The sequence below is a fragment of the Dendrobium catenatum genome, unplaced genomic scaffold, assembly GCF_001605985.2.
Source record: "Dendrobium catenatum unplaced genomic scaffold, ASM160598v2 original_scaffold_197822, whole genome shotgun sequence".
Classification (NCBI taxonomy): domain Eukaryota; kingdom Viridiplantae; phylum Streptophyta; class Magnoliopsida; order Asparagales; family Orchidaceae; genus Dendrobium; species Dendrobium catenatum.
The window spans coordinates 67,982-140,070 of record NW_021516239.1 but is presented as its reverse complement, the minus strand read 5'-3'; the positions used below and the strand labels follow the sequence as shown (position 1 = coordinate 140,070).

The 72,089-nt window shown below is 35.7% G+C and overlaps 2 protein-coding genes across 11 annotated transcripts; one reads left to right on the top strand and one right to left on the bottom strand.

Moving 5' to 3' along the window:
* Positions 1 to 1,212: 1,212 nt before the first annotated feature.
* Positions 1,213 to 5,556, bottom strand: LOC110111199 (pentatricopeptide repeat-containing protein At3g26540). The gene is made up of 2 exons (XM_020842964.2): positions 2,042 to 5,556; positions 1,213 to 1,744 (listed from the first exon to the last, which is right to left on the bottom strand). The coding sequence occupies exon 1, from the start codon at positions 4,353 to 4,355 to the stop codon at positions 2,214 to 2,216; it is 2,142 nt and encodes a 713-aa protein (XP_020698623.1). The 5' UTR covers positions 4,356 to 5,556; the 3' UTR covers positions 1,213 to 1,744; positions 2,042 to 2,213.
* A 13,156-nt stretch (positions 5,557 to 18,712) lies between these two features.
* LOC110111204 (histone deacetylase 14) lies at positions 18,713 to 64,651 on the top strand. Of its 10 annotated transcripts, none has more exons than XM_028692419.1 (10): positions 18,713 to 18,868; positions 22,898 to 23,154; positions 29,247 to 29,321; positions 31,071 to 31,172; positions 31,796 to 31,867; positions 37,012 to 37,068; positions 46,371 to 46,622; positions 58,065 to 58,246; positions 58,473 to 58,780; positions 62,661 to 64,651. In XM_028692419.1, exons 1-9 carry the CDS (start codon positions 18,832 to 18,834, stop codon positions 58,771 to 58,773), a joined length of 1,335 nt encoding a protein of 444 aa, XP_028548252.1. In that variant the 5' UTR covers positions 18,713 to 18,831; the 3' UTR covers positions 58,774 to 58,780; positions 62,661 to 64,651. The 10 variants fall into 10 exon arrangements, with proteins under 10 accessions (XP_028548252.1, XP_020698633.1, XP_028548253.1 ...); XM_020842974.2 differs by having other exon boundaries at positions 64,139 to 64,615; XM_028692420.1 differs by having other exon boundaries at positions 64,128 to 64,615.
* The last annotated feature ends 7,438 nt before the right edge of the window (positions 64,652 to 72,089 follow it).

Here is a 72,089-nt window from a genome sequence, read left to right as displayed (position 1 = left end):
GTATCATCGCAGCACTGCTGCATGCTGAATCCAAAATTATTGTATGATAGAGGCTTTGATGTCATAGCGATAATTTATGGTGTCGTTGCACCCAAAGGTTAATGCTGCAACGTCACAAGCTCAACATCGCAGCACTCTTGTTCAAACAGAAATTCACATTTTCATTTTAAATTCATTTTTTTTTTTTCAAAATCGTGCGGTTACACCATGTATGTTGTCATAAGAGTTAAAGTAGACATAACATGAGAAGCTTGAAAAGGCTCACCTAGTTTGAGATTCATTCCTCTACTTCTTCACCTCCTCAGCAAGTTACCTTCTTGAACAATAACTTACCATAATACAGAATCATCTCCAATAATTTGATGCTTGTGTTTGGCATCAATCGTTTTGAGGTTCTTTGTATCTTCATCAATAACAAGAGTTCAATGAACATCTATTACATCAACCTTTTCATGTGGATAGTACTTAATTTGGAGAATTGTTTACCATATAGAGGCACATTAGTATGGTTTCAAGGAACTGTCTTCTTGAATATACAATCACATTAGAAGCCATCTAAGGGAACAACGAAACCTGAGAAGATCAAGGAAAATGCCTCATTTTTATTAAAGACTTGCGTCAAACTTAAGTATAGAATCTGGATTGTAATTTAAAACTTGAGGCGGGAGAACAAATGGATTTTTTTTAATTGAAGTAGGCGGTTATGCCGTCTCTTTTAGAGGAAAAAGTATTACTTACGGGTCAGAATTCATCTAGAGACTAATAAAAATGCGTCACGTCGCTCAAAAAAATTACTGCGCTCGGTACAAAATGCTTGATAACCGTCTGATGTCCACACAGAATAATCTCCCTTGAGAGAGGCGGTTATATCAATTAAGCATGCTATAACGACCTCTCTGTCAAACTTCTATTCAACCGTCATCGGATTTGTGCCTGACTATCATCATTATAAACTCCAGAATATCCTCACAAAGTCCATGATAATTTTACTATCCTTAAATCTAAGGACAAACCGATCTTTGTAACTTATCTGACAATAGTGTAATCATTTCGACTGAGCGTGGCCCCATAATTTTTTCCTTGTTCTAGAGTTTTTCACGTAAAATTTCTTGTGTTTAATTTTTCTATTTATGTGCTGGATCTTCATACAAAATTAGAACGCTAAACTATATATTTATCTATCATCGTGAGAAGCAAATTTATATTTTTGTATTTCAATCAATTGAGGAATAACATTTTTTTCTTTTCATATATTATATTATTCATAATGTCATATTCGATTGCAAAAATAGAAATTTAAAATACCATTGTTTAGACAATTTCCATAGATAATCTGCTAGACAAGCCCGGACGAACCAGAAAAGACCAATGGATCTTTTGCTGAAGCACCTTCCACGCACTTTTTAACTGAAAAATGCATTACAATTGCAGTCATTTTTAAGGGATCTCCTGCATGCTTTTGATTATATCTCAAATTTGCAAGTGCATTCTCTTTTCCTCTCAAAGATATTCGTCTGAAGATTTCCAAAAGGAAAAAAATGGGAGACTCTGAAATTGCTTTTGGAACATCTTTGATGCCTCGTTTATATTTGCGACGGCTCCTTCAGTTTTCTTACATAGTTGCCTCGGAGAATTTTCTGGGCACCTGTTGCCTTTTATGGACGATAATGCCTGCATGGCTGCATGTTACTATGATGCATTGCAGTTCTTGGTCTGTTGGGATTTTGCCTTCTTGGCCTCTCACCTGCGGAAAATTATTAGGTAGGACATCAGACATAGATATAGGTCCGGATATCAAATTAAAGTTTGACATGCGGGCTTCGCTTTTTTACTACGCTTTGACTGTTCTTTAATTGTGCTTCGACTACGCTTTTTGGCTGCACTTTACTTGCATTTTTGATGCGCTTGACTTAAATTTCAGCGGACACATTTAATTTATAAAGTAAAAAATAAATTTAATTGAATATCCACGTGTCAATATTTTATTGGAGTCCGGACATATCTCTACGTCCGGTGTCCGGATCTAATAATTTTCCCTCACCTGGACGATGATGAACTCCCACGACACAGATCCACTCGTCTTGGATGATCAATTTGGCAACCAGGGGATGTTTTGCGCTGCAAATTATCTCTACATTTGCTGATCCTGATTCATCAATGAGAAAACATAACTTGGACTGGCCCATAATTCATAATCGAGCAACTTCATCAATTCACACCACATTTCCATCTTCGCGCAATTGGGCAGAGCTCTGATCTGGTTTTGAAATCAATTTTCCATTCACTTCCCTCAATCTCCTGTAAACATGTTTACTACAGCTATCATAAATTCTACTCCACATTGGGATGGTTGGTTCAAATGGCATCCTCCGGATTAATTCCTCGAGCTCGACCATCGATCCATGCCTGCCCAATAGCTCGATCATGTACTCATAATGTTCGACCCGCGGTATCACACCATATTCATCACTCATCATGTAAAAATACTTGCAGCCTAAGCTGACAGATCCTTCACTAATGCAAGCAAGCAACAGACCAATAAAAGTGATGTTATCTGGTCTGATCCCATCTCTCTGCATGGCTTCAAACAGCTCGATGCTATAAGCTCCTCTCCCATTATAAGCAAATCCCAAAATCGCCGAGTTCCACAAAACAACATCCCTCGAACTTTCCTTTTCGAAAACTCTGACTGCGTAGTCTAAAAGCCGGCACTTACAGTACATGTCGACTAATGCTCCTCTAATTATTACATCAATATTGAAACCATTCCTGATCAAGCAAGCATGAATTTGCTTCCCATGTTCAAGCATGAAAATATTGGCAGAAGCAGCCAGCATCAAACTAAAGGTGAACTCATTAGGTGCCGTCTCCTTTAGCATTTCGATGAAAATATCAAAGGCTTCTTCGCTTCGTCCATGACGAGCATAACCTGCAAGGAGAGAATTCCAGGAGACTTTATCCCTTCTGGAACCCATTTGAAGGAACCAAAGGTCAGCACTTTTAAGATTCCCACATTTTGTATACATATCAAGGAGGGCATTGCTGAAGAAGATATCAGGGAACAAGAGATGCCTATAAGCAAATCCATGAATCTGTTTTCCCTTTTCAGAGTCTAAGAGTCCAGCACAAGAGTTTAACATCAATCCAAGTGTGATAAAGTCAATCTCTGTAGTTTCCTTTTGCATTTCATGGAAGAACTCAAAGGCCTTTTCCCAGTTAAAAGACTGCACATATCCTGCAAGCAATGCATTCCAAGAGACCACATTCCTCTCAGGCATCTCATAGAACAGCTTCTCGGCTTCATTTAATCTTCCACAGCTCGCATATCCAGATACCATTGAGGTCCATGATACAACATCTCTGGAAACAGAGCAATTGAAGATCCACCGAGCATCCTCAATACACCCACACTTTGCATACAGTTCCATGATTGAATTCTCAACGATATAATCCGTCTCATAACCGTTCTTCACAACAATTCCATGGATTTGGCAACCTACACTAAGCCACGATGAATCTGAACAAGCAACAAGTGCACTCGAAACAGTAAAATTCAAAGGTATAACTCCAACGTGGATCATCCTCAAGAACATACACAAAGCTTTCTCCGCTTGGCCAAAATCAAGATACCTCCTAACAATTACATTCCAGGAAACAGGGTTCGGGTCAGGAATCTCGTCAAACTGCTTATGTGCTTCATCCATGATCTGACATTTCCCATAAACATCAACAAGTGAAGTCCCCAGAATCACATTCACACAGAACCCAAATTTCAAGATGAGCCCATGTACCTGCCTTGCAAGAGTTAATGCAAGAAGGCTGGAGCACGACCTGAGCACTGATGCAAATGTGACATCTTTTGGACGTATACCACTCACATTCATCCGGACAAAGAGCGCAATGGCGTCAGAAGGGCAACCAGCAGAAGCGTAGGCAGAGATCATGGCATTCCAGGTACCGCCAGTCCGGTGGGGCATTTCGTCGAATAGTTCGCGTGCATCGGAAATGGAACCGCACAGAGCATAAGTCTCTATGGCGCGGTTAAGAAGGAAAGTGGAAGGTGGGGAGGGAAAGGAAGAGGAAATAATGTGGGATTCGACGCAACGAGCGGCGACGAGGGCTCGGCGTGAAGCGCAGAGATGGAGGAGGCGAGAGTAGACGGAAGCTGGGAAGGAGGAAGGGGTGGCGCGGAGGACGGTGATGGAGGCGCGGAGGTCGCCAGCGGCAATGTGGTGGAGTATAGAGGAAGAGGGAGGTGGATCCCTGGGGCGGCGGGGTAGGGTTTTGGTAGGGTTTCTGTGGCGTAGGGCATGTCGGATTAGACGTTCGCGGATGGAAGAAGCGGTAACCACCATGGGAAAATTTCTCTCATAAAGTTTGGGTTTTGGGAGTGGTGGTGTTCGTCTGTGCAACCTGTCGCTGGCACCGGAACCGCTTAGAGAAAAAAAGTTGGTCTCATATAGTTAAAAAATAATCTTTCTGCAAGTCATATTGAATATTTTAGACGTGTACATTTTTACATTATCAATTAAGTGTTTTAAGTACAATTGATTGTAAATAAAATAAGACAATTGCTCTCATTATAGTCCTGAGATGATAACATTTGGTAGATTCTTCACTAATTTTTCTTTAATATTCAAGTAGTCCATATGATTTTGATATACTAAACTAATCAAAGCAATAACATAAATTTTTTTTAAATAAGTCATAAATTTGGGCCTTATATAAGATATTATAAAGTTGGCTATATGAAGAAGTCTAAATAGTTAGATTTCAGTCTTCATAAAATAAGCTAGTAATACATTGGCTGAGCGGATGAGTCGATTCACAACCATCATAATAGTTGGAAAGAAAAAATCATCATAATAGTTGTTTTACCGCTCGAATTTGGCAACCTAATGATCAAATTCATAGAAAGATTTTACCAAAAATCGGATGGAAGAAGAAGTGATTGAAGCAGGTTGGACAAAGGTAGAGGTTGGTATTTAACAAATACCTGCACATCTATACGTTGAAATGGAGAAGGGCTTGAGGATTCTAATGATGAAATTGAAGTGTTCAGGTATGAAATCAAAGCTATAGACTAAATTTTATCCAGAAACAGATGATAAAGAACAAGATTTTGAATACGTGAGCCCGTAACAGTTCATTCAGAAGCCCATGCTGGAATCCACTGGTCCGGTCAAAGATTGAAGAATTGCGGACTTGTTGTCTGGGAAACGAGACATTCCCAAGGGCATGCTGTTCGAACATCAGGACCACTTGCTCGAGAATCACCATGACGTTGAACATTTTCTATGGCTAAACCAGGCTATCCAAAACAAGCAACACAGATTTGTGGAACAGGGTTACCAGTACCACAAACAGATATTACTGAATGCAAGCCTATCTGAGAAGACGCGGATACTTTTGCAGAAGTAGGGCTTGTGGGGGCGATTGAACCGGCAATGAAGCTGCAGCTTGTACAGATAACGGGGGCATCGGAAGAGGCGAAAGTTAGAACTCGATGGAAGAGGTATGGTTCGTAGCACCTTCATTGTTGCAGCAAACCGAAGTTAACGGAGCTCCAGTGATGGAATGGTGATCAGGTGAAGCATGAAGGCTGTGAATCCTATAGGATATGGGTCTCAGCGAGCTGCTTCTCTGTAGGGTTTGCAACTCTCTTGACGATCCGGTACAAATCCTGCAGCCACACAAACGTCCTCAGCTTCAGAAATCACTGCCCTTTCTCGCAGCTTCGAGAGCAAGCCGTCTGTAATCTTTGGTGCACACATTGCCGGCTTCTAACTCCTCATAGTGCATCATTCTCCCTTCCTCCACGAACACTTGCCGGTTTGCTGAGATTCCCGCCTCATCTCGATATTTGTACGCAAGAAGGACGACATGCTGAAATCGACGGAGATTTTGATCTCGCCGATCACCGACATGATTGCCGATTGCCTCTTTTCAGAGGCTGCGTGCCACGATTCTTCAGGCCGATACCTTCGATCTCCGGCAGCTCCAAGCAATGCCTCATCATACAAGAAGCAGAAGATCAAGCAGCAGAAGTTTCGCCTTCGTCTCTATGAAGATCCGGAGGTTTTTGCCGAGGAATTATCTGGGATTTGGGATAAACGCTATGCTGCGCTGAGAGAGAGAGAGAGAGGAATAAGTGAGTTCAGCGTGTTCTTCATTGTCCCGCTGAATGGATTCCTTCATGACTGACACTGGGAAGTGAGATCTCTACCAGAATTTTTTAACACAGGAAGAAAAATTTGAATTATGGAGGTCCTTAAATTCTAAAGGTTTTCGTTTGAGTAGGTCTAAAATCTAATACATGAAGATGAAGTGTAATTTTAGTAATAATAATTCTAGTGGTAGGATTGTGACTTTGGACGATCAAGTCATTTATAAAAATACGTGTTTTACATATCTTGGGTCTATTGTTTAAAGTGATGGTGAAATAGTTGGTGATATTAGTAGTAGAATTCAAGTTGGATGGTTGAAGTGGAGGAATGCATCAGGCTTGTTGTGTGATAAAAAAGTACCCCTCAAACTTAAGGGAAATTACTATAAGATGATGATGAGACCTGTAATGCTTTATGGCACAAAATGTTGGTCATTAATAGGGAAGCATAAATTTAAGTTAAGTGTTGTAGAGACGAGGAAGCTCATGTGGATTAGTGGTTTCACTTTTAGAGATAGTGCGAAATGAGTATATATATGAAAAGGTTTGAGTGGCTCCAGTGGCTTCAAGAGATCCAGGCTGCAGTGGGTAAAGGTTCTTCTGGTGGATCAGCAGAATATTCTGAGTACCGCAGTTAGTCGTAAGTAGTAGGAGGAATTCAGCATGGTAGAGTATACGGTTTAGGTTCGTAAGCCTATGCATACGAGGGGCAGATATTTGGTGGCTCCAATTTCTCAGCAAATACCCAAGAGTCTTTATATACCCAACATATAGCTTCTCTTGCAGCCGAGTTAGAGCAGGTACAAAAAGCATAAACTGATTGGCATATGTATATACAACAACATATGGAGATGTAGCAGCAGATGCAACAGTAGAAGGAAATGCATCAATAGATGCAGATGCAACAAACTCAAATGTTAGAGAAAATACAAAAGTTGAGTGAGTAGATGAGTGGGAGGAGTACATCATCAGGAGAGGAGGAGACTGAATCAGGGTAGATGTTATGTATTTTAATGATGTGGACATCTTTAATTGTGTATTTGTGGACATGTTTACTTAATTGTTTTATGAACATCTGAATTTGTTTATTATTAGATATTTGTTGATGTTGTTAATGATATTATTCTTATTTTTGTTATTGAGTATATGTTTGGTGATGTTATTGATTAGAGCTGGATATTTTTGTTATTGAGTATATGTTTGAATGTATATTGTATTGCATTTTTTACTATGCAGATTTATGGAAATCAGTTTTAGAAGTCAAGTGATATTTTTTTTTGTTTATGCTACAGGCTTTCCGGCAGATTATCCACTGGAAAGACCTCCGAAAAAATGATGTGATGAAATTGGATCCTCTTTTCTGGCATATTATTGTGTTGGAATTACCGGTGGATATACCTTCAATCATTCTGCTGATAATAGTGCAATGGCTGGAGGTGGCGGATTATCTGCCGGTGTTACTGGTGTACTGTATATGTCGAAAATACCGGTGGAACAAACATCGAAATTCACTACCTTAGAAAATGATGGTTCTTCAAATTTTTGCACTGGAACGCCGCCGAAAATGCCACCATAAACATACCGCCGGTTTAGGTTTTTTGATGCGTGAATTATTGTTGGAATTTCCGTCGGATTAATAGTGTTACCAGCGGATTTTGTCCGCTGGTAACAACGTGTTTTCCTGTAGTGCTTGGAGAACAGCCTGTATTTCTCTATTTATTTTTGGGGCTTTGAATGCCATGCATTTTGTATTTCTGTTGGTGCACTTAGGCTCTTTAAAGACTATATTAGAATCATTAAAATATTACATAAGTGCTCTACACATATTTTTACATGTTTATATGCTTCTTATACTGTTTTTTATATTCCTGCAAGAGTCAAACTAGAATGTATCTAAGAACTATTATATGTATGTACAAGCTTTTATAAATCATCGATTGTATATAGATCAAGTTGTACATCGTACTTAGTTGTAAAGAACCAAATATACATGCTTATATATACAAGTGAGGCTTTAAAAGACGATGTCCACTTCTTTGGAGGATAATCTCTTTTGGAATCCCACAGAAAACTTGGTGCTCTAAGACCTTAAGCATATGTCTTTGATTTATATATATGATAATTTTAGAAACCTAGGCTTCTTGTAGTGGAGTATGACCACATTTCTTTTCTGCAGAGTTAGACCGAGTTGATTATACATATTTAAATCAATCATAAAGAAATTTATTTTATACAACCATTTTCTCTTTTACTTACATCATTCCATATATTGCATTCATGTAGGTTATAACTTATGTTAGGGGTAATTTATTTTCTTAGATTTTTTCTTGTGTATATGCTCCAAACTTTGTATGAACATGTATACTAGTTCTAGGATGACATAACATTGGGTACTATAGAAACCAACCCCTTTACCTATCTATACATACATGTTTAATTATATATATATAAGGCAACTTCTTTATAATTTAAAATTAATATGAGTCTAATCTCCACGTTAATCAAAAGTTTTCTCTTTGGAGATGTAATCAACTATAGGAGCTTGCCTCTATAAGATCCCAATATAAAATAAACCTTATCTTAGTTTACTAAGAGAGGGGAAAAATCCTCTAAATGTCGATCGAGAGAATCTTGGATTAATCTCATATTTTAAATAATATGTAAATGTGAATTAATATTTATCCTTCGGGATAATCCTTACGTTCCCTACACCGAGTTCAAATAAAAAATTATTTCTTTCCCCAAATAGATATTGTAGTGTTAGTTTCTTCTTCAGGATCATTAACACTAATTATGTGAATTTATCTAAAGAAATATTAAATCAAATTAGTGTTATAAATATTAATCTTAGTAATTTAATTTCTTCACACTTACAAATGATACTGATCATTGGTGAGATTGAATGATATTGATGATAGTGATTGAATTGAGCATGTATATCGATTCTTTAGTTCTTGTATTGGAAGCTTTAGTGAATTTTAGTTATTGTTGGGCTTTTTAGCTCATAATGTTGATTTTAATGATTTCAAGTCTAGAAAGTGATCAGGATCAGGTCATGTTAGAATGTCAGTGATCGATTTTATGTTCTTTTATTTCTTTTGTAATCAGGAGTTTGAGATAAATTAATGATATCGATTTTACTAATCTTCTGACTATTATATATGATTTTGGGAGAATGAATATAGCGAAATATTATGATGTATATGATTTTAGATGCTTTCATTAGAGTGGTTTATATTGATGTATTTATAGAAGCTCTGGTTAATTATTTAAGTGATTAAAAATATGTAATTCTTCTAAATTTAATCTTAGGACATGACAAAATGGTTGGTATCAGAGTGGTTTTTGGAAGAATTGAATTGTAATTAGAGCTATATGAACTGATTATGAGTCACTACAATAAATTATGTATTGCCGGTGAGATTTCTTACAAAAAAATTTTGTCAAAAATTTTAGTGGAATTTTTGATGGATTTTTATTGGAAAATCTTCGCCGCAATTCCAGAGGACTTTTTGACGGATTTGTCCATGGAAATTTTCCATCGAAGTTTCCGGTGAAATTTTTAACATCAAATTTGCAAGGAATTTCTCGCAAAATTTTAAGGTTTCGAGCTGATTTTAGAAAAATTATTATCAAATAGAATAAAATAATTTTTAATAAAAATGTAACTAATTACTTATTAAAATGTAACTAATTAATTAATTATCTAATTTAACTAATTATCTTATCAACTAATTAAAATTAATTAATTAATTAATTTAAATAGTTATCTAATTAACTGATTAACTATGTTAACATTAACTAATTAGCTAATTTACTTTAAATAAAAAAAATTGACAACTTTTTCTTTTCTTTGCAAGCGGCCGAATGGACTGCCATTGATTGCTTTCCCAAGTCCCCTGGGTTTGAAGCGCACCTCTTGTGTATGGTCGGATAGGTACGGATGCGAGTGGGTAGGCTGGTTTGCGAGCGGGGAGGTCACAGGGCTCATAGAGCATTGGCTGTAGCTGGGTTGGTGAGTAGGCCGTAGCTAGGCTTGGTGCGCAAGGTTTGGGCCGCAATTGGGTTGGGAGAGCGGGCCAGAGGTGGGCTTTGGCTCGCATGGCATGGGCCACAGGCAAGCATGGCGTGCAGGGTATGGGCAGCAGGTGTGGTTGCTGGTGGGCAAGCAAATTTTTAATTTTTTCTAATAACAAATTTTTTGACCGAAATCCGTTAGAAATATTTCTAGATGAATTTTTTGCTGGAATTTATTTTCTGACGCTTGTTTTACTGATGAAAAAGTCCGTCAAAAATTTGTTGGAAAGTTATTTTTTCGCAAAATTTACACAATTTTTGACATATATGGTTGCCAAAAATGAATATTTTTCTTTTATTAAGTGTGGTAGAAGTTGAGTGGTATATATTTTTATCTTTGCATTTGATTCATTGATTTATATATGTATGTTGAGTTTATTTATTAATTAATTAGGACTAGGAATTTTATCAATAACCCTTCTGATAAGGTTACACATAATGAATAGAGTGTAGCAATAGCTCCTATCAGTTCTGATAGTTTGATGCAGCTTGTCAAGATGCTTACAATGGTAATGAGTGATGGAAAACTGGACCTAAGGAGATTGAAGAGGACAAACATTTATAAATGTTTTATAAATTGAAGTCGTAAATATTTAAACTAGCTATAGCATCTTAGTAGCTGATGATGAGAGAAAATATTTGATATCATGTAGTGTCTAGAGCACAGGAAAGTACCACTAGCAACTTTTTTTTGTTCAAATGAGAGGCTAAAAGATGGTGGATATGATAATAATAAGAGAAATTTTAGGGTAAAATGAACTCAAAGATTACTTGGGAAGAGTTTATAATTATGTTCAGAGACTAATTCGTACTTCCTTTGGCTTGACAACAAATATAGGAGGCTTTCATGAGATTTGAGTAAAGGGACATAATAACGATGCAGTATGAAGTTGAATTTACTACTCTGGAAATGTATGCTCCATAGTTGATCAGCACAGTAGAGGATAAATGTTATATATTTCTAAGGGGATTGCGATATTAGTTGAGATATCCACATGTGTCACTGAGGATTTAGGAACTTTTTAAGTTAGTGGAGATTGTAAGATTGATGGAGAATGACTTGTCTATTTTACTGTTAAGATGTGATATGAGTAGGAAGTGATCAGGAGATGACATGATTAAGAGAGAGCAATGAAAAGAGGAGTATATTTTCAATCTATCAAGAGAGCTCATTTCCTAATAGAAAATGAAAAGAGTAGTTTTTATTTACACTTTGATATATACTATCAAGAGAGCTCATTCTCTTGCTGAAAATAGCCAAACCAAGCAAAATCTACTCTTGTACTATAAAACTGTAAATAAAAACTAAAAGAGTGGAAACCAATATTTCCTAATAGAGAATCATAGACTATTGATGAAATGAACCATTGTATGAATGCACCCCCCCCTCCCCCCCCGCGCCCTCAATCGCAGCGGAAGAATCCGACTCGGATCATCTACAGGAAAATCACTCATTTCGGAAGCTTTTTTCCGCGCGGTTTTGGGGGTAGCTTACGCGGCGGTTAGGGTTCGTCGAAAAAAATGGGGTAGGAAAATAATTTTCCGGTGGTTTTTACAGGCGGTAAATTAACTTCGGCGGTTATAACCGCCGGCAAATTATTTTAAAAAAAAAATTTCCTCGATGGTGCGCGACCGCCGCCTGCGTCCTCCGGGTGTATGTGCGATCCGACTCGCACGCGCGCGCGGTCCGACCTCCCGCGCTCAGCTGGCACTACGCCGCCAGCAGGTCTCCGCTCTATCGCTCCGGGGGCCGCGGACCCGCGGCTCACGTTTGGGATCGCGTACTGGCCAGCGCTCCGCGTCGCGGGCGTGAGTTCGAACTCGGGTCAGTTGGGAGAAATTTCAAGCACAATTACCGAAAGCCGAATTGGCCTGAAAGATGTAAATATGAAATGTTTGTCATATAATTTTTTTAAATACAGTATATTTGTTACGAAAATTAAAATTTAGTTTTAAATCATTTTAATTATAATAAACTAATTAATATTAAAATAAAAAATATATTAATAACAAAATAAAAATGAACTAAACTAATTAATTTTAAAAATGAAAATTAATTAATTTTTAAATATAAAGTTAATAATTTATTTATAAAAATCATTTAAATAGGTAAAAAGATATTTCATTTCATTAAATTTTTTAAAAGCCGCCAGAAAAGTGAAAAAGCCGCCGGAAATTCTGCCGGAAAATTCCCTGGAAAAAAACCGCCGGAAATGCGCCGGAAAGCCGCCGGAAATTTGGCCGCCGGAAAGCCGCCGGAAAATTCCGCCGGAAATCAATGGTTTTCCTGTAGTGGATGAGAAAAACTTAGTCTTTGATTCATCTGGTGGGTGATAGGTGAAGATGTTTTTGACATTGAAAGTGGATGAGGTATTAAGCTCAGGTGGTAAATCAATGACATAGGCATTGGCATTGATTTGTTTGATAATTGCAATAGGACCAATCTTTCGTTGGCTCAACTTTAAGTAAGATCCATGGAAAAACTGTTAGCTCCTAAGGCGAACCATGACCAAGTCAGCAGTGCTGAAGTGCTTCTTACGGTGATGCTTGTCTGCTGATTGCTTGTACTTGATATTAGATTCAATAAGTTTGTTGCATACATCAATAAGTTGATAGAAAATTGTTCAACTAACGTCGAAGCTGCTTTGATGTTGCATTTGGGCAGCACTGCCACATCTATAGTGTGGTTCGACTTCTTAGTGTAGTTCATACTGAACAAACTTCTTCCAGTTAAGCGATTCGGCATACTGTTTTAAGCAAACTTAGCTTGCCCTAGAAGGTCATCCCAAACCATAGTCTTAAGATGCTCTTGAACTAAACATCGAAGTATATCAGACCAGCTGTTTAAGGGTAGTAAGTTGAGCTGAGTTTAATTTCTTTATGCAACCTCTTCCAAAACTCCCTCCAAAAATGACTAATGAACTTAACATCATGATCTCAAGTTAGGATATAAGGGATTCCATGGGGGCGAACAATCCCATTAAAAAATATACTTGCGATGTTAAGTGCGTCGAAAGTCTTTTTACATGCAATGGAATGCACCATTTTAGAAAATTGATCGACAACAACTATGATGGAATCATTTCCATGCTTAGGGCAAGGTAGACCTAGAACAAAATCCAAGCTTAGATCCTCCCAAATGGTATCTAAAACTAGCAATGGAAGGTATAACCCGGTGTTTTGTCCTCCACCCTTGTAGACTTGGCACACTGGACAACATTCCACGAAGCACATGACATCCCTTCTTAAATGTGGCAAAAAATTTTGGATGGTGGTTGAGCATTTGTGTTATTCTGGCCACTATGTGTTGATAGCCTACCGCAATGATCTTCCTTGATTAATTGTGGCCACCAAGAGGTGTTTGGGATACACAATAAATTATGTTTAAATAAATATCGATGTATTATGGTAATTTTTGGAGCAGAACAATTTTGATGACAAGCCATCAAAATAGATCTGAAGTCAATATCTATATGTAAAGTTCCTTAAGCATTCCAACATGGTAATCTCGAACTATAGTTGAGAGAGGAGAGTCGTTCGCCGACTGAGCATCCACGTCAATGTTTTAGCCACCTGTTTTATGTTTAAAACAAATGAAACTTTTTATAAAAATAAAATCCACCTAGCATGCATATGGTTGATATGCTTTTGATTGTTGATATACTGCAACACCTTGTGATCGCTGCGTAGGACAAAGTCTTGGTGCAGTAGATTGTGCTCCCACTACTTCAAAGCCCTCACAATGACGTATAACTCCTGCTCGTAGATGGTCCACCTTTGATGGGCTAGGCACAATTTTGTCACTGAAGAACTCCACTGGCCGATTCTCTTGACATAAGATAGCCCCAATGCCGGTTGCTGATGCGTCCATGTCAACATGAAATGGCCTTTCAATGTTTGGGAGAGCAAGTATGGGAGCCAATGACAAAGCATCCTTAATGATCTTGAAGCTCTTTTTGCTATTTCTCAGTCTATTAAAACTGCTTCAGTTTGAGAGAATTTGTTAGTGGCGCCATAATGAGGCTAAAGCCTCAGATAAATCGACAATAAAAGTTTGCAATGCCATGGAAACTACACACAGTAAAGAATGATTTTAGGGTAGAGCACTCGGCAATAACAATTATTTTTTGCTGGTAAGCTTGGACTGTAATATCAAAAATCTGCTCCAGGATCGTCCAGGACGATCTGGATCGTCCTGGGACATGATTGTTTTGAGGAAAATGAAAATATAGATGTTTTGTTCCGCTGCATTTGGTGACTTATAGTAGCTCTGTTGTTCTGTGTTTGTGTGTCTGTTGAGTTGATTAATTTGGAAGATTCAGTTCAGTAACCAAATTCCAAAGCCAGATCCTGGATAAAGAGGTTTGGTCGCGGTCCGGCTCGGGTGGGATCCGTCCCCGTCGGGTCGGGTCGTGACATGGACTCCCTTGGTAGATATTACAAAGCCCAAAAAATAGACATATGGGGAGGCGAACTCAAACTTAGATGGGTTTAAGTATAGCTGGCTTTGTTTCAAAGCTGAGAGAATGCTTGTTAGGTTAACTAGGTGATCATCCAATAAGAAGCTATAGACAAGAATATCATCAAAATAAGCCACAAAAAATAGATTAAGGGTTTAAGAAATTTGTTCATTAATCTCATAAGAGTGGATGGTGCATTGTATAACTCAAAGGGCATTACCTTCCATTTATACAGCCTTTGATGTGTCTTAAAAGCTATCTTCCACTCATCTCTGGGATGAATCCGAATTTGGTGGTAGTCGCTGCAGAGGTCCAACTTGAGAACATCGTTGTTCCTGATAGTCTTTCCAATAAGTCCTCCACTCTTGGTACTAGAAATCAAAGTTTCACAGTTATTTTATTAATGGCCCAGCTGTCCACGCACATTTGCCAACTACTGTCCTTCTTTTGCACAAGTAAAGCCGGGACTGCACACGAGCTAAGGCTCGACTGAATCAGCTTCTTTTCCAAAAGCTCTTCTACAATTTGCTGGAGGATTGGATATTCTTTTGGGTTCATCTTATAATGAGGAAGATTGGGGAGGGTTGATCCCATCACAAAGTCAATTTGATGTTGCAATACTCGTAATGGAAGTAGAGTTACTAGCGATGCTTCCATCATTACATCTTGGAATTGCCTTAAGAGATCAACTACCTTCTAATTGGTAGTAGGAGATGCAATAGAAGCTATCTGTTCCTTGATGAAAATGCTAACATGAGGGATGTTTCTTTCCAAGAAGCCAAATGGGTGGATCCAAGCACCACATACATTGCAGCTTTAGTTTCATTGCCTTGAATATTGCTCCAAACACCTTGAGAGAGTAATCACAACTTCCTCCCTTTCTAGACAAATAAGTAAGTGTTAGCCCTTACACGTAGATTGTGCCCATTTCAAATTTCCATGGCCTTCCTAATATCAAGTGACAAACATTCATTTCTAACACATTGCAAAGCACCTCGAACGTGTAATGTTTGCCAATAGAAAAAGTAACTTTACACATTCCCGACAATAAAATATCCATTCCCTTCTTAACCCAACTTATGTTATGAAGTTGTGGGGTTTTTTTTTATGTTTTAATATGTAAAGCTTGCACCACTGCATGCGAAACCACATTCTCTATGCACCCACTATCGATGAGCATATCGCAAACCTTGCTGCTTATAGTACATTTGGTTCGAAAGATGACATGTTGTTGGGAATTATTCAGCTTTTGTGGAGCCAGTAAGAGCTTTTCTAAAACACACACGAGCAGGTCCCCTTCATAACTGATCATGTCTTCAACATCAATGTGTAGTTCATCTTCTTGCAATTTCCCCTATTTCTTTGTCCTATGCTTCTAACATTTGTAATTATTGTCGATTGGGGCATTTGTCGACTTGTGGCCTTGTTGAAAGTACTAGAAGCATTTTATGACTTAAGGTCTAGAGTAAGGGTTGTATTTAGTTGGAGCCTTCGATTTGGGTTAGAATATATTATCTCCGACAGGTTTGATTGTGTTGTTAGCACGCACTGTTGTGTTTAGCATGCGAGGTGGCCTTTTTAGCTGATGGACCAAACTGTTTGACGGTATCTATGATCTTCTCTAAAGAGTGTCATTTATGTGAATTGCTGCAGAACTGACGAGCTTGTTGAATTTTCACCTTAAGTGCAAAATTCACAACTTGGGACAATGACCACATTGAATTTAATTCCAATTTATTGTATATTGAATCGTTCAACCCACCAATATATCTAGCCACCAATATATTGGCAGTTTCATTCAAATAATTTATAGTAAAAAGATGATTGAATTCTTATATATACTCACTCACTGATTGATTACCTTGGATGCAATGTTGATATTTCAAGTATAATAATTGCTCATAATCAGTGGGTAAATAGTGTGATCATAAAAATTACTTCATTCGAATCCAACTTTGCATAGGTCTATGACCTTCGCTTCTCCTAGATTGGAGCAACTGTGACCACTAAGCGGTTGCGCCCCACTTAATCTACAAGCTACATATTTGACTTGTTTGTCCGGCTCTATCTCCATATAATCAAAAAATTCTCAACAGCCTGCTCCCAATCCAGGTAGTCTTCGATGTGCAACTGCGCGTCAAAAAATGGCATATTCAGTTTACTCAGAACTCTCCTTGATGGCGATCAAACTCCGCAGGTCGATGGGTTGATAGGTTACATTACCTCCATCTGAGTTCAATAACACATTTGGAATGTAGCTTCTACCTTATTTGTCAGAATATGTGATATCGTCAAACAGGGGAGCTCGCCTTCTTTCTTGGTTCATCTGCCCCGTCGGCCTTATCCCAAGTGTGGCTATGGGCACCATCTTCCGTTCCTGCCTATCGACATTTCCACTTACCTGTAGCGCTCGCCGAACTTCAATCGTAAGCTTCACAAACTCGGCAGATTTGTTGTCCAGCTGTTTAGCTACTCCAACATGTGCAACCCAGAGAGCTTTCAGGCTATGATCTTCATATCCCGCCACATGCTTACTACCTCTTGCCATCTTACCAAGCCGCCATCTTTGATACCAATTTTGATGTGGTGTGTTGTGGAAGAAGCAGGTAGCATAAAGAAACAAGCAAAGAAATAGTGATAACTATATAAAATTGTATTATGTAAAAAAGCTAACTTATGTTCTTCTTCCCTAGAAAAAGATATACCATCAAGAGATCTCATTCTCTTTTTGAAAATAGCCAAACTAAGCAAAAACTACTCCTGTACTATAAAATTGTAAACAGGAGCTAAAAGAGTGGATGATAACATTTCATAACATAAAATCATAAGCACTAAGTGATAAAATGAACCATAGGAAAGTAATGGTTATGATGCACCTCATTACTTTTGAGCATTGCAGGTTTTTGTTTGCAGTTATACAGTGAATGTTTTATTATTTGTAATTGTACATTTACTTTTTCTTATATGAAATGAAGGTGGGCTTGCCCCTTCTCTTAATATATATACTGTTACAATTGTCTTACCCATATTGGTGATGAAATTTCAAAAGAAATGATATTGAAAGCAATGCAGAATGCCGAAGTTTAGAAGGGTAGACCATCATTCTTCATATACAATAGGAGAGATTATTACTGGCATAATCTTGACACAGAGAACCGTTCGATTTTGTGACAGTGAATAGTAAAAGCACAGTTACTGTTCATCCATCCATTTTCATTGTTCACTGTGACAAAACCGAACGATTCTTTGTAATTGGACTCTGCACATAATAATTTATCATACAATATTCATATAAATATATAAAAAAAGACCTGAAATGATCATTCAGACATTTCCTTAAAACTTGAGATTATAAGTTTGAAATGACAGCACAAAAGGGGTGACAGGTTTAAAACTAAAAGGCTATTTTGTTTGTTAGAAAAGCAATGCAAAGTGTTTTAAATATATGGGATTTGAAAATTTTGATGTTAGGTTTGTTGAAAAATAAATGAAAAGAAAAGTTTTGATGAATTCATTTTCTTTTCATATTTCATTTTTGACATAATCGTCAAATTCTTTTTTCATCATTTCCATCATAAGTTGCCCTTCTATTGCCATTAGCCCCTTATCTCCATCACTCCATGCGACCACCTCCATCATCACAACTATGGCCACGGGTTGTTGCCTGCCAACATGCGTGCCAATCACCAATCACAACTATAATTTAGTTTTATATTGCATTCATTTTACTTCAAACTTAAAAAAAAAAAAACTATCTATATTCATTTATTTATTTAAACTAAATCAAAATTTTAAATATGTATTCTTTTTACCTTAATTTTATTTGTTTTGGGATATTTAAGTCATTTAAGACAAATTTATACACAAGGACTGAAACCCAAAATCTTTTAATTAGAAGTCTAAACTCTCAACCAATACATCAAGATAAGCTGTGCTTAATTTTATTTAGCTCTAACTGACTGAGCCGCCCAACCAAACTAGGCATAGATGTGCTTGACCTTGAAAACTACTTGTGACCACTCATTGTTGGGAGCCACTGGATGACTTCACGAAATAAGATGGAAAGCCGAGTGGTCGTTCCTTGCGAGCAAAACTTTGCGGCCTTGGAGGAAGGCAGAAGCTCCTCCGATGGAGCTCCGGGCTCTTCCTTCGTCAGCACTTTCAGGTAATAACAGCCCTAAACTCTTTAAAAAAATGAACATACGGAAAAAAACCGGCATTAAGAATTCGAGTGAACTAATGCAGAACTCCTTTGTCTTAATGAACTGGTAGATTTCGTCTGCGATTTCTCAGATAGTTGTATTACCTTTCAAGTGATCGAGGACATGCATTCCTCCTTTGTTGAAATGCCCATTTGTGTTCAAGTTGTTTATACTTTATTGGCAGAATCTTGTGCAGCCGAGCTTTTGAATTGTTATAGATATCTAAAATGGCTTCTTCTTGGCCTAATATTTGGTCATAATCTTGAACGAAAGTTATATGCTTGCAATTAGGTTTTCTTGTCGATATGATTAGGTAAAGTAACTTTTAAGCAAATGCTTCTTGATAGCAGAAATTGAGTTCTACTGCATGTCGTATCTTCAAAGCTGAGTTTGAGTAGACGGATCTTCCTGAACTGTATACCCTACGATCAACTTTAATAAAAAGATTAGCAGGTGACTTTGTTCCCAAGAAAATCCTTCAGTGCACAAGTCAGTGACTGAGTTTGAAAGCAAATAAAAGTTGAATAAATTAATTAGAGTTTTTTATTTGGGATGAAAGAATTAGAGCTCAGACGGGTCTTTTACCTTGCCTTTTTGTGGATATTTATAGGCATTTAAACGAAGGGAATTTTGATACTTTGAGCAGATATATACGATACTTGCGCATTTTGGATGTTTTTAAAGTGTTGTGTTGCTTTTAAGAAAAGCTTGAGCCTTTGTCCTTTGCTCTCCATGATTATTATTGGCACTTGGGTTGCACGATGCTGCTTCAAGCACAGTGAAGTCTATGAATTCCACCTTTCTTGCTCCTTTCAAGCACATTGGAAGTGACAATATTCGTTGAAGTTTGTGGGCACTATAAAATATAGAGGGGTCATTACAAAATATTTTACAATCTTGAAAATTCTTTGCGGTATTTATTTGATATATAATAGGCTTCGAGGATATGTTGGTTTGATCAATATCCCTTTTTATTGTAACCGCAATTTTGATATCACATGCATACCCCATTGGGATTGAAGTCTAATTGAGACCTTAAGCTAATCATTGTAGAACAATTAATGTGAGGGGAGATTGCATTGATGTTCTTGAAATTCCATTGTGTAAAAGGATTTTTTCTTGGTTTACCCCCAATTCTTCGTAGTTTGATAACTTCATAAAAGTATCAAAGTTGATCTTTAGATGGAAATATTTTTAAGATATCAATATTCTTTAAAATCCTCTTTCTTGGATTTTTTTTGAATGAGGCACTCTTGGTAGGATGACTTATTGACGAAGTCTTCTTGACTAAGAATGTAGCATTGATGAAATAGTTGGTTATATGACCAAAAGAGTAGACAACAAAGTTATATATAGAGGTATAAGTGATAGGCTGACCTAATTTAAGAAGTCACAGTGAATAGTACAAGTGACATAATTAGTTGAGGATTGAAGACTGCAACCACATATAAAGGCCTGGGCAATGTGGTCAACTTAGGCAATGAAGCTGCATGAAATAGTGTAGGTGATGCGACTTACTGAGGAATGAACTCCACAGCAGCATGTAAGGTGTGGGCAATGTGGCTGACTTGAGTGATGAAGCTGTTTGAAGGAGTGGAGGTGATGTGAATAATTGAGAAGAAAATGCTTGAGCTTCATGCAATTGTGCATATGCATTAGACAGTTGGGGAGCGAACTCCATGTCTACATGTAAAGTGTGGGAATCTTAGCTGACTTAAGTTATGATGCTGCATGAAAGAGTGTAGGTGATGAAACCTATTGAGAAGCAAATATTACGGCATCATGTATGGGTGCAAATGACTTAGCTAGTTAAGGAGCATGCATCAAAGTTTCATAAAGTAATGCAAGTGACATTACCCACTAAGGAGCTAGCTGTGAAGCCACATGAAACAATGCAAGCAACATGGTCACTTGAGGATAATGCTGTGGAATTGTTGGTGACACAATCGATTATGAAAGATTGGAATGCTGGAAGAAGCAGTATACATGTTTTAGTCAGTTTTGGAGCAACAAAAAAGTTGTAGGTGGTAGCAACATGACCAAGGAACGAAATGTGAAGCTACATGAAGTAATGTAGCTAAGCAACGTATCGACTAAGAAGTGGGTCTCGAAGTTGCATGAGGTAATGGAAAAAATCTAGTTGAGTGGGCATTGCAGCTCATAGAGAGGTGCATATGACAAAATTATCATAGGAACAAGTGTCAAAGATGCAAGAAAATGAGTAGGTGACAACGCTTTTAAGTAGATGGCGTCGAAGTTGGATGAATAGATGTATGAGGTGGTGTCATTTGAGGGACAAGTGGTGGAATTGCTGAAGAGGTGCAAGCGATAAAACCAACAAAAAGTAGGAATGGAAAGTATATAAAGAGGTGCAAGCAATGTGCCATCTATGGAGCGAGCATGGATTTGCATGAAGACGTGAGAGAAATTAAACTGTATTTTCATTATCGTTTTGAGGTTGGTGATAGAATAGTTAGAGCATATGGCATCATTATTGGATGCTTCTCGTATGAGAAAACCTTCCTTCATTGCCTTTTAGTAGTTGGTGGAGGATTTAGATATCCTTTGAGTTTATGATTGTTGAAATATGATCGGAGGGTTGATGTTTCTGAAGATGAGAGGTCCGATCTTTGTAGATCTTGAGAAGGCATATTCAATCCTTATGCATAGATGCATGCTGATGGCATTAGTTTTGTTTGTGATAGTGGGATGTCCTTACCTATAGTGAACGCTACATTGTTGCAAGGCCAAAATGATCTTAAATGCTAATAGAATTTCTGTAGATGAATTATCTTAAGCTTAATACCCATATCCTTCACACGATCAACTAAGATAAAAAAGTCAGCAGGTCAACTTGAGGATTTTTTTTTTCTTTGTGAAGATCTTCCCATTCTTGAGTTAGTGACTGGGTTATGAAGGAAATCAAGAGCTGGAACCAATTATGCACAATTTTTTCCTTTAGGATGAAAGAGTGATAGCTTAGAGTATAACCATTTACCTTGGTCCCTTAGAAGGTATTTATAAGTGCTTCAATGAAGGGAAATTTGGTATCTTGACTTTTGATTTAGTGGATAGGCCGACAAGATTGCCTTTGAAATCTATATTGGGTTGAAATGCCTCATTGATTGAGGTTATTTTTATCATGATCGATCTAAGGGTAATGAGTACCACATTGCCTTTGATATATATGTTGGATCACCACTCTGCTAGCAATGATGGATGAATTCAGTTGTAGAACTAGGGAGGGCCGGAGGGGTTAGGCACAACCGCTGCCCGTTTGAAGAAAAACCTCTTATAATTATGTATAATATAGAACTTTCATCATAAATCATTATTTTTTTATGTTAGTTATGTAAGCTTTGCCCTCTCTAAGTTTTGGGTAAGCTTTATTTGTCCCCTCTTACTTCAGATTCATATTGCACCATTAAATGGATTGATAGAGATCTTAGGTCCTAATAATATGGCACAGTTGGAGATCTAAATTGGATGACCTCATCCAAATTGATTGCTTTAAGTTTATTGTTGATGATGATTTGAATTGGATGACTAGATTTATGCCGGAGCCTTGATATTGGTGTATATTGACATTTGCTTCATTATGTTGAAGGTAGTTTGATACAGATTTTGATGCAATATGGTAGTGTAGGAGCTCGGACCATCATCGTATTCATCCCTTTTTACGCAAAGAATATCTGGTATGAATCCTGATGTCCTCGATTGGACTTTTGGAATTATTTGGAACTATTTTTAATGGTCATATCAAATTATTTATCACGTTGACTGTTGAAAGTATTTGGAGCTATTTTTCGGGGCAATATCAAATTAAAATCATGTTTAGGTCCTTCAAATAGCTTCTGCACTCGGTGATGCCTATTTTCATAAAGTGTCCTGGCTTTTCCAAGTCGCTTGATAAGATTCACTTGCTGAATGGGCTGCTACCTTCCGTTGACAGTCATATTTTTGTTTGTTTTTTTCTTATCCTTTGGTTGCAGAGCACTTGATTTCATGCATTGTGCCAAGATATATAAAGATAAAGAATATTTGTAAACTGAATTTAAAAGAAAAGGCGGCTGCTACGAGGAGAAGTTTTGACCAACTTTTGAGGTTTAATTTGAGATGTTCTGCAAAGGGTGACAGTGCTACAGTTTCTGCTTCAAATGCTCATGGAATGGAATTGAGTTTCTCTAATATTCCACCACATGATGCACGTATCCTTTACTCTGTAGCTCCTTCCATGGGCCATAATAAGGTAAGTTATTGATTCTTACTGTCCTGTGTAACGTTGTGGATATTTACAGAGATCATGTTATATTAAGAAAGTCTTGCTTTGGCTACACACCTTCGCATTCATGCAAAAATTGTAATGCAGCTTAATTTTTTGGAAAGTGCTATGCTATATTGCACATCCTATTCTAAATTTATTTGATAGTGATAAACATTATTGATTATTATCATAACTTCTTGAATCCAGTCATTGCTAAATCAGTATGCTGACATATTTAAATATTACGGAAGGCATATGAGATGTTGAATATGTTTTATTGAGGGTTGAAGGAACTCCTTGTAGATACTTATAAAGCCAACTTCTTTTATTTCCTACTTGAACAATGTTTTACCTTATTGACAGTACGCAATTTTTTAATTTAAATGAAGATATCTTTATTTTGAATTGGAGAGGTTTTCTGAACATTTATGCTTTTAACGTTGAATAAGATTTATGATTGCTTGGTACCTGTATTAAGGAGATGGTAACAGCCTTCATACGAGCATAAAATCCCTTATCTCTCCAAAACCGGTAAGAGATTTAGTGACACGACTCCTGTTGTCACGTCTTGCATGTCAACGTTCTCCAGTCATTGCATTTAGGTTCACTGCAAGTAGAACATCATGCTAGTGAGGTAGTTCTAAACCATGATACATTAAAATATTGGGGCCTTTTCTATTTGCAACAAGCTGCTTTTTGAGTGTTATGCTTGCCACATGATTTTTGATTGTTCCCCTTGGATGTTGATAGGAAACACTTGTAGATCACAAGTATTTCCTATCAATCTTCTAAAAACAACGAGAATTCTTCACAAAAATCCGCACAAAATCACAAAAACAGTAGATAATTTGTATTACTTGATGAAAGCGAAACGGAAAATAGCAAGATGCACTTGATCCTCTATTCGAGAGGAGGATCGATCTCTCCCAAATCTCTAGATGCCGCTAAAGTCCAAAGGAAACCTAAATCTAAGAGATCTCAAATTTCAGCCAAATTCAAGATGCCCTAACCCTTGGAAAACAAAGTATTTAATGCATACAAATCAAAAGGAAATCCCTACACAGTCCATACATTCAAATTTCCCTACCAAATCCTTCAAAAATCCTTCCTAAATCAGCTGGTTGGCGCTTGTGGTGCGGTTGGCTACCGAAGGAGGCGGACGTTCCACCTCAATTTCGCCTGGGCGATCCTGCGTGGATCGGTTGGACCGGTTTAACAATACTACTCTCCCAAAGATTCACCTTGTCCGCAAGGTGGAAAGACGACACCCTCCATTCCTTCATCAGAAACGGTAAAAACTTGAAGAGTTCGGTCCTTACACCTGTGCCTCGGCGTATACCTCTCGTCACATCTGAAACAGAGCCACTTCGCCCTCTTCTCCTATAATTCTGTCTTTGTGAGCTTCTTGAAGTTGTCCCCAAGTCTTTCTTTTGCAGTCTTTTCCTTCGAAGTCCCTCGAAGAGTCTCTGGTGTTGGCTCCTTGGATTTCAATAAGGTGGCAGTCATATGGTATGATCCTCCTGAGTTGCTGCCTCCCATCTCTCCCTCCAGGTGCCTCTGATCTTTTACCAATTGAGCTAGCTCCATAGCCTCTCCCAAGTCACGAGGCCTCATTACTCTAACCGCTGCTCGGATCTTTGGGGTCAATCCCTTCATGAGGTTTTCCTCTAGCACTGTCTCAGAAAGGCGGTCCAATCGGTTAACAAGGTACTCAAATCTCTCCCGGTACTCAGTCATTGAACCCTCCTGTGTAAAGGCGAAGAACTACTCGTAGAAGTCTCATCCCCTGCCAGTTCGAAAACGTTCTACCAAACAATTCTTGAACTCTCTCCAACTCTATATGTGTCGTCGCATGTACCTCCACTGATACCGAGACAAAGCCTTCCCTTCTATACATATGCCCGCCACCGTCAATCTCTCCTCTGTCAGCCCATTAACGACGAAATATCTTTCTACTTTGTAGATCCACCTGTATGCATCATCCCCCTCAAAGATTGACATCTTCAGTTTCCTCACCCTCTGGTCACACACGTTTCCCCTAAATCCTACATATCCTCCCATTCCTCGAAGCGGAGGTGCTCCCCAATTGTCATGATCTTCCCTCCGGCGATCATACCCAAACCATTCATCAAAATCCCCTCTTTTTCTTTCAAAATCAGTACCCAGACGATCAAAATCATCCCCTCTCCTTACAAATTCAGCACCCCTTCTTGCGTAGCCAATGCTCATCTTCTCCCTAGAAAGTGGTTCTAGAGGAGGCATTCCGTCTTCTCCCTCTAAGATCTCCACTTCTGGCTTTTCTCTTCCCCTAGACATGTTAGGGTTCCCATCTCTTTCATGGCCGCCGGTAGTTTCATTTGCTTCCGTTGTGACCGGTTTGGTTTTGGCTTCAAGCAATTTCTTCAACATGTCTTCCACCCCGGCGAACTTTTCCTCCATCTTTTCATTGATGGATGCAATTTGACTTTGAAAATCAGTCATCTTTTCCTCAAAATCTGCTTTGAGTTGCCCAAGTTCTCCATCCAAAACTTTCACTTTCCTTCCAGCCATTGGTTCCCTTCGATCGACGTGCTCTGATACCAATTTGATAGGAAACACTTGTAGATCGCAAGTATTTCCTATCAATCTTCTAAAAACAGCGAGAATTCTTTACAAAAATCCGCACAAAATCACAAAAACAATAGATAGTTTGTATTACTTGATGAAAGCGAAACGAAAAATAGCAAGATACACTTGATCCTCTATTCGAGAGGAGGATCGATCTCTCCTAAATCTCTAGACACCGCTAGAGCCCAAAGAAAACCTAAATCTAAGAGATCTCAAATTTCAACCAAATTCAAGATGCCCTAACCTTAGGGAAACAAAGCATTTAATGCAGACAAATCAAAAGGAAACCCTAAATAGTCCATACATTCAGATTTTCCTCCCAAATCCCTAAAAAATCCTTCCTAAATCAGCTGGTTGGCGCTTGTGGTGCGGTCGGCTTCCGAAAGAGGCGGACGTTCCGCCTCGGTTTTGCCTGGGCCGGTCCCGCGTGGACCAGTTGGACCGATCTAACAGATGTTCAGTGCATGGCTACTCATGCGTAATTATTGAGCTACATTAATTGGGTATGAGTAATGCAGGACCTCTTAGCTTTTAGGATTTTTAAATGCAAATTTAGGATGAGATGCCCAAAATCACACATAAAGATAAAATTTGTAGTCCACGAACTTTAGTTTAGGCAGAATTCATCCGTTTTAATAAACATAAAAATTAACTATAAAAAAAAATATGTGAAAAATTCTCATCAAATGATGATTTAGGATCAGTAAAAATTTACTTCGCAATAAAAGTTATCAATAGAAAAATCACACATCAAATAAAAGTTTGCACAGCATAAAAAAATTCATAATGTAATAGATTTGATGATGTCAAATCACATGCAAATCAATCATAAATTATGTAAATAAAAGTACTAAGAACAGAAGACACCAAATGGAAGATTTAGGCTTCATGCTTGTACAAGTAGGAAGTTTTTCCCGAAAGTTGTCAATCAACACTTGAGCCGCACTCTTAGAATTTTGATCCAACTAGCACATCGAAGTTTAAGAGAAAATTGAAATTCCATTATGCAATTATTTTTTGCATGTTTCTTCGTCCCTTTTATAATCACACGAAGACCCAAATCGATAGTTTCCTCAAATATAAGGAAAAAAAAATCCTATAATAGATACTATAATAAAAGCCTCAGATCCCAATTTCAGTAAATTCTGAATTGCTGTAGTGCTAGAGTAAAAGATTAGCAAGGTCTTGAATCCAACTACATTGCAAGATAACGAAGCAACAATCTTTAGGATCCCTTGCTACAATGTCAGAACCAGAGCTATGAAAAGATCAGACAAAATAGTAAAACGAGGATTCAAAAAGACTGATCCAGGCTATACTAAATCAATTGATTTGAAGGAAGTTATAAATGCAAGTCACGACATTTAACAATCCAGCAAAAGTGCAAATAGCCGTAAGTTTTTGTTGGGGGGTGTTGGGGATTTTGCATCAATTTGATCAGTTTGGAAAAAATTAGCTTTTACGAATTGTTCAATTGATATTTGTCTGGTAGATCTTTGTGAGCTTTGAAATTCATGGCCCGACCTCTAGTGAGTGAGTTTAAGTATTTCAGGGTCAAATTTTCAACACAGATTAGATTGAATATAAGATACTGTCTAGAGATTTTTCCCTTATTTTGTGAGGATTTTATGATCAAATTTCACGTTTCTCATACTAGTAAACCTTTATGGTTAATTATCCCTCTTGATAATTAGAGAGAAATATTTAAATTACTTAATTAACCCTGCTCTCCGCCACTGCATTCCACCCATAGTGCCCATAGCCACCCAAAAACCTGCCCAGCTACAGTAATTTTTATATTGGAACAGTATTGGATTGTTTTAACTTCAGGAATTTATTCAGTTGAGATTTAATTCAATAACTTCCACCTCATTGCAAATTAACATACACTTCTATGCAACAATTTATTCTATTCGACCAGTAGAACACAATGACATGCTTATTAATGATTTTCGGAAAAGTTGAGATTTTGTGGTATTTTAAAAATTAACCAATAGTGGCACATACCTAACCAACTTCGGATTTTACAATTTGTATATGTGTTCATACATTGCATATACATTTTAATTTGATCTCGAGCTAGCTCAATTCAATCCAGCTTCTGCTCAATTTATGTTCTATCTGAGCTGTGCTTGGCTCATTAGTCGGAATTTGATATAAGCTAAAAGCCAATCCAATTTTGGAGCAATTTTTTGTCTTGATAAATCTAACACCCCTAGGAAAGGGCTGAAGGTTCATGAGCCATCCAGGATTGCAAGCATAGCCAATAAATACAAAGGAATGATGGTGCTTTACTATTGCGGAGGGGAACAATTATTGCATTGGTGATCAAACTGCCCTACAACAAGCTGGGCATTATGCCTGGTAGAAAGAAGGCATTATAATGTGTTCAATGCTAATTTTCTTCTTTTGCTAGTTAAAGTGGAAAACTCCTTTCCGCTTGCTGGGTTCTCTTTTAGGTGTTTAGGGTTTAGATATTTTTTTATAACAAATTTAGGGTATCAAATAACAAATTGTTAGAAGATATTCAGATAACAAATTATTAAAATCTAAACCACAAACTTTACATAATCTATGTGGCCCACCTATGATGGTTGTATAATCAATAACAAATAATTCAGACCTAAATCACAAACTTTGCATCATCAATGTAGCCCACCCATATTAATCAGTCTAAATTCTACACTGGTTCAATAATCATGTAAATTATGTTACTAATCTACCATCAAATTTCTTTTTAAGACTCGTTTGGTTGCTTGGAGTTTAAAAACATATATTTTGAAATGTTGATTTCATTTTCTTTCATTTCGAATGTGACGATAAAGTCACCACTTTTGTAAATTTGTGACATTTGAAACCATTTTATATTTCTAACTACTTCCTGCCAAATGATGGTCTTGACAAAAATCACTTTTTTTCAAAATATGTTTTCAAACTTCAAGCGACCAAATAAGCCCTTAACGTAGTATGTTGAATAATTTTAACTAAAGGATCAAAGTATTCGTTTAAGAAATTTTAAATTCTTAATACCTAACCATTTAAAGAATTTTCATTAATAGTTATTGGCATTTATCTATTTCCGCAGAGCTGGTTCTTTCTTTTTAAATGTGCTAATAAAGAAGCAGTAATTTAGAATTGTAAAATCATGATTATTTATGAAGGAAAATAGAGTATTAATTAAAGCAAGGAATTACAATATACCTCATTTCTTGTCTCCTGATTCTAAATATAATTCCATTGTTCTTTTGATCTACCTGTAAGAAACATTTGTTGGTTTTAAAATGTATTTGAATGCATCCTGTAGTTTTTACCTGTCATTTTTTGTCTTTTCTCGACATTAAGCTGCTGATATTTTTATTTACCAAGTTTTTTCATTTTCTATAGAGCTGCTAAGGTTTCTGAGTAGTTTTTATTTGCCAAGTTTAACTTCTAAAATTTTAGAATGACATTATTTTTGGTTTCTGAAACAGGAAAATCATCCTGAATCCAATTTAAGGGTTCCTGCAATTGTTAATGCTCTTGAGGCGTTTGAGCTCACATCCAAGGTAAGGAGAAAGAGCAAAATATCTATCTTCTGTCTTTATAAGCAAACCATACATCAGCCTAGCCAGGAAAATCCTATTTTATTGTGACACTTTATTGCAACATCTCTAAGTTGATACTTTCAAACCGCAAAGCGTGTTGAAATGCATGCATTGATGGATACGCAATAGGGATTTCAAGTTCATAAGTCTAATGCATTTTATTAGATTAGGTCTGAGTTATTATCTTTCGGTGGTTCTCACCTTAGATCTAGGTGTCACGGTCTAACTTGGAGTTTTGAACTAACAAGGTGGAAACAAATGATTGAAAGGATTTCATAATTCTTTTAACAAAAATTACTCAATAACTAAATATCCAACTTTAACCGAAAGCCTTTAAAATAAATTACAAGCTAAACACATAATAAAATAGTTGTTACTTTTTTTTTTTTCAGTTGGCCATATCTTTTTGTACATAAAACCTTCTCGATTAGCTATTTAATCAACAAGGGATTTCTGAAATTTTCAATTTAATGGGTTGAGTTTTAATTAAAAAACTCAGTAGTTATATTAAATTATCAAACTTTTTATTTAACATACGTATAAATATTTAATATAGATTTTAGTGCTATAAATTTTTAATTGATAAAACGTTCTTCTTGATTTCTATTTCTTTTAAATTTTATTCTTTTAATAGCTCCTTTTATTCTAGGAGTACTATCTAAATTTTATACTCAGAAGGTAATTAATTCTATTTTTCATTTTCCATTTATTGTGCATGGTCCCTAGTCAGTACCATTAGAGAGTGAACTTTTGTATTTGCATGCAAGCCATGCATATACCTTTTCCATTTCAATACTTTCCATTCCAAGTTGTAATTCATTTTATTTATTTCATTTTTCTTTATATATACATATCAATTTATATAAGGAGTTTTCAAAGTTATTTAGTTTTCTTTAATTTAATGTAAAATAGTTTCTTAATGGTGTAAACGAGTCAATCCGATTCTCAACTTGTTCGAACTCGACTTGATAACTAGCTTATGAGGCGAGCTTTTCGAATTTTGAGCTCAAGTAGATTTATGAGCTTGTTCAATAGTCGAGCCTAAGTTCAATTGAGTTGCTGCTCTACTCATTGAATCGTTGAGCAGCTCGAGCGGGTCAACTAGGCAGAAGGTGGAATCACGAAAGCGGAACCGGAGGCAAAAGCGAAAGAGGAAGTGGAAGGCGGAATCATTAGAGTGATCTTGAGCTCGAAGGCTATGTAAATCTATCAGCAGAAAAGAAATTTGGGAGGAATATATGCACACACACAGAGCGAGAGAGAATCACCAAAATAGTTGCTTGACTCTTTATGAAAAATCAAAATAAACTCAATTATATTAAATGACTATTTTGATCCGCCAGCTCATTAAAAAGGAATGAAATTATTTTGATTCTTTTTTAAGAATTTGAGGGACCAAAATGGTCATTTATTATAGTTTGAGATTATTTTGGTCCTTTATAAAGAGTTAATGGATCATTATATATATATATATGAAAAGATTACTAGCTATTTAGTAATTTAAGATCCTAAATTTGGAAATCCTTTCATGGAGATACTTTCAACCTTGAGAACATCTTTCTCAAGCTCAATTAAAATTTTCAATTGATTATCGAACAAGAAGTTATTATGCATTGAACATAATTTTTTTACTTCTTTCCCTAAAGAAACTTTATCAAATAATTTAAGAATGATTATAATTTTTTAAAACATTGAATTTTTTTACTTCAGTATCGTGGTTTAGAAGTGTTCGAAATGCAAAATTTCCCGCCTGCTTCTGTGGATGATATTGCACGTGTGCATGCAAGGGCCTATGTAGCGGGACTTGAGAAGGTAACAGCTGCATTTTGATTCGTTGTTTCTATTGGAGGTAATGTTTTGTTAAGTTCTTCTTTCTTGCTTTATTCTGATTTAACAACATTGCCCATGAATTAAGTACCTAATAGAAATATGCCCTTCTTTGTCTCATCATTATACGGTAAGGATGCAGTTGCAACCAACTGATAATATAATATTGTCAGTGCTGCAGGTGTTTCTGTTTTTCCAGGAGACGCTGAAGCCATTCAATTCTACCTTTTTCTTTTGTTGTCCTTTTACTTGAATTTCAATTGTTTTTTCTCTATGTACAGATGCATTTCATGTCACTTGTAATCTTAATCAAGTGAGATCAATATAATTCTCTTAGATTTTCTCATACTAACCAATTCTAATGTGGGAAGCTGGTCATTGTGATAGTTTTTGATTTGAATCAAAGCAATTACATTACTCAAGAAATTTACTGTCATGCCTTTTTTATCCAATGAATTTCTTCTTTGAATTCTTATTCCCAATTCTTTTCTTGATAAAACCATAATCCTTTTTTCCTGTTATTAAAACAGCTTTATCAGTTTCAAATTCAAATGTTTAAATTCTCGCTTGACAATGAGTCTCACTGAGACCCTTTTTTTTTCTAGTAGGCTATGTCAAGGGCCACTGATGAAGGAATTATTTTCATTGATGGATCAGGACCAACGTATGCAACTGAAACAGTAATCTTCAAGCATCAGTCTCTTTTTAATAATATGTTTTATTTTAACTTTGTACATGTACCTAGCTGAATTTTAAGCCTTAACTAATTGCAAATTTATGCCTGTCCCTGTGCATATTTTTGGAAACAGAAGAAGAATCCAGTGCTAGTTCAAGACCAAGGCTCTAAGAAATAAAGAAGATAGCCAAATAGAAAAACTCACTAATAATAGCCAGATCATATTGGCTTTGTGTTTTATAGAAAGTTAGAAAGGTAGAAAAAATTATTTTGAATTTTATTGGTTAATTCTACACAAAGTGTTGAAGTTTTTATAAATTTCTCTAAAAGGCTTATAATGAAAAGAAATCAAAGCTATTTTAAAAAAATCCACAAGAGAGTTCTATGGCTAGAATAGGAAAAGAAGACATATGTAGGGATTCTTGAGCACATGCATTCATCAAAACCTGAGGGCTATAAGAGAATCAATCCAACAGTTAGATCCTTTAATCTGCTTGCTCAAGGATCCCTACTAAGATTTGTTGACTTATAGGTCTCACGATCCTTCAACAATTCCCCTCAAACTGATTGTTATGCATTCGAAGTTTGTTGACAGTATTTTTGAACGTGGGCTTCTAGAGTCCTTTGGGGAGAACGTTTGCACATATGGTTAGGCTGGTTGATTTCCTGCTAGCACATATAAAGTGTTGATCCATCCACTTTCTAGTTTCTCTTTTTTAAAATGTCTATTCACATTTACATGCATGGTATGATCATGTTGTATAATATTATGATCAACTATGTGCCAGCTCTAAAAATTCACTCCTTAGCCTCTTTGTATTCAGGAGATTTTAATGGATGTTATGAGTCAAATTCTCAAAAGGCAGATTAATTTTAACATAAGACAATATTCAGAGATTTCTCCCTCATTTCATGAGGATTTTAAGATCTGAGTTCAAGTTTCTTGTAGGCATAAACCTATATGGCTAATTAGCACCTCCGGTGATGAGAGTGCACTTTTGATTAAGGCCAGTCATTATGTCACGACCCAGCCTAGAGACTCCAATTAACGAGGTGTGAACAGAAGGTGTGATGATTAATTAAAATTTCAACTACTAACTAACTATTTCTAATAAATATAAAGAGCCACTGAAACCTCATAACATTTAAAATAAAAAAATAATATAAATACCTTTCTTTCGGATCATCGCACATACAATATATATTATCTTATATATCTTCTACTCATTTTAAGTTAATCAAATAATACCTGTGAATATTATTAAAAATAAAAGTGAGTTATAAAGAACTCACTGAGTAAATCATGCTTCTAAATTACATTAATAAAGTCTTTGAAATAATATGCATGCTCATTTTCAAATATAAATTAATTCTATTTAAATTCCTTTCAAACATGTCTATCAATGTTATGTATATATTATATCTTTATCCTTTCTCGTAATTAGTACGATTGTCATAGGAGCCACCGGCTAAAATTATACCAATAAAGGTACACATTTTCTATTTTCTTTTCTTTTTTCATATTCTTTTTTATTTACGTGCATGGGTATATTGTCCCTAGCCAGTACCATAAAGGGGTATGCTCCATCAGTTAACATGCACATGCAAGCATATCTATCTTAACTAAATATATGCATATATTAACATTAATCATTTTAATCTAATAAATCTAAATTATAATCTAGATTTAGATAAAATTTTAATAAATAGGAAAACTTACATTTTACTCCTTAAATTTCCCTCAAGCCCTAGCATGTTTGCCCACTTTTCTCTTCCAAGCTCATGCTCTCGCTCTTTCAGTCTCCCTCAACTCTCCCTCTTCGCGATTTATAGGGTCGAAATGACCCACCCTTTCATCTCCCGTGAAGCCAAACGACGAACGACTCCCCCTCTTTCGACTTCCAAGCAACTCGAAATACGTCGAGCACCTTCTTCGTCTTCCAATCGATGCAAATGACTATGATTGAGCTTCGATTAGCTTCCGCGATTCCAAGTAATTGAAATAGGGCCAAAGAAATGAAGGCCTTCCAGTTCGTCCTCTTCATCTTCTTCTGCAGTTTTGAGATCTTACACGTTAGATAGGTACTAATTATCGAGCATAGAATAGCAACGAATTTAGTATTGAACTTGAAATTTATCATCTTACACTTAAAGAGAATGTTGGGGGGATTGATAAGGAACGCGATTAAAATCCTATAGTTTCTCCCTCCCAGGTTGTTATTGTAATGATTGCACATATAATGATGGCCTTAATTGAAGTTGGCAACAATTTCAAGTTTATTCAACATTTATTAAATTTCTTTAAATGTTTAGAATTTTTGTTATGTTTAATTTAATCATGAAATGAAATTATAGTTTAAATTAGAAAAGAAAATTTCAAGTTTAAAATTCTTCCTATGAGAGCTAAGGCGCTAAGCTCTCTTTTTGGTATTAAAATATTTTTTTTTGGAGCACTCCAACACTGTGACTACGGCTTCGTTGTTAGACTAGGTGTCAAATAGAATAGCGTTGGGGCTTTGTGAAGAGGTGGTGTTGTGGTGCCGAGCTTTTTGTTACGAACATGAAAATTTCTTCTTGGAAGCACTGTGACACTGTGGAAGGTAGTGCTGCGGCTTAGGTCTATAAATATCTAAATCCATTTTAATAAATTTCCTCATTTTTAAGTTTAGCCTGCTAGAGAGAGAGAGAGAGAGAGAGAGAGAGAGAGAGAGAGAGAGAGAGAGAGAGAGAGAAAGAGAGAGAGAGAGAGAGAGAGAGAGAATACTAGAGAGAGGAAGTGAATTTTGGAGGTCTTAGAGACATTTTTTACGATTGAGCTAGTTGGGAAAATTCTCTCGATCTAGATAGATTACTGCCACCTTATCTCAATTTTCAATTTGGGTTATTTGTGTGAGAGTTTTGGTAATTCATTTAATTAAATAAAGTTTAAAAAATTTTCCTCCATATAACTTTTGGTATGAATTGACCATTCTGGTTATGCTAATAGGAAAAACTAAGTTTTTCGCTGAGTATTTTTAATTGCATGAAATTATATGTATTTTTTTTAGTATGCTGACACTAATAGATGTGACTACAAAATAATAAAAGCTTCAAAATGATTCCATAGATGTTGCTTATGAATGATTTTATGATTTGTAAATGTTTAATGTGCACCTAGATCATTCCTCAAAAACACTATTGCATTTGTCATACATTTGAAGTTTTGCATATTCTTGCATTATGTTAGACATTGTTCATGCATATTAGAAGTACTGTTAATTCTATATTCATGTGATTGGATATGTGAAATAATCATAGGGAGCTATAAGGGTATGAATGAATTAATAAATGAATTATGTTGTGCATAGAGAGTTATAAGGGCCTGATATTATATATGTGAATTGCATGAGTGGCATGAGGGTCTAACACTGTATATGTGAAATACTTGGGAGTTATAAAGGCCTAAGATGACTAATGTGGTGTGAAGATGTTTATATGATGTACTTGGGAGGTATAAGGGCCTAAATGGACTGATGTGATGTTGTGTATATGATGTACTTGAGAGGTATGGCCTAAGTGGACTGATGTGATCTGATGATGTACTTGTGCAAAGTGACGTTCTATTATACCATACTAGGGATGCACTCTTGTACCTCTAGTTGGGACAGGATCATACTACTTGTAGTTGAATAAAAATATCTTATTCTCACCTTCCCTAGATATTTGAGTTGAATAACCTCTTCTAAAACTACTATAATAGTCACCTTCATTTTCTTTATGAGTATTCCCTTTAATACAACACCACAATTTTCAATTTTTCTTCTCTCACTCTATGACTTAAATGAATTCCAAATCAATGAACAAAAAAAAACTAGCCATGTTTTAACTATTTTCATAGGTCCGCATGCAAGTGCATGCATTCCTTTATTTGTAACCTCATTGCAAGGACTATGTACCTAAAACAATGGAGATGTTAAGTGGATGGAAATTATTAATAATCATAAAATCTAACACTGTATGGACTATATTTTGAACCATGTTGGGAAATGATCCACAATCATTTTCTCAATAACTTCTGTATTTGTTGGCGGCAAAGAACTTACAAATAACATGTGACGCAGGAGCTAATGTTTGTATGGCCAAGATGACTCACGTAGTTATGTGTAGCTTATTGCTTGTAGCATTTTATCTTGCCCAATGTATTAGATTCATTATAAATAGCTTGAGTTGATGAAAATAAAGGCAGTGAATATTTGACTGGAATTCAGACTTTGTTCTGTTTCAATTTCCCTGTTTTTCTTTTCCCGCCTATTGGCTTGGGTTCCTGGAATCGCATGTAACGAAGCTGGGGAAGATAGTAGATGCCCGGGCGTTTGCTCTGAAGATCTCAGGCGATCACCCCTTGATCCTATAGAGGCGGTGTCAACATGTGCACGGACTGTGCATATTAGAAAGAAATAAAACATTCATGATTTGTATAGCCTTCATACATTAGAGAAACTTACTCTAATAGAGGCTAAACTTATGGGCAGTTCAGTAGCACGTATAATATTGTTGTCTTAATCTCCAAATCAGTTAGATATCTGATTGTGCATTTTTCACTTGACTTTCCATAGTTATAAATATTGGCAATGATGATTGAGGAAGACATTCCTCAACTTCAATATTATGTCCAATCTTTGTTTTTGAACTTCTTACATGTAGTTCTTAGTAGAAACATAAATGGGTTGTCTCTTGTGCTAGAGAGGCTTCACATATCGATCTTTTTGGGTGTGTTTTGTTCTTAATAGATTTTTTTAATTTGTTCAAGTATCTGTAATATTGAGGATCATCTCATAAGATTTAAGAGAAGTACATTTTTTTTCAAAATAAAATTTAGGCATACATCTCAAATAGATACATCCAACGATATTAAACTTGACCACAAACTCTAGCCTCATACAGTAAATGTACTGGTAGATGTTTCGTAGAGTCGAAAAATCCAGGAGGAAAGATTTTTTCCAGCTTACGAAGTATAATGATATGTTTTGTTTACTCGTTCATGAATCCTTTTCACTTAATTTTGTTGAATATAGATTTTTGAAAAAAACAATACTTAGTTCAATCAAAGGATTAAAATGTAATTTGGTTTTGAGGCACTGACTTATTATATTATAATTGTTGATGCAGACTTTTCAAGAATCGCTTATTGCCGCGGGTGCAGGACTTTCATTAGTTGATTCCGTGGTAATTTTTGGTTTCTGAAGGCTCTATGTTTTTCTTGTCTGGCAAAAGAGGGCATAAATTGAAGTAGTGAAACAGTGGTTATTGGTAAAAGAGAGATCATAACAATGTGAGGTTATTTGTCATGTGAGATGGTTAGCAACACAAGCTTTTCCACAGTACTTGGAGGTAGGTGCTAGAAAGCCATAACTGCAGGTTGATTAAGCTGAATAGTTTCCTCTCCTGTCTCCTGATTCTCAAATCATACTGAGGATGATATGATATTACATAAATAGATTGCTTTAATAGATTCAACTATAATATGGTGAGTGAAAAAGTCTATCTTGCCAAGTGAGCAGCTTGAAGCAAGATTCTAAAACTCGATTTCAATTCTGCAGGTTAATTTCTACTTTTGCCTATTTTGATTGTTTCATCAGTTGAAACCCTCAGCTTTAGGGGCAGTTGCATTTTTTTTTAAATAACTCTTTAGTATTGTTAGAAACATTGCATTCAGAAGTATTTTTATAGATTTTAAAATTAAAAATAATTTGAAAAATATGAAATATTAGATAATTTAATGTAGTCTTAAAAAAATGCATACCACAATAACACCAAGATCGTAATACTATGAGTAGCCGGATATTGTTTTTTTTTGCTTTTGGTAAAAGAACTAACCACACCAGTTGCTGTTTGTTGGTGGATTGTAAAGATCTTCGTTTTCATTGTAATAAAGTTGTATTCAATCATATGAAAATGTGAAGTCATTGAATTTTCATATGGTGAATGTTGCTCTTGTAAACCTTTATTAGGTTGCTTATGACTCTCCATACTTCTTGAATGTGTGTTGGTGCCACCATATGCTTCTTATCACCATATGCTTCAAGGCCAATGTGATAACCAACATGTCCTGTATAGTATCATCAAACCCTCCCTCTAAAGTTAAGCAATACTCACTTCTGTACCCATAAGATAATTTATCTCCATATATGTAAGCATTTCCATTTCTATGTAGAGGTACATTAGCAACGTCACACCAACCTGGAAGTCCATCTCTATCAATGCTCTCTCATCTTTGCCGTTGGACCATACCCTTCACTTTCCTACTTCTGTGTTTAATGGCCTACTGGAGCTTTGTGTCTCGTTGTTGAGAGTCCAAGCCCAAAACCTTACCATCTTGCCTTTGATTCTCCCTTTAGTCTGGCACTCTTCCTACCTCATCCTTATCCACTCAGGCAGTGGATCTTCATCATCAAAGATATAAGCCAAAACTATTATTGGATTTTCATTATTTTTTCTGCTATCATTCATTTCTCTCATTCTCATGTTAGAATGATAATACATTAGTTTATCTTGGTTTTGCATATTAAACCCATGTCTTACCATTGCAAGCTTAAGGGTAAAGGTGCTTCAATTCCTTTTTTAGTTTAAATATGAAAAGCTATCTTGGGATATTTGGAGCATATTTTGCAAAAATTTCCTCCTTTCTCCATTTCGTTCATTAACCATCATTCATATAATAGTTACAAATCAATAACACTACATGCTATTATTTAATGATGATGTGAAAGTTACTACAATAAGAAAATTTCTAGGTCATCCTTCAACGGACCTTTGGATTTTGGTAGTTTCTAAATGCCATTACGTATTTCTTGGGCCGTGGAATTTTATTTTTTTAAAGAATAATAAACCATACTTGCTAGTGAGAAATTTTTGGTTCTTATATATATAAGGGCAGTGAAAAAGAAAAAAACTTTTTTCTTAATCGATTTTTATTTAAGTTTTATTATGGGGCACCATTTTTTCTATGAACGTTGTAGTCCTTGGATAATCTCAAAATGGGTTAAATTTCAAAATAGTCCCCTAATTATTCATATATGATCATTTTAGTCCCTGAGGATAACGTTATTTCAATTTAGTCTCTCGACTATACAAAATTGCTCTATAAAATGGTCCTTTGGGATGAAACTGAGATCAATTTTATAAAGTCGAGGGACTAAATTGGGATCAATTTTATATCATAATTATAATATGAGGGACTATTTTAGATCAATTTGTATAGTTGATAGACTAAATTGGAGTAATGTAATACTCTGAAACTAAATTGACCACACATGAATAGTCTGAGGACTATTTTGGAATTTATCTTATCTCACAATCATTAGGAAATTCTTTTGCATATATATTTTTTGAGTAAAGAAATAACTTACAATAAGTAAAACATGATTATTAGTTTTCACTGTGTTGACCTCAGAACAAAGAAAAAAAAAAAAAATCCTGCAAACATACATCTTACCCGTCAGATCCTCAAATTCTGCCGAGATTTGCGCCGATTCGGCGCCGTCCGCGATCGCTTCCCAGGTATCCCGTGACTCTGTAGCGCCTCGATCGCATCTCTTCAGCGTCGTTGAATACCAAGCCAAACAGAGCATTCGGGGCTGGCTCTCCGACTTCGCTCCACACACGATCGCTCTTCCGATCCCGTTCTTCTCCCACGCACACGACCTCTCTCTCTCTCTCCCGATACCTCAGCTCCTCCGATCTCTCTTCCTCTCGCTCTCGCCTCCTTCGACAACCTTTCCTCCCTCTAGGATCGGAAGCTACAACAGTTAGATCGGAAGCACCGATCGGTGCTCGCTCGCGTGAAGGCAACTCCCCTGGTCTCTCACTCCCTTCTCCGGCACCTTCGTGGCTGGCCGACTTTGATCCTCCGATGCATTCCCTCTTGTGCGATCGGAGCAGACGACGGGAGCTCGCTGGAAGTAAAAGGTAACTCTGCTCCCTCTGACGCGATTCTCGGCCAAATCCTGTAGGTCCGGCCAAACCAGAGAATGGGAGGGAGCATTATTTCGTTTATTTATTTATTTATTTTAATTACTATTAATTATTTTAGTTATTATTTAATTATGATTGTAATTAATTACTTAATTATAATTAATTAATATTTAGTAGTTAATTACTAATTATAATTATTTAGTTAACTATAATTAATTATAGTTAATTATTAATTAATTATAATTATTATTAATTTACTAAATATAATTAATTAATAATTAGTTATTAATTATTTTTATAATTATATTAATTAAAAGAGCCGCATGATAAAAAATAATAAAAATATGCTATCCTTCCTCTCCTCCTCGGCGTTCGTGTCGGACCGGGAAACCGCCTCAAGCACGCCATTTAGTGCGCGTCGGTGGATGGGACCCCGGTGCGACACCACGACGAGGTAGGCCGAGTGAGCCCTCGATCCACGGCCAACACCGACAAACCCCGCGAAGGTAGAAAATTTTTCTAAACTCAAAAACTTGCTTCAGATGTTCGTGGCGAACCGAAAACCGCCCAAGGCACGCCTAGTGCGCGTGCGTGGGATGGGACCCCGGTGCGGCACCTACGCGGGGCAGGGGTCGGCTCATTAAAGTACTTTCCGAGCGGGGGCGGAAATCAAAAAAAGCCTTTTTCAAAAACCTTTAAAAAAAAAAACACCCATGCACGCCTTATTGCGCGTCGTGGGAGAAAAAAAACAACAAAAATACCGCCGCGGTGTCTCACCAACACCAACCGTGCACGTCTTTATTGATGTGGCGGGTAGGCGGCCTCTTGGGTTTTCCCCTAAACGGGGGAGACGCCGGGAGGCTGCCGAATTTTTGTCTGAAATAAGGCAAGGACTTGGAACCATTTGGGATTTGTGGACTTGAATCAAGTGGATTTGATTGAACTCAAACGAACTTGGTGCAGAGGACAAGAACTTGGACTAAATCACATTGAACTTGAACCTAAATTGGAACTTAAATGAACCATAATTTAAGATTTGAATCAAACGAACAACTTGGACTAGGTTTGAATCAAGCACAGTGAACATGAGTTTGGACTTGAACTTTGCAAAATAGCTGGGGACTCGACGAACGAAGGAGGTTCATATAGAACCTGAATTATACTTGAACTCAAGCATAGATTTGAACTTAAGTAAATTGTGATTTAGTACAAACTTGGGCTTGCAACAATGGCTATAAAAATTCAACTTGAGTCAATCTTGGACAACATGGAACTTTAATTTAATTTTGAATCAAACTCAGTCAAGAAGAACTTGATTCGGGCTCAAACTTGAATTGAATTTGCACAAAGAACTAGAACTTGAACTCATATCTGGCATGAGTTAGAGCATGATATTGGGTTCAAATGAAAAATAAGAAATCATAGTATTGATTTAATTGAAAGGAAATAATCCCAAGCTCATCGTGGAAGTCATTTTGAAGATAAAGAATTCATATGTTTAAATATTGTTTGTCTCATGACCCATGTCAAAGAATATGGAGCTAACCTACTTTGCTACAAGAGAATTGTAGATGATTCACCATTCGCATAATGATATGCTTGCAAATGATGAAAGTAGTGCATGATGAATGTAACGAATCTTTATAAAATTAAGATTACCCATGTGTATTAAATAAGCAAAACACCTCATAAGGACACATGGAAAAGCTATGATAAGTGCAACAGATCCTTTGAGATAAGGCATCACCTAGTGCCAAGAAAAATGACAAGCAAGGATAGTGGATCACATTGAAGCAACGACGAGCAGTTGTGACATTTATATCAATCATGTGAAAGAGATAGTCGCCCAATAGCGAAATACACTGAAGGAAACTATGAAGAATATGATGGGCATTAGTTAGCTCATAGCTAATGATGATTAATTCATGACTAAAGAAGGTTAGTATGCCAACAAATCCAATGATCCACTCAAAGTCAATGATGATGGAGTCATGCAATAAAAGTGGTCCTTTCCTAATATAAATGCAACAACTTATCTACAAATAAAGGGGAAAGATACGCAGCAAATGCAAATACATATGAGCCCTCACAGAAGATCCGCTATATGCACTATATGCTATTTGTGGACAAATACAAAAGGAATTATGATAAACACAGGTTCCTATAAATCATCATAGGAGACCTGCCATATTCACCAAGTGCCATCTATGAGCAAAATTCAAAAGGATTACAGCAAAATGCAAGCTCCTTCAGACCATTGTGGAAGACTCATCACACACACTGAATGTCATCTACGAGAAAAATATCAAAAGGCCACATCAAAAGCAAACTTCCACGAGTCACTGTGGGAAACTCACTATGTAAGTAACATGTTATATGTGAGCAAGTAAAAGATAACTACAACGCATGCAGTCACCTACGACCAAGGCAGGAGATTAGTTAGTGCACTACGATCCACCTGCAAAAAAGCAACAAGTAGTGCACGACAATCCGCCTGTACGAAGCAGCGAATAACTCTATTCAGAAGCTGCTACGCCACGCCACCAGATATGCAACCTCCCTACAAGCAGACAGAAGGCATCTACAAATGATTCCAAAATACCCTCGCACATGCACTGTAGTTTGTACACACTTAGGTATACTAAAAGAGGGTATACAATCAACACCCGCATGGGTCCCGACAAGCGTGTTATTGGTACACTCGTGACGTATAGGGATGCTGCGCGGGTTATTAAATTTAAACCCGATCCTCCTTAACAGGTAAAAAGGAGTAGATAATGTTTAATTACAAAATGCCCCCAAACACCCGCATGGGCCCTGACGAGCGTGTTATTGGTACACGTGATGTCTAGGGATGCTGCGCGGGTCGATAAGTGAATTCAAGTTCGAACCCGATCCTTCTATACAGATCTATAGGAGTCGACAGGGTTCGAACCATTAAGCAAATATAAGGTTGTGACGACCGATATATTTGTTTTAATACATTCATATCAGGCCTTCAAGGACTATAACAATTTGAATTCACTAATAAGGGCATAAAGCATACAAAATCTGATTATCTATCGATAATTCGATATAGTTGACAAGATTCAATCAATAAAACAGAAATGCCTCCAAACACCTTGATGATGGTCGTGTTGAATGCTAATCTCAACTGGAGGAGTTCACAAATATTTCCAATGCCGTTCCAAATATCCAAAAATCCAAAAAAAATCTCAAAAGTCCAAAAATCCAAAAATATTTTAAATTTGATATCTAACTATCAAACACTTAAAGCAAACTTCATCCACCATCCGCAACAGTTTGCCGAGGTGGACAAATCTAAAAATTACTTCAGCTCACAAAGAGCCAAATGTCTGGTCGAGAATATCACTAGATCCATTCTCAAAATAGTCTCCTGCCAGTAAGGACGTGGTACGTGTCCTCTGACCGACGGTTTTCCGCCAAATGGCACCGCAGGATAAACGGTTATGACCCGGGCCCTCTGAACTGAGTGGTTTTGCCACCAAATGGCACCACGAAATATCGGTTATGGCCAGCGCCAATACGCTTCTTATTGGCATCAAATCCTTGAGATATGAATCAATATGATATGATCGATAGGGCACAAAGCCCTCTGTTAGCTAAGGTGGATTCAAATTTATCTCCTTAGGCAAATACCCATCCCAAGTTTACAAGGTACCTTTGGACAAAGCAACCCATGGCTGCCGACAATGATCCTTCTGTCAGGTTGGGTCGACTATCTTCTCTGACTAAGTAAACTAGGGACCACGATGGCCCGGGATGACGGAACCATGGGATCTTTATCGGGTCTATCATCCATTCCCCCACCATCTGCTTCAAGTGCAAGATGGTGCAATTTCCAATTTTAAATATCAACTCTCTAAATATTTCAACCCCAAATTCCCAAATCCAAACCTTTCAAATTTCCAAATCCAAACTCATGCTGCTACTATATGCCAGATACCACGTATCTCTATGTATTTGATTGACGACTAGCCTTAATTGAAAGTTCTCTCTCGTGATCGGGAGGGGTAATTAACTATAGGGGCTTGCGCCTATAGGAAACCAGAACTCAGATCATAAAGTCCTCACAAAATGATGGCGAAATATCTCGGTAGTGTCTTATCTACAAACCCATCTTCCTTCCAAAATTTACCCCGGAACTTATCAGTTAAAACTCCCTCGTCGAATAAAAAGAAGAGCGCGCGGGGAGGCCGGGGCCGAATTTTCGGAGCCCACACACTGGCATAACATGAAGGAAATATATGTAAATAAACTCAATAAATAAATAGAAAATTGCACCAGTAACATTTTAATTCTAATGAAGTTTTTTGTTTGCTCTTTTATCAATAATACTACATTTTTTTGTTGTTGTATTTATTCACAGCATTTATTTTTACCTGCTCATTAGCTCTATCCATTCCATAAAATTAAAATTCAAGTTCTGTTTGAGCATCAGGAGCTAGGCTAGATGTCGAAGCATGTTGAATAGTCGAGGATTAACTAGATTTCTTCTTACAACGTCCAATAGGATGATTAATGCGACTTTAACAAGGACATGGTGAAAAGATATTCCAGCCATGAATGCGGACATTATAGTCCTTCCAACATGCTCTCGACTACCTCTCCCATCTTATAAACCACCAAATTTGATTGTGCTGGAGTTAGAGAGAAATGGAGAGTTCAGTGATGCCAAGAAGCAGGGTAGAACAGTCACAATATTAGATACTATAGAGTTTGCAGTTAATTGATATTGCACACCGTACAAGTGTGCGAATTGGAGGTAAAATTGGCAAAGGTGTTCTACATTGTTCTTTTGCCAAACTGTCAGGGAGTTTGTGAAGGGGTAATGTTGAAACAACTCATCCCACTGTTTACCTCATGGAGAGTTATAATATTCTTATATCTACCTATCACATTGCTATAGAGAATATTTTAGAGTAGAAACTCTAGGAATGAGAAATATTATCTGTTGAAATAGGTGGAACAAAAGAGCCCCATATTTGATATAATTAATGGTTTAAGGCTATTCAGTATCCATGTAAGAATGATATCACCAGACGCTTCCCATCAAAAAATCTTGATGGTGTCAATGATGTCTGTTGGAGATGCGTCAAAATGATAGACTTTGTCTTGAGAAAATGATAAACCTTGACCACAAGATATAGTTGGTGCAGCTCAATCTGATGGTGGTACAAGTGCAGGAGGAACTTCATCTTGGGAGGAGTGACCAAAGCCATGACATTGTCGGGGGAGAGCGGCACATTGAATCGAAGAGAAACTCGAAGCATCGAGCAAGAGGGAAAGGGGGCAATGAGGAAGAACAAGGGCATGCGTATGTCGAGTGGAACAACGAGCACATGTAGCAAGAGAGTGCATGCAAGCAAAGAGTGGCAGGCAATGGAACATAGCAATGTGTGGCAGCATAGCAAGATTTGAGTGTTCAGTGGGTGGAAATTGTACGGGTGCAGTAGAGAGTTAGTGAGCATTAATGTGGGAGACCACTGTATTGGGCGGACCAATATGCGGGTGCTGGCAGCTGAATAATGAGAGAGCATGTGGGGGCATGGCTGCGATAAGGCAGATTGGGCAAGGTCGAGCTAGAGCCAATATTGCAAAGAGAGGGGTGGGGTGAGGAAAATGATGTCAGGGTTTAGCCTAGCTTTGATACTATATTAAGAGAAAAAATTGATGTATCTTATTCTTTGATTATATTTGCCTGTACAAGATGATTTTAATAGGAAACAAATAAAAGAGAGAATTATCACACTTAAGAGGGAATAAATGCTTATTTCCCCAAATCAAACTCTTGTAATATAAACCTTTCGTATTATGATTTTCTAACATTCACCATATGCCAGCACATATGAGATCACTGCACCACTTTTGTATTGCCTTGCACATCTCCTTGCTCTTTAGTTTCTTGCACTTCTTCCCTATGTGCATTCCTTGTTTGACTCTGCTTTTGTTTGACTTTCTTCTTGCAATTCTTGTCCAAACCATATGCTGCAGGCGGACAAGGCTATTGGCAGAGTATTGTAAGAACTTTCAGTTATCTGCTTGGCATCTAATGGTTTGGACAAGAATTGCAAGAAGTGCAAGAAATAGAGATGAATTCTAGCTTGGTTTGTATCCAGGCTGCGGTGATTTAAGGGTTGTGAATAGTTTTAATGAACCGTAGCCTTGTAGTTCTTACAATACATTTCATGCCTTCACAAGTTGAAAAAAAAAAAAAAATCTTCTGTATGATTTCATTGATAGCCATCTCCCCTTGTAAACCTAACTTGCTTTATAAGAATAACAATAGGAAAATAGAAAAGAAGTTTATGTATCCTTCTTGGATTGTTTTCTTATATTTATGTACCCTTTCTGAACTTCTCATATGAACATGCTGCAACCTTTTTTTTTTTTTTAACATGCTGCAATCCTATGCCTTATTTTGATCTGAAAAACATGAGTTATGTTTCTGAACACTGCCTGTGCGTATGTTGATATTAGGAATGGGTCCATTATCGTAGTTTTGCTAATAAGTATTTATATGTTTTTCTTAGGTGTCAGCTTCTATAAACAGCCCAAACCCACCAATAGGATTTGCCTTAATCAGGCCACCAGGTCATCATGCAATTCCAAATGGTCCCATGGGTTTCTGTGTATTTGGCAACATAGCTGTTGCTGCTCGCTATGCTCAACATGTGCATGGATTAAGTCGGGTTCTAATTATTGATTTTGATGTTCATCATGGTAATGGAACATGTGATGCATTTTATGATGATCCAAACGTATTCTTCCTGTCTACTCATCAGGTAAAATGCTTATTGCTCAAATTCACTTCATGCTAGCGATTAAAATGTGCATCTTTTTGCTCGTTTGATTTAGACTTCTTTTGGGACAACTTTTTTATTGGTTTCTAAAACAACTTTTTAGTACAAAAATTTCTATGCAAAAATTTTTTTTAACTAAAAAACTGCTTAAGAACAGTCAGAAAGATGTACCAAACAAAGCATTAGCACCATTGTGTACCATTCCATTAACTTTTATGGCTAACGTAAGTGTTTGGAATAATTATAAGTGGATCTATTGGTTTTGGGTATGAAAAAAACGGGCTTGAATTGTCATTGAACTGTTTGCAAACAGTTCTACCATCCTGAACAAACTTCTCGTTCTTGCTTGTGTTCATTTGTGCCTGCTATAATCTTTAACTATCATTACTAAGCTGTTAGTGGTATACACATGCATGATTTTTTTTTTTTTTTTTTGAATTGGTATTTCAGACAATTTTTTTTTTTAACAGTCAATGAAATGAATAGCTGGCCATTAAAAGAGAAGCAAATACTAAGTTAAGTGTTTGCAGTGATTAGGATGCTTAGGTGGATGAGTGGCTTGACCTTAGAGAATAGGATACGAAATGGAGCATATACGTGAAAATGTTGGAGTAGCTCCAGTGGAAGATAAGATTAGAGAGAGTTGCCTTAATGGTTTGGTCACATAAACGGAGGCCTTTCCGATGAACCCCGGTTAGAACAGTTGAGGTATTAGTTGACTTATGTAAGAAAGTAGAGGTAGAACTAAAAAAGACTTGGTTAGAAAATATTAGAAATGATATTTCTTTATTAGATTTAAATGAGAATTTGACTTTTAACCGGACACAATGGCGAAAAACGATTCATGTAGCCGACCCCACATAGTGGGACAAAGGCTTGATGTTGTTGTAGTTAATGAAATGAATATGACATGAAGTGATTACAATAAATAGCCGATGATAAAATAAAAAACGAAAATACAAAGTCAAGATAACATGATAACATGTGAGTATATATATTTGAGTGATGATGGGCTCCACAAACTCTGCACAAGTCAAAAATGACATAGTTGTTTGGTGGTTATTGCATCTTGCGTGTATCGAGTAAATCTTAGTTAATGGAAAAATATTGTTTTCCTATTCTTGTAGCACTCTTTTTAAAATATTCCATTCACTTGTATTTTGACCCTTGGAATACTGCCATTAGAGGTTGATGATTGCTCATAATATGTGCCACCAATGATGCACCAACACTCCTCCATAATAAGATATATAGTGTCAGACAAGTGTCGAACATGGACGCATGCTCGACACGACTGAGATACGTGCCAGACACGGCACAAATGTGATCGAATAAGATAATATTTTAAAAAAATCAGGCACACATGGTTGACATGTGTGTCCTAATATTTCTTGATAAAAGTATTTTAAATATATTTTTCTAATATTTAAAATGAAAATATTTAATAAAATAAATTTTATTACCTAATAAAACTTAACATGAGCTGCAGAACGAACAGAGGTTGGTGTTTAGGAAGATGCACTCCAATGACAATCTATGCCACAGGCCCACAATTCGTTCGCGATTTTCTTCAATAGAAACTTAAGTGGCAGTCATGTAATAGGCATTTTATGTTCTTCTTGGGTGAAGTAATATGCCAAATGATTGCTTTGATGCTTTCACACCAATTTAACTTCTGTCCAAAAGATGAAAAGTTCTTATGCCAAAAGGTAAAAGTGCGGCGTCGCACGAAACCCATCCGATATGGGTCGACTAAAAACCTAAATCGCCGTAATGGTCTTCATTCGTGAAATAGTTAGCACCACAGCGTTTTGGGAAACTGAAACAATTAAATTCAACACTCATATTAGTCTGGGTTTGTCGATAGGGGTGCAGCCGAGTCAAGCCGACTCGAGCTTGACTCGTTAATGAGTTTGTGAGTCGAGCCTATTGAGTTTCAATCATGAGCTTGAGCAGAGTTTCAAGTTTGTTGGATTATTAAGCTCAAGTTCAATCCTCAGGATGCTTGGCTCGATTACTCGTTGAGTGGCTCAAGTGCAAAATCAAAACCACAGAAGGCTGAAGCGCGGAAGGCGGAATCATGATGCGGGCTCGGGTGGGGAAGGCGGGCTTGTAAGAAGAAGGCAGAATCACGGGGCGGGCTTAGATGTGGGATTTAGATGCAGAAGGCGAGCATGAACGTGGAAGGCTGAAGTGAAAATCGGAATGGCGGGGGCGAGCTCAGATACTGCAGGAGGAATTGTGGAAGGTGGGGATGGGTCACAGATGTGAATTCGGAGCTTGACCGGTGGAATCAAGCCATTTGATGAGCAAGTTTTCAGTGGCACGAGCTGAGCTTGAGCTCGTGTATTAAGCTCGACTCGAGTTCAAGCTTGGAATTTGGCTTGTGAGTCGAGCTTGAGTTAGGTCTGACTTGAAATCAACTCGACTCATTTGCACCCCTAAACGACGAAAAATGAAAGTTTTGCGACTATGGATCGTGGCTGAATTGACGTGAGAGAACGATGATTATTTGACGAGTGAATCGAGGCACGACTTCAACAACAGCAATAAGCCTTTATCCTATTATGTGGGTTTGGCTACATGAATCCTTTTTCTCCATTTTTTTCCTATTTAGAGTCAAATTCTCAGCTAAATCTAATAAAGAAAGGTCATTTCTAATATTTTCTAACAAAGTCTTTTTAGGTCTACTCGAACTTTCTTAACATAAGTCAAATCTAATACGTCTACTTTCCTAACCGGGTCATCGGAAGACTGCTGTTTTATGTGACCAAACCATCTAAGGCGACTCTCTCTAATCTTATCTTCCACTGGAGCTACTCCAACCTTTTTATGTATATGCTCATTTCGTATCTTGTCTCTAAGAGTAAAGCCGCTCATCCACATTAGTGTATTCATCTCTGCAACATTGACCTTAATATTATGCTTCCCTTTTAATGGCCAACATTCTACACCATAATGCAGTGCTGATCTCACTACCATCTTATAGGATTTTCTTTTAAGTTTGAGAGAATTTTCTATCACAAAACAAGCCCAATGCATTGCTCCATTTCAACCATCCAACTTGAATTCTACTAAAAATATCTTCATCTATTACACCATCACTCTGAACAATAGACCAAAGATATCTAAAACGAGTACGCTTATTAATGACTTGATCGCTCAAAGTCACAAACTCCTACTAAATATGTTGCTACTAAAATTACAATCAACGTATTCTATTTTTGATCTACTTAAATGAATACCTTTAGACTCTAAGGTTGATCTCCATAATTTGAGTTTACCTTCAACTCCCTCTTTAGTCTGATCAATATCATCAGCAAAAAGCGACCTCCCGGTTACATCCTCTTACGAATGTCTAGTAAGAACATCCATGACTAAAGAAAAAAAAAGTCTTAAGGTTGATCCTTGATGTAATCCAACTGAAATAGGGAAATACTCGGTCAAACAACCTTGTGTTTGAACACAAGTAACAGCTCTTTCATACATATCCCTAATGACTAAATATAATCATTATTAACCCCTTTCTTTTCTAGAACTCTTCATATCATTTCTCTTAGAACTTTATCCTATGCTTTCTCTAAATCAATAAATATCATATGTAGATCCTCCTTATTCTCTCTAAACTTCTTCATTAACCCTCTTAATAAATATTCCACAGTAGATCTACCCGGCATGAATCCAAATTGATGTTGAGTAACCTATACTCCATAACTCTCTCCCAAAGTTTTAAATTATGAACCATCAATTTATTTCCTCTATAATTGGCACAATCTTGTGCATCACCTTATTCTTAAAAATAGAAATCAACACACTCGTTCTCCAATCAATCTGATATATTTTTGTCTTCATAATAATATTAAAAAGTTTTGTAAGCCAAGAAATTCCTTTATCGCCTAAGCATTTCAACACCTTTTGGAATATCACTAGGTTCACTAGTTTTTTCACACTTCATTTTCTTTAAAGCCTCTCTAACTTCAATTTTACTAATATGCCAATAAAAATAAAAATCTCTATTTTCATTTAGAGTGCTAAGGTCACTAAAGTCAATCGTATTCTTTCAATTTCATTGAAAAGCTTAGCAAATTTCTCATCCACCTTTGTTAATATTCTCTTTTAAAAAAAGTACTTTTTAATCTTCGTGCTTAATGCATTTCACTTGAACTAAATCCTTACTATTCTTATCTCTTTGTTTTGCTAACTTATACAAATATCTTCTGCCCTCTTTAGAGTCTAATCTATTAAATAAATCATTAAAAGCTAAAATCTTTACATCGCAGATTGCTTTATTAGACACTTTACGAGCCTCTTTATATATTTCCCAATTTTTAAAGTTTTTACATCTAAATCAATTTTTATAACAAAGATTCTTATTTTGGATCTTTTCTTGCACATTTTGATTCCACCACAAATTATTTTTATTATTTCGAGCTTTTTCTTTTAAAACTCAAAGCACATCTTTTATAACAATCTTAATATTACTAGCTATTTTTTTCACATAACATTCACTTTCTTATGCACAAACAAAATTTTAAGATCTTAAATTTTGCTCTCAAAAATATTTTTGTTAGTATTTTTAAACGCACCAATTAAATTTAGAATAACGTTTTACTATATTTTTTATATTCCGTTCCTTAATCTTAAAGTCCAAAACTAATAAGTGATGTTGGGTACATAAACTTTCACTTGAAATAATTTTACAATCGTTACAATCTAAACGAGCTATTTTTCTTATAAGAAAATAATCAATATGAGTTTTATTATATCCATTTTTATAGGTGATGAAAAGCTCATTTTTTTAAATAAGGTATTAGTAATTACAAAATCATAAGCTAGAGCAAAATCTATTATAGTCTTATCACATTCACTAGTCGCTCTAAGCCCATAGCCACCATGAATACTTTTAAAATCCTCTAGCTCTCTACCAACATGTCCATTTAAATATCCTCCAATAAAAACTCTTTCTTCAAAAGGTATCTTTTGAATTAAATTTTTTAAGTCATTTCAGAATTTTAATTTTAAACACAAATCAAAACCTACTTGAGGAGAATAACCACTTATAGTATTAAGTATCTTACCATTAACAATAATCTTCAAAGTTATAATTCTTTCACCTATTATATTAATTTTTATAACATTATCCTTCAAACTCTTATCTATAACTACATATATTATTTCTAGTACGACTTCTACTAGAATATCAAAGTTTAAATCCTAAACTATTAATCTTCTTAGCTTTCTTTCCAACCAATTTAGTTTCCTGAATGTATATTTATTTTCCGATGAATCATTATATCAATTAATTTCATTAATTTGCTTGTAAGAGAACCTTCATTATTCCAAGATCCTATCCGAATTCTAGTTTGATGGACTAGCTTGTTTCCGCATATCCATCCATGATGTGGGAACCTTGCCTATTTAACATAAAACTCGGGCGCCGATGCAATGACCCTTGCACATTTCTTGCTGTATTCACGCCATATAGCGCGTCGCTTTCAATGAACGTCCTAGCATTAACACAATGGTATTAAAGGACTCATGTCATAATTATTTGACAAGTTTTACATTGGCTGTCGACTACTTAACGCAACTCTCCAATTTTCTCATTAAGGACTTGGGACATGGCAATGACAATAACCTCATGAGAGGCACGACTAATATAAATAAATATTTATTATTTAAAAAAATTATTAGTGATAATTTTATGTTTAAAATTAATATTAACAAAAAAATTCCTAAAACCTAAAATTAACCTAACCTTAATTCCCTCTTATATAAACCCTCTCATCCAAATTCATTCCCTCACACTCTAACCTAGCCCACTCATGCTCACTCACTCGCACAACATGCTCTTCCGCTCGTTCTCCCTCACTCTCTTGCATGCAAAGGGGCTGAAGCCTGATTTCCTCCCTTCAGTTGCACACAAACTGATCCAACCTCCGACTAATCTTGCTATCGCTAGTCACCCAGTAACCACCTCCTGCTCGTGCTGACAACATAGCAACCACCGCCTCGACTTCTATTTCTTTTTCTTCTTCCTCTTCCTTGTTCATTTTTCTTCCTCTTCTCTTCTTTTCCTCACCTTCTCTTCCTCTAACTTTATCTTCTTCCTCAAAACTTTAAAAACTCTAACCCTAATCTTTCTCTATCTCTCTCCCTTTTTCTTAAGGGGCTGCTTGGTTGTTTGAAAATGGAATGTAGAGTAAAAAGAATACTTTTGGGTTGTTTGAATGAGTATAAAAGGAATGCATGAAATTTCTTTTTTTTTTTTTAAATTTGGTTTGAAATAAAATAAATGCAATGTAAAGTACAAAGGGTAGGGTTGGTTGTCGACATTTGTCGTAGTATCGCTTACGGTGGGTGATAGGCGACGGTCGGCTGTGATGATCGATAGCGGTAGCTGGGTGGTGGTGGTGGTTGGTAGTGGTGGTGGGCAGCGGCAGTTGGCCAACAACGAGTGGTGGCTAGGCAGTAGTGGCCAGTAGTGGTGGTCAAAAATGGTGGCCGACGGTAGTGGCCGGAGGCGGTGACAGGTGGTCGAGCGGCGACAATTGCAATAAATTTGTGGTGTATTTAGAACTCTCGCCCAAATATGAGAAATTCTACATCCACCAAAAATAAACTAGAGGATGAATTTCAAATAAACCAAAATTTACACCGCATTTGTTTTACTTTAAACTAAACATTAATATTCTCAAAACCTTGCATTTGGAATACATTACACCCCTTTTCCAGGCAATCAAACAGCCCCTAAATCCCCACATTTCCTTCACAAAACCTCTTCCCTACTCCCCCTCTACCAAAACCCTGGCATCCCTTCGCTTTCACTCTCTAGATCTAGAGAGAGAAAATCATTTATCTTTTTAAATAGAGAGAAAGCTCATTTGTCTCTCTAGACTTTGCTTCTTTCATCTCAACACTCAACATTTTTTCTTTCTTTAGAATGGAAGGAAAACCCTATCGCGACACCCACTTGCTCCCTCTACAAAGAGAGGAAGTCCTCTCTCTTTCCCCCACTCTATCCCTCTAAAAAATAAAATAAAATAAAATTATGCGTTGGCTCGTTTTGTTGTTTAACTGTTGTCATCCTCATCGTCATGTATTTTAAGGTGTAACCCTAACCCGACACAAGTTTTTTTTTTTTTAATAAATTGCATTGTTTAACTGTTGTCATCCTCATCGTCATGTATTTTAAGGTGTAACCCTAACCCGACTCAAGAAATTTTTTTTTTAATAAATTGCAAAATTTCAAGCGCGATGTGTGTGATGTGACGGTGAAACCCGTGCGTGCTTTTCTTAGCCAGCAGGAGAAACTCGTAAGCAATATATAGGATGCAGTGGGGTGAAATTATAAGTGTTCTTGATTGTCTTTCTTGGCAGAAGGGGAAAAACTATGATGCATGTGTTTACTAAGTACCTATAAGGCTATAACTACCTTTCTTGGTAGGCGGGGAAATACTATAATGCATGAGATTATAAGTATTTATTACTTTCTTTCTTGGTGGACGGAGACATATTGTACTTTATAAATATGTATATGAGGACACATGTATTACCTTTCTTGGTTGGTGAGATTAAAAATTACATTTGCGGTGTCATATGATACTGACCATACACACTTCTATGTAGTCCCCTATGTGGGAAGGATACTGGAGTGTTACCAAAATTTAGACCAATTTAAATGAACTTAAACAAAATTTGGAGGAAGTGAATTTTAAAATTAAATTAATAAAAAAATAAATGAAATTTCAAGTTGCAAACAAAAAAAAAATAATGAAAAATAAATTGAAATCAAAATACAATAGGGCTTACATGAAGTTTGTTAGAAGATTGGCTTCTCACTAACAAGTACAAATGTGAGCTAGAACTTTCTCCATTTAGTTCTTAGCTAACTCACTTACACTAACTCAAATCTCTCAGCAACACTCTCTTCACAAGTTGAAATGTGTGGAATGAACCATGGAGTTTCATATTTATAACCCAAAAATAGTCATGTTTGGGGCTCACCTAAACAAAAAAAATCCAACTATAAGTGAGCAAGGAAGTTACATGTTGAAATAATGTTAAGATGTCATTTTGAGGCTATATTTAAACTGTGTGAAGATTTCATTTTGAGACTCCTGCAGTGGATTCTCCAAGTATTTGAAAGCGAGTAAATATGAGTGTAAATACACCTAAATGTGGGTAATAATTACCCTGATGTAAAAGTTATTTACGCTCCTACGATAGTGCATTTATATTAATGGCACCAAGTAGTATTTATTCACATATCTCTGATAATCAACCCATTTAAATGCTCCCCGATGAGATCATCAATCATGTCGCGAGTCACAGGTGTCCGAGTGTCCTAAGTGATGTATATGCTAACTGCTAAAGGCAAAGGAATTCATGCGTCCTGTGATTGCTTCATACACCCCATGAATTCTTATTCCTAAAAAGAAATAAAGTAGTACACTGGTGAGTGTCACGGATTGCACAACTCTCTTGTTATAATGCGCGAGACATATCAAATCATGAAAATAAAATGTTGCTTATGCATCTGTATGTTGTATAGTGCGAATGAGCCGAAGACATTTAAGTGCACTATATGAGCGCACTTCATAGTATTTTTGCATACTATTAATCATGTAAATGCACTTTGTAAATACTCTAAGATTCATGCAAATGTGCAAATGCATCGAGATTTGTGTAAGTGCATCATGCAAGCATGTTATGGAACATGCAAGTATATTGCACGAGCCTGCCATGGTATATGCAATTACACATCCAAACATCCAAATATGCAAACATACAACATACATGTGTATCATGCACACATGTCAAGCAATATGTCAGAGCATCATATACGCATACCAACAATATACAAAAATGTCATGCAAGCATGTTTATTAATGCACAAATGTATATGCAAATGCATATATGCATATAAACATGCAAATAGATATGCAAGCATGTAAACATGCAAATACTTGTGGCACTAACATTAGAGACTAATTCTTTTGGGACTGTGGCATTAAGAGCGGAAGATTGAGTAGCTAAAGGTTTGGATTTTATTCATAAGAAATTTATAAATTATTTGAAGTTAGTTTTTTTGAAATATATTAAGATATTTAATGAACGAGAAGATTTGGAAGATTCCTAATATTATAATTTTTTAATCTAAAAATTATATAGTGAGTTGAAATTTAAATGATAATTCAAATTATGCCATTATATCAAATTAATGAATTATATAAAATAATAATAATAATAATAATAATAGGTGGTGTTATAAATTTAAAATAAAAATTATTTAATTGTGATATATTTTAATTTTTATGAAAGAATATAATTTATGTAGACATATATGTTAAGTAATGAAAATTTATTTGTAATAGTAAATTTAAAATATCATTTATTGTAGGAAATAATGATGATTATGTATGAATTTTCTCTTAAATATTAGTAAATTTATACATATATATGTAGAGAGAAAGCATATATTTTTTTTTATTAAAACATTTATGAGAATTTAATTAGTAGATTAAATAATTATTATGTTAAGTAATAAATTATTTTTTCTCAAAAGGAAATTTAAATATCTAGTTGGAGAACTTACGAGCGATTCATCATTTAAAATTTTGATGATATTAAGGTTTTTATATAAGTATTAAATCTATCGAGGTCGAAGTAAGGAATGAAGTATTAAAAACATCTACATTAGAGGTTTATGTAAACTAGTTTTAATTTTTGAAAATTTAATGGATAAAAAAAACTAGTACAAAATTTGGTTAATGAAGTGTTAGACTTTATGTTAGAAAATTATAAATATTAATTAAATATAAATTTATATATTTGTATAATATTAAATTATGAGATCATACATGGATATTGGTTATAAAATAAAAGAGGTGGTGTTAAGGAGCAATAAAAGCAAGATATAATTTCTAAAAAATGAGGTGAATACTTATGTTCCTAATTTATAAAATAGTATTGTTTCTTCTAAATTAATTGTACAAAAATATTTTTTCGTTATACAATTGTTATTGCAAATTTATCTATGATTAAATTTTGCTTTAGTAAGATAGATCATCTTGAAACACATGATCATTCATGTTTTGATTAAGTAGTTTTGCTTTATGCTATATAAGTAATAGAAAAATATTAAATGTTATGAAAGTGTAAATGGAATGACTCTTATAAGGATGCTTATATGTGCATGATTGAATGATGTAGTACACTCCTTATGGTACTGTTTGAGGATGTAATATACTCGTACGCATGAAAATGTATTGGAAATGATTGTTGAAAAGGTAATATAAATGGAAGTGTCTTAATTGAAACTATTTAGATGGTATATTCTATCATATTTTGCTAATGGACCTAAGAATCGATCGAAGAATTTAAATAAGCAAAAAAAGATAGAACATGTGTCGTAGACATGACGCACGAGAGAGATATATTTATAGTATTTAACTTTAAAAAATTATAATTAAGGACTTAATGGCTCTTTCAGTAAATTGAAAATAGTTTATTGATTGAAATTTTAGAAAGCAAAATTTTAATTAACCATTAAATCTTCTATTTCGACCTTGTTAATTCGAGGCTCCGGGACAGGTCCTGAAAATGCGAATGCCAATAGTTAGGAGTGTGTTAGGAAGAAGGATACAAATATGAGAATTTGTTGGTGGGAGGAAGATAATTGTTGATCAATGAAAGAAGATGGTAGGGAAGATTGGCGTAGTGGGATGGCAAGAGATCAATCTGCAATATAGTCCGAGTGGATGGTAGTTGAGCATAGGAAGTCATGGATGCGAGAAAGAGCGCAAGATGACAATGCTAGAAGGCATTATGTCAAGGAAAGATCCCTTAAGAAAAGGTGCTAGAGAGAAGGAAGATGAAGCTCATGTGATAGTATGTGATAGGTGGAAGAGATGATCCGACGAAGAAAAGCCCTCTTGATGCGGGAGGGAAACCTAATTTCCAAGCATGCTTTTATTGGTTGCTTTGAGGGACTCCTACAGATGCTAGTCCTCATTGTGGCATCAGACTAGCTTGGCATCATAAGAGAACTTTGTCATATAAACAAATAAACACACCTCTTCTTCTAATGCTTGGGAAATATTTTAAAATATTATTTTAGGATCATAAAAAGATTGTTTTTCCTCTGTTGCGATAATAGCTTTAGGTACTATTCTTAGCTCTACCTAAATAAAGTTGCAGTCCTAATTGTCTGAAATGGAGGTAAGCGTGGTGTATTTTTTGGGAAAAAATTTGGTGAGGATGTCTTGATCAAAATTTAGTTCTAATGAGCCTTTAAGTCACTGAATTTGTTTTGTTGGGATGTGTGTAATTTTATTCCGTCTCAAAATAAATCCAATGGATGTTGAGTTTCTTTTACGCATTCAATATTTTTCCCAACTTACTTTTAGTTTGCTACTACAGGTTGGAAGTTATCCTGGTACTGGGAAGATTGAACAGGTTGGTCAAGGAAAAGGTGAAGGGACAACATTGAACTTGCCTCTACCTGGAGGGTCTGGTGATTATGCTATGAGAAATGTCTTTGACGAGGTCATTGCACCATGTGCTCAAAGATTCAAACCAGATATTATTCTCGTCTCAGCTGGGTGAGTCAATTATTTTTCAGCAATCCCCTGGAAAAATATTAAATTTTCATTACCATCATAATACAAATTTTCACCTATACCTGATAGAGCATTGACACTATTAGTATCCTTCTTTATAATTTGGCTCCATCCAGTCTATAGAAATCTATTATATGCCAATGAAGTATTTCTGACACCTGAACTGTCAATTTGCCATTATAGTGGATTGAAATTACATTCTTTTCAGCTATGATGCCCATGTGCTTGATCCACTGGCTGGTCTACAATTTACTGCTGGCACTTACTACATGCTTGCATCAAGCATCAAGCAACTGGCAAAGGAGCTATGCAAGGGACGATGCGTGTTCTTCTTGGAGGGTGGATATAATCTCCAATCTCTCTCCCACTCTGTGGTAGACACGTTTCGCGCCTTTCTTGGGGAGCCAAGCTTGGCTCCAGAGTTTGATGATCCTGCCATCTTGTATGAAGAGCCATTATCCAAAGCTAAACAAGTCATTCAGAAAGTCAAGCATCTACACTCCCTGTAGAATCAAGGTAAGTGATAGGTGACTCTTTTAACTTCCAGTTAGCTTCTCTTTTAAGTTACTTTGCATATGTTCTACTTCTACTTGATTTTTTTTTTTTTTTGAGGCATTTGCTGTTAATATTCTGTGCATATCATCACTTCTTGGTTTGTCATATTAAGTTCCCCAAGACAAGTTATTCAACTATTTATTCCCAAGGGTTTAGCTTTTTTATATGGAAAATATTCCTACACACACCCTCACTGATATGAAGAATGTTCCACAAAATCATGTTTTCAAGTCTTGTATGCTAGTGTAAATTTTTTTCTGTTTTTCTCTTAAGAAATTATGTACTTGTCAAGGCCCAAGTGCAGGCCAAATAACAGGTCCTTGTGCTTTAAATCGCACAAGTAATTGTTATTGAACTACGAAACATATGCACGAATACGAGACACGATATAGTTATAAAAAGTAGGACATGACACGTCATTGACATAATATTATATTTTATGAATTATTAATATAAAATATATTGTTTATAGTATTTTTTGCTAAACATTTTACTGGGTGAAGAATGATATCACACACACACACATATATATATATCTATATATATGTATGTATGTATATACTTCATAAAAGAAGCTTAATAATAACAAAAAGAAAAACACTATTAATAAAGAAAGAATTGTGTTATTATATTTGTTAAAAACTCTTTAATATTAGCATTTATTATTAATTATTAGTTTTCACATGTTGTGGACATTTTTTTATATCTCAACAACGGGTTATTTCTCAGGTGTATGTCCTTGTAGCATATTGCAATATGTTTCGATCGTGACAAGCTAGGTTGCTCCGATAAGGCAATATATATGCGACATGGCAGGACATGAGATATGTCAATTATTGAAAATATAAGACATGTGCATGACTTGGACACAAAATTATAATTTTTAAATAATGCACAGAAATTAAGGAAGCATAATTTTATGAATGAAAAATAAATGATAAATCAATGTCATAATTAGTTGTCTAGCTTACAATATAAAAAAAAAAAGAATTAAATGTTTAGTATAGTATAAAAAATGCATAAACAGTATAATATAATATCAGGCTTCAATTAATCACTAAAAGGAGTAATTGTATTAACTTTTTTAGGGGTTTAACATTAACCTTCAATATCATCATCATTAAACATCACTGATTTCAATTCTTGCTCATCAAGAGAGAATTGCAATCTCAAATATTCTCATATCATCAAGAGATTCAAATCAATCTCCAATAATATCCCACATCTTGTCTTTAAATTCTATATAAATTGGGGTCTTTCTAGATAGATAACGAAGGTTTGTATACACATAAATTAAATCTTCGGCCTTTGTTGAGTAATTTTGTTCCTTTTCATTTATTGAATGAATGAGTATATGCTATAATTTCTATCATAATTAGAGGAGGATGAAACTTGATCACGGAGTCTTATATAACAATCACTTAAATTAGAGGTATCAAAGCTCCATGAATCAACCATCAAATTTTTGATCAATTCTCTACTTATCACCCCAAGATTCTTGATCGCAAAAGTCATTTAAATATCAATAGAATTTAGCAAGTTTTATATTAATCATTCGTTTCTCCTCATTCAGAAAATAATATTTCAAGCATGTATTTTTTATGTTTGAAATCTCTAAATTTTTTTATAAAACCATTTTTTACTTGATATCTTTAAATAATATTAAAAAAAATTAAATTAGATTATTAATATTCAACAAATTGAAAAATTATAAAAGATATATTAAAATTTACCTTGAATTTAAAGAGTGAGCTAAGCAATATAGAGGCTTATTATTTTTGCTCCAAATATCCTCTAGAATAATATAGATAACACTCTTAACAACTTACTTTATCGTGCAACTTTGTTTCATGTCTATATATATATATATATTTCATTTTAGCCAACATAAAATTTCATATCTCATAATCAAAATAAACAGGAATAATTTATATCTGTCATTCTTAGCATCACATATCAGTAAAAATTAAAATGTTGTTGATTTTATCCCATTATAAATCATTGAATATATTTTCTTTTACATGTCTTATCTTTTCAATATTATTCTCTTGATAATAAGCACTTCTCATTGATTATTATGGATTATATCTTATCTTTTCAATATTATTCTCTCGATAATGAGCACTTCTCATTGATCATTATGGATTGAACTGCATTTTTTATTTGTTTAAATCTTCTCAATATTACTATAATAGAGGCCAAATGAATTTCAACAATAATAAACATTCTCAAATTTGAGAATTCATTGAACACAAAAAAATTTATAGAGTGATTCAATATTAAAAATCTAATTAAAATAGCATCTCCTACAATCATTGCGATCAATGACATTTATTATAAGTGATTTCTTTTACTTCAGTATTTTTAGCTAAATAAATATTTGTTAGAGCAAAATTGAGAGTATGCACAACACATGAATTTTGATAGATGTGAGGATATGTTTGCTCTACAAACAGCTTTGTTGCTCTACCAACTAGTTCATTATCGCTAATAATTTGAATAATATTTGAAAGCCAATCATCATGATTATCTTTTAGATCAAATTGAAAATGAATAATTTATCTTTATATAGCCCTTCACAATTGATAGTTTTAATGAATATTAGGTAATTATTTGTCTCTCATAAAATTTAGGAGTGGTCTTTTTTGAGGATTCGTCTAACTTTTACACATCTAGCTAATTCCTTTCTCATTTCTCAATCTCTTTGTAGGTTTAATTTTATTTTCAATAATGAATTTCTTATCACAACCCAATCCAATATGACCCATAGATAGAACATGTCATGTTGTGTTGAATTGTGATAGATTACGCTCAAGATCTAAATTTTTTGAACTTTTTTAGATTTCTTTGAATTAAACCTGACCACAAAGCTTCTAATTAACTTTCGGTAAGTACAAGAAAATACTCATCCATAAGTTTATTTTTTTCATTCATCATCAAAATGTATATATAATAATTATACATTACAGTGCATTGCTATATACCAAAATAGAGCAATTATATAACTAGTTATAATTGTACCAAAATTAAAAAAAAAACCTCTACACACTCAAATAGATCAAATCTTGAGTCCTGAGCTACTTAATTGGCTATTCCCTTTCCCCATATCTAAAATAGAGTGTTGAATAAGTGTGAGCCAATATAACTCAGTAAGTAAAGAAAATACACCAATTGATCTAAATTTCTTATAATTCACTTATTACATATTTAACTTAATTTAAAGTCAGTTCATACAAAATTTATCATACTAAGCATAATATTATTTGCAAATAACTGAAATAAAAAGGACTGTGTATTAAAAGTGAATAATTAAGCACTTCATATCTCAGAGTAGAAAGAAACAATTTCTCTTAGATCCTTATACCTCTCATCATAAACATATATTAGAATACATGCACTTATACCTCCCATCATAAATATATATCAAAATTCAGGCCCTTATGACTCAATATATTAGCATATCAGAAAGAAAACATGCCCTTATGACTCCTAAATGTTTAACGCATATCAAATGTTTAGAAATTCAAACCCTTATGATTTCCTATGCATTTAGCTCTAGAACTTCCTCCAATATCAGACCTCTGCACAATCACACATTTCAAGTAGAAAAACACATCTTATTGCATTGCAATAAAAGAAATATAGATAAATGTTTAGATATTCACATAATATTTTACCATTAAATAACATATTTATTTATTGAGCAGAAACTTACATTTTTAAAATTTTACTTGATTTTCAAGGATTATTCAGAACACTATTTTAAAATTTTAATTATACTACGTCATTATTTTCTACAATCAAATTATTTTCTTATTTGATAAAAATGATGGATGCTCAGGTGGATGAGTGGATTTACTCTTAGAGACGGATATGAAACAAGCATATCCGTGAAGAGGTAGAAGTAGCTCCAGTGGCAGATAAAACTAAATAGAGTTGCCTCATATGGTATGGTCATGTAAAACAGTGGTATTTTGATGACCCTGTTAGGAGAGTTTATGTATTAAATATGGCCTATCTTAAGAAAGGTAGAGGTAGACCTAAAAAGGCTTGACTAGAAAATATTAAAAATAACATTTCTTTATTAGACTTAAATGATAATTTGACTCTAAATAGGACATAATGGAGAAAAAGGATTCATCCACGTAGTGGGATAAATGCTTGATGTTGTTGTTGTATTTGATAAAAATGGCACACTCATAAATTACCTGGTAGAATTTGTTCAAAAAATACATAAACGTTAAGAATAGTCATATCTATAACATGCAGAAAGTTACCTATTAAAAGTTTAGCTGTTGTAAAGTTATTCTCATTTTTACACTACAAAATTATAAATTTAATCATGAAAAATTTCAAAAATTTTATATTGTTGAAAATAGAGATAGGCAGAACGTAACATACCTAGATCCGGAAAACTTTTCGAATTGGACCAATAACAGAAAATGAGTTGGAGGTGCTAAAACCTAACTTTCTTTCTCTATCTCTCTCTCTCTCTCTCTCTCTCTAGCAGTTGCTTAAGGGGCAAAATAGGTTTTGATAAAAAAAAATGAAATGAGTGGAAAAATAATATTTTTATAAGATTCAGATATGGCGCCATGACGCTCGACAATATAGTGCCGCAACGCTCTCTACTGGAGAGCATGACACCACAACACCACCCCCAGCATCACAGGTTGAATTAATTTGGCCAAAAAGATAGAAGCCTTAATGTCGCAATGCTGCCTACTCCAACAATGCTATGCTCCTAGGGAAAATTTCAGAAGTTTCAATTATGCACACAGACTCCCAGGACCTGCTTCAGAATAGATTCAAATACTCTATGCACATAGAACAACACTCACAGGCACATCCAGAGGATATGAATCCAAAATTTTTTATAGGTTATATTTATTGAATCTGGGCAGAACAAGTGCAATTGTGCACAGATTTAGTAGATGGTACTTACATCTCTCTCTTTCTCTCCCCAATAACTTTTATTTAATTACATATGTGTCCAAATGGAATATATCCTGAATGGTTGCTATTAAAAGAAAAAAAGTAAATGCAATCTTGTAATGTGGATTTTTTAGAAGATTGAAAGGAAGTCCAGCTTAAAAAATATCTTTGTGAAGCTAATTTTCCTTTACATGCACCACTTCAAATCCTCATACGTATCTCCTACATAAAAAAATGGCCTGCCGAGAAGCTCCTTCCATATCTTTTCCCCACCATAGCTGCCACCACCATCTGTAATTGTATAGCTTACATATGCTTGAATTCCACCAATAACACGGCTTGTATCTGCCATATTTGCTAATATTCTCTCAAGGTTTCTACCAGACCTCAGAATTTATGGGAAAAAAAGAGTGCTGGTTGCATCACTTAAGCCACTTGCAAGAAGAAAGTTAAGGCCACTGAACTTCCTCCCCAAAGGTGAGGTCATATTGCGCTTACTCCACTTAAATAGCTGAGATATTCCCCTTTTCCTCACTGGGATTAATTGATAGCTGGTATCTATTCAAGTGAGGTCATAGTTGATTTATTGCTGTTATGTTATGTCGGGGTCTTTATGGTTTATTTTGTGCATCTTTTTTTATTTTATAGAGAGTTTTTATAGCTCTTTTTTGCTATAGTTTTATTGTTGCATTGTAGAATTTTATGTAGCAACGAGATTTTTATAATAAGATTTGTTAGAGTATGATAGTTGTAAGAAAATTGTTATTTAACTTCCAAACTATGACTTGTTAGGAGAAGGGTAGAGTAAAGAAATTATGGTTAGACTTCGAATCAAGCGATGATTATTGTTTTTGGGAGGCATAAAAGAGAAATCATGTGGCGTGGCTCTTATATTTAGTTCTTCCTTTTTCATGTGCATTATGTGTATTTAGTTTTGGTGTGCATTGGTGGCTTTCTCTCTTAAAGTGATGTTTTTTGATGTACTGTTTTCTAAAATAGTTTTTTTTTACAAAAGTTTTTAGTTCAAGAAATTTTTATACTAAAAAATAATTTTAGAAAACAGTAACAAAGTTGTTCCTAATGAACCCTTAGCCGCCTCAACTTAGGGGGCATTTAGAATCATTTTCTATTTATGTTTTTTTAAATGTTTTAAATTTTATTTTATTATAAAATAAAATCAATTTTATATTTTTAAAAAATGTTGTTCTTATTTTTAATGAATATTGTATTTCATGGATTTTATTTTTTCCAAGATAAAAGGTTAATCTTAGTAAGTTTTTGAATGAAAATTAACTACAAATTGCTCTTTTGACTTTGGCCTTGTTTGGGGTAGCTTTCTTACTGCTTTATTTTTTAGATTGCAATCATAATTTTTATTTGATCATTACTTTTTCGTTTTTTTTTTCTTTTTGAAGAAAAAAATTGTACTAGAAAGTTGTTTTTTTATACCAAGTTAAAAAATTTACATTCTCAACATCAAGTTTAAAAAATAATTAGAAAGCTTTCTTGAAACCTTGATGAGGTCCTCACACTTATCATGTATATCTCATGAATTTTATTATGAATGATAGATTTTTAGCATTGAGCTCATAAATAACTATACTACGAATCCCTTCACATCATTAGTGAGGAGCATGATGGTGGATATAATTGCTCTACAAGCAGCATCCATATTTAAAGTTGATTGAATGCAAATAAATGATATATTATTTATTCCCAAACTTGGCAGAGTATTGGATTTTTATTATGAATGGTGAATCTTTTAACTTAAAGCTTTCCAATACAGTGGATGCTTTGAACTAAGGTTCCGTTTGGGATGGTTTTTTTGCTACTTCTTAAAGCAGCTTTCTAATGCAAAAATTTTAATTTTTGTACTATAAAGCTATTTTATAAAGCAATAAAAAAGCCGTCCCAAACGGGGTCTAAGAGTGCCACTACAAATCCTCCCTTCTTAAAATAATAAATTTATAAAGGCTTAAGTTCTTCCTTTTTTTTATAGTAAATGACTTAATAGGGATACACTTGATCATTTTTAAATAAGGAAATAAACCAACTATTGTCCTCATTAGGTGAGGGTTATTTTTCTATCAAATCAATGATGAATGTCCTTACATAGATGTTGCCATAAATTTTTTTGTTGTTGGACATCTGAGGCAATAAGGTAAACTCAAACGCATCAGACACGTAAGTTTTGAACTCAAGACTTCTTGATTAATAATCAAAGCTTCCAACTAAACAAGTTAAAAAAATGAGTTACATATGCTGCCATAATAATAATAAAAAAACTCATCGCAAGAGAGAGTCATTATTGATGGTTTGATCACTAGCATGAGAGAAAGAGGGAACTATAATCTAAAGAGGTCGAACTCTTTAGGAAAAGCACCACCCCTCCCCATTGAAAGGAACATTAGTGGAATATCAAGGGAATGGAGATAAAATAAGTTAATAACCATGGTGATTATTTTATTAATAATTTTTTAGTTTTTTTTTTTATATTTTAATATATGACACTACTCAACACATTGGAAACTCATTCAGCAGCAAATCAATATTATGTGTTGTACTTGACCTATTTTAATAACCATATTTTAGCTTATAAAATATGGGTATATGGTATTTTTGGATTGAGTAGGGTGACCTTTTTTGAGTTGGATATTTTAGATTATATTACTTTAAAAAAAATGTTTTTTTTTTTAATCGAAAGATGAAAAAGAAATTATGATATTTGATGATATAGTTGTGGCAAACATAAATTATGTTGGGGATGATTCATCAAAGATCGGTTAAAATTAAGCTTAATACATCAATAATTAAATTATTTTAAAAATCTAAAATTTTAAATTTATGAGTAAAAAAGAATTATTTGATATTCTAATATTAAAATATTTGTTATCTATGTCCACTCGAGTTAAAATATTGGGTGCCTCAACACAGCACAAAAGGATAATCTTTCAATATCTTGTTTAAGCTACATAAGCACTTTTAGGATACCGGATGGTCTAAGCGCTACGTACGTTTGATGCGAAAAATAATGTAGTGATCATTTCTCAAGGAAGAAGAAAATAATATTGCCTTATTCATAAAATTCAACTATTTAATTGTTAATAGTTTAGGGTTTAATTAAGTTAACATAAATTTATAACTGTTCTTCTTATGAGTTCAAATTAACTAAAATATAGTCAGTAGTTATATCTTCCAAATAGAGTAATTTTTTAAAGAAAATACTTAAAACTAACCGTCTTTTTTTCGGACTCATCAATGGTATTGTTGTGTTAAAACATTTGCAGTGATACAGAGATAGTGTTTAACGTCCTAGTTTTGTATGAAGATCGATCAACCAAACAGACAAGAGAGGAGTGCAAAAGTCATAAAATATATCGGAAATTTTATGTGGAAAATCCTGGAAAGGAAAAAAAAATCATGGAGCTTGGGTGGGTCAAGTGAAATGATTCCAATAGTGTTGTCGTTGGTTACAAAGGATGCCTTCCTGGTGAGGAAGGCATTGGTTCAATGTAGCGAATATATATCATATAGAGCATATCACATGTTTAGAATTAGAAGAATCCAAAGACATAAGAACTGTTCTAAAAAGAACATTAGCATGTTCATTTGGTCGGTAGGACTACTATCAAGTGATGGTGGTCAAAGGGTCCACTGTTGAGCAATAATGGACAGAGGGATCGTAGTCAGGCAATGGACATTAGAGGGATCGTAGTTAGGTGGCGGAGGTTGGAGGGACCATAGTCGGGTGACGGTGGTTCGAGGACTATAGTCGGAAGGACTATAATTGGGCAACAACGATCAAAGGGACCGTAGTTAACAGGTGATAAAGATCGAAGGGACCGTAGTAGAGTGATGGTGATCTAAAGGTCGAAGGGACCGTAGTCGAGTGATGGTGGTTAGTAGGTGACGGAGGTTAGAGGAACTGTAATATGGTAACATGAGTCAAATGGATAATGGTCGGGCAACAATGATTAGGGACAGAAGTCGGGCTACTGAGGTCCAAAGGAGCATAATTGGTGAGTGATGGAGGCCAGAAGGACTTTAGTCGACTGACAATGGAGGTTGATCAGATAGTAGTTAGGTGATGGAGGTTCATGGGACTGTAGTAGTCAAGCGATGAAGGTTAGATCAATGATCGTAATCAATAGATGATGATGGAGGATTATGCCATATTTGAGCTATGAAGGTTAGATGGACCATAATCAACGAGCAACGAAAGTCAAAAGTATTGTTGTTAAGTGACTGAGGTCGAAAGACCATATTCAGGCAACAATGGTAAAAATGACCATAGTCGACGAGCAATAAAGGTCAGAAGGACCATAATCGGGCAACTAAGGTCGAATGACTGTAGTCGGGTGATGTATGTATATAAGATTGTTGTCTGGTGATGGTGGTCTAAGGAATGTAGTCGGCAGGCGATTGAGATTATAAGTACCATGGTCAAGCGAGTGTGGTCAGATATGGATCATAGTCTAGCGATGGTGGTCGAATGGACCGTAGTCGGGCGATTGAGGTCGGAGGGACCATATTTGGGAAACGGTGGTCCGAAAATCATGTTCTACGATGCAACAAATATCCAACAATGGCGGTCAAGCGAAGGTCCGACAGCGATGGTCTAGCAGAGGTCTAGCTACAACGGCCAGGTTAAGGTCCGGCTGCACCTACTAAGTGGATGTTTGACAACGATAGGCTAGCGAAAGTCCGATGGTGATAGTTGGACAGCAAGGGGTCATCAGTAGTGGTGCCTACGTGGAGCTCTCAGATTCTTTAAGCCTTAGAGCTTTCTTGATATCTAACCCCAAGTCCAGGCCTCCTCTTCATGTGAGGAGTGGGGACCTATTTATAATTATTTTGGGATGATTTGTAAATATGAAAAGATCTAAAGTACATTCGAAGTGCTTCATCATACAACTCATATTGATACCCTCGATCATAAAGTGTTTTTTTAACATTTATGTACCTTAATGAATAAAAAAATAAGCAATTTTAGTCTTATTACATTCGTTTCATTGAGCCGCTCGATTCAACTATAAGAATGTCATATTTTAAGATCATTTGATCATTCAATTAGTATCTTGAAATTTTCAAATATAATTTTAGCCCATTTGGGTGTGGATTGGATTAATGTTAGTGTTGCTGGGCGTGGATTGGCATGGTGGGATTGAAAACTACTGTCGCGATGTCTTTAAACACCGACTGTGCATGTCTTTCTTGACGTGGTGGGCAGGCTATGACTCCCCGTATTTCCCCAAAATGGGGGATATGAGGGGATGCTGGCGAAATTAAGACTAAAGCACACAAAGCTTGAACAATAAAAAGTCTCAACTTGAGCTGCAATACAGAGGATCTGTACTTAAACATAAATGTGTAGAACTTAAATGAAATGTGTAGAGGATTTATACGAACAATAGGGACATGACTTGAACTGAACTACAAGAAATTAAATCCTAAATCCCAAAATGCACAATCAAGATCAAAATGCAAAAGTCAAATAACAATTTAATGCATTTAAACAAATACAAGCAAACAAGCAGAGGGCTCGTGATGAACAAGACCTCGATGCATACAAACAAGAAGCAATACTCAATTCACAGCATCTGAATAATCACAAAAGAATACCAATCATCAACACATGAATTTATGGTACACAACAGCTGATGCTAATAAATGTAACAAACTCTTACAATAGTTCCCGAGAGGAAGTGTCGTATGGTCGTGGAGAGTGGAGTCGGGCAGATAGCGAATGGGGAAGAGCCGAGCAGCCATCGCCTTGGCTTCGTTCGATATTTAAAGACCCGAAATAGGAGTGGGATCGAGGACTGGTCGCAGGATTTCCGCAGACATCCCGGAACGGCGCCGTGCTACAGCGATTTTGCGGGATTTACGGATTGAGACGCGCGGGATTTGCTGGATTTGACGGCTTCTCTTCGATCGAACGAGGTATGCAGAATTTATGCTCTTCTCCTTTGGTCTTTACATGGAGGTCAACAATTAGTCAACTAAAAATACGCAAATACTACCCACATGCAATAGTAAAGAACTTGCTATGCAAGCAATAATCAATATGTGGGGTGAAATGGCGACACTATTGGGTGACAAACAAGACCTCAGTACACACAAACAATAAGAGAGGCATTTCACAGCATTTCTACAATCACAAACAAAGACCAATCATCAATACTTGAATATATAAGCACACAATGAATGATGCTAATTTATACGTGATAGATGTGGTGGACTCCTACAATAGTCCCCACGAGGTCAAATGCATAAGTACTACCCACATGCAGCAATCAAAGACCCATCATGCAACCAACAGTTAGCCTGTAGATTGAGAGGGTGACATTGGCAATTGATGAATAATGACCCCAAGGCATACATACACTAAATGATTATCAATATAAGCAACTACAAATAGGGATCAATCATCAATACCTGAATATACAATACACAATAAATAATATTGATAAATAAGTGGACTCCTACAATAGTCCCAACGAGGCCAAATGCACCGTACTTGCAAGGACAACAAATAGTTGTATAATGCATAAGTATCTCCTATATGCATTATTGAAATCTCCAACACAGGCAATAATGCCTATAGATTAAAATGACAACACTGGCAATCGATAGTGGAAGATCTGTCCCTGCAAATAAGTACAATTAATGACCACCTGAGATTGGTGAAAGGTGGATATGATGTAGAAACAATGGCTCTTATACTAACACTTCTAGGAGATAATATTGAATATGAGCAGGGCCCTTTGAACCGGATGGTTTGCAGCCAAATGGAACCACTACATTACGGTTATGGCTAGAGCTCGTATGCTCCCCAATAGTATCAAATCCTTGATATATGAATCAATAGGATATAATCAATAGGGCATAAAGCCCTTTATTAGATAAGATGGATTTAAATTTGCCCCGTAACTAAACATCCACCCCAGGTCTACAAAGTACCCTTGGATGAAGCAACCCATAGCTAACGAAAATGATCCTTCTATCAGGTTGGGTCTATCAGGTTCAGAGCCCACAATACCTTCTACAGGGCAAGGCTTATTAGCTTAATGTAGCAAATGTATATCATATAAAGCAAATTACATGTTTGGAGTTGAAAGAATATAAAGACATGAGAGTTGTTCTAAAGAAAATATTGGCATGCTCATTTCATTAGTTGGATCGTAGTCGGGCGATAGTGGTCGAATAGATCATAGTCAGATGACAGTGGTCGGAGGGACTATAGACATATGACGGATGTTGGAGAGATCGTAGTCATACGGCAGAGGTCGGAGGGACCTTGGTTGGGAGATGGGGGTTGGAGGGACTGTGGTCGGGCGATGGAGAGGTTAGAGAGATTGTGGTCAGGCAATAAAGGTTAGAGGGACCGTGGTCAAGCGACGGAGGTCCGAGGGACCGTAGTTGGGAGATGGAGGTCGGAGGGATCGTAGTCGGGAGATGGAGACTAAGGACTACAGTCGGGAAACTAAGGTTCGCGTGACCATAATTAGTGAGCAAAGGAGGCCAGAAGGAAAGTAGTTAAATAGTGATGGAGGTCGGTGAGACCGTAATCAAGTAACGAAGGTCTGTGAGGTCGTAGTAGTTGGGTGACGGAGGTCAAAAGTCCTATAGCCATAAGATGACGATGAGCAATTGGGCCATATTCGAGCAATAGAGGATTGTAGTTGTGTGATTGAGGTCAGAGAGACAATAGTCGGGTGACGGTGGTCCAAAGACTGTGTTTGGTGGTTGAGCAAATGCCTGATAGTGACGGTCGAGTGGAGTTCCGATGATGATGGTTGGGAAAAGGTTTTTTAGTTGCAGCACCAGGTTGAGGTTTGGTGATGGAGACTGTGGTTGTCCATCAACGATCGATTAGTGAAAGTTCAATGGCGATGGTCGAGGGGCAAGGGTTCACCAATGGTGTTGTCTGGATGGAGCACCAAAATTCTTTATGCTTTAGAGCTCTATTGATTTCTAGCCCGAGGTCCAAGCCTCTTCCATGTAAGGAGTGAGAGCCTATATATAGATTTTTGCAGTGGTACGCTTCATAAATATGGAGAAGATCTAGAGCAAATTCAGAGTGCTTTATAAGATAACTTATATTGATCTCCTCAGTCATAAAACATTCGTTTAGCATTTCAGTGCCTTAATGACATCAGATTTAAGCAATCTTGGGCTTGTTGGATAAATTTTGTCGAGCTTCTCAATTCAACTATAAGCTTGACCAATTTAGAGATCATTTTATCATCCAATTAATGCGTTGAAGCTTCCAAATATGCTTTAGGCCATTGATTTTGGCTTGAATTGGACCAATTTTGATGTCGTTGGATTT

Coding starts and splice junctions, on each gene's coding strand:
- LOC110111199 (XM_020842964.2), bottom strand. CDS start 4,355: ATGGTGGTTACCGCTTCTTCCATCCGCGAACGTCTAATCCGACATGCC.
- LOC110111204 (XM_028692419.1), top strand. CDS start 18,832: ATGGAGCTCCGGGCTCTTCCTTCGTCAGCACTTTCAG. Junction 29,322..31,070: donor CGTTTGAGCTCACATCCAAG/GTAAGGAGAAAG, acceptor TTTTTACTTCAG/TATCGTGGTTTAGAAGTGTT. Junction 31,173..31,795: donor ATGTAGCGGGACTTGAGAAG/GTAACAGCTGCA, acceptor TTTTTCTAGTAG/GCTATGTCAAGGGCCACTGA.